This window comes from Macaca mulatta, chromosome 5 (genome assembly GCF_049350105.2).
Source record: "Macaca mulatta isolate MMU2019108-1 chromosome 5, T2T-MMU8v2.0, whole genome shotgun sequence".
Lineage (NCBI taxonomy): Eukaryota > Metazoa > Chordata > Mammalia > Primates > Cercopithecidae > Macaca > Macaca mulatta.
This window is the reverse complement of record NC_133410.1, coordinates 157,205,313-157,277,401: the sequence shown is the minus strand read 5'-3', so window position 1 is coordinate 157,277,401 and position 72,089 is coordinate 157,205,313. Positions and strand designations below refer to the sequence as shown.

The 72,089-nt window shown below is 37.4% G+C and overlaps 1 long non-coding RNA gene and 1 pseudogene across 2 annotated transcripts; both read left to right on the top strand.

Annotated features, from left to right (window-relative positions):
- Positions 1 to 1,451: 1,451 nt before the first annotated feature.
- LOC114678183 (ATP synthase F(0) complex subunit g, mitochondrial pseudogene) lies at positions 1,452 to 1,756 on the top strand (annotated as a pseudogene).
- A 23,202-nt stretch (positions 1,757 to 24,958) lies between these two features.
- Positions 24,959 to 71,382, top strand: LOC144341008 (uncharacterized). 2 transcript variants are annotated; one of them, XR_013417575.1, is made up of 5 exons: positions 24,959 to 25,206; positions 52,550 to 52,628; positions 64,271 to 64,362; positions 67,604 to 67,657; positions 69,103 to 71,382. It is a non-coding gene; the product is annotated as an uncharacterized LOC144341008 (long non-coding RNA). The 2 variants fall into 2 exon arrangements; XR_013417574.1 differs by lacking the exon at positions 64,271 to 64,362 and having other exon boundaries at positions 24,964 to 25,206.
- The last annotated feature ends 707 nt before the right edge of the window (positions 71,383 to 72,089 follow it).

Below are 72,089 nucleotides of genomic sequence, written 5' to 3'. Positions count from 1 at the left end.
TGCATAACGTGCAGGTTTATTACATATGTATACTTGTGCCATGTTGGTGTGCTGCAACCATCAACTCGTCAGTACCCATCAACTCGTCATTTACACCAGGTATAACTCCCAATGCAATCCCTCCCTCCTGCCCCCTCCCCATGATAGGCCCCGGTGTGTGATGTTCCCCTTCCGGAGTCCAAGTGATCTCATTGTTCAGTTCCCACCTATGAGTGAGAACATGCGGTGTTTGGTTTTCTGTTCTTGTGATAGTTTGCTAAGAATGATGGTTTCCAGCTGCATCCATATCCCTACAAAGGACACAAACTCATCCTTTTTTATGGCTGCATAGTATTCCATGGTGTATATGTGCCACATTTTCTTAATCTAGTCTGTCACTGATGGACATTTGGGTTGATTCCAAGTCTTTGCTATTGTGAATAGTGCCGCAGTATGTTTATTGATTAACCTTTTGAAAACAACTAAAAATACTGGCTTAAATATAAAATGTCATGTTAAAAATATGTATGATATAAAAAAGTAAAGTATTATCAATCAAAACTAAGTGGAAAACAGAATCTAAATAGTAAACAAAGAACTAAAGCTGCTTTTGTCATAGACATAGTTTCTGAAGCAATAAACTTGATTTTCATTTTCACAGCCTCATGGACTCAGCTGGATTAAAAATAAAGCGGAGTTAACCCAGGTTAGGAAGCCTATAAGAGATACTTCCCAACCAATAATTTGAGACCCCAAGTGGCTACACACTCAGTGAAAGTGAATCAGAAGTAAGCTCATCCCACCTTCTATTTTCCCTACCTATAAGGAGCTATAAGGAAACATGTCTTGATACCAAAGAGAGCAAAAGGGATAAATCTTCCCTGAAAAGTTTTAATCATAAGCCAACCTTGGTATAGATTTATAGCTCTAATTCATATGACCTGTGTGGTCTGAAAGACCTTAGACTGTAAATTTAGTTTACAGTGATCCTAGGTACAGCTCCTTCAGATATTTGACAGAAACAAACAATAGTCATCTCTGGATTTTATCTTTATTTTCATTTTTATCCCAGGACTCAAAGTATTCCTACAAATAATTTCCCAAAAAAAATGAGCAACTCAGAATTAAAACTATGTACCCACTGACACAAGGCCCCATTAGAAGAACAAAAGCCAAAACAGATTGAGACAAAACAGATTAGAATCATTAGGTATATATTATAAAATACTTATTAAAGAGGAGAATTAATGTATCTATGAGGAGTTATGTAAAGTAACCCAGCGAATCTGAGAAAGGATAAAAGTCGATATTCTAGAATTTTAAAAAATATTTCTATTTACATTTTAAAAATCAGTTGATGTGTTCATGAGCAGATTAAACACAGCTGAGGAGAAAATTAAGCAGCGTAAAATAGATTAGAAGAAACTGAATCAGCTGGTCATTTGGGGTGACAAACATTTCATCTTAGAATGATGGCCCAATTTGTCTACAACTTTGTAGTGAAGACCTCAACACTGATGAATGCTGCTGTGACTTATTTGAAACCTTGATTGGCCACATTTTGGTATGACACCAAGGTTGAGCTGGTTCCTCCCCACCCTGCTAATATCCCTAGAACTATTCAGAGCCTTAAAAAATAGTAGTGCCCAAATTGTTAGTTTCAAACAACTCAGTTAAGGAAGCCGTGCTGAACGGTTTGGTGGCCTCTGAGGTGTGGATGTGCTTTTATATTGGAGAGATCAGAGGCAAGTGTGGCATCACTGGCTACAATGTTTAAAGACCAAACTTTAATATTTAATTATATTTGATTTATTATTTGAGTGTTCTTGGACCATGTGTGATAAGATTGCTATCTGATTAAAATGTGTTAAAAAAAAAATGAAACTCCCTTATGCAACATAAAGAAATAAATAAATGGGGGTTGGGTATAGATAAAAGAAAGTTAAGAGAAATTAAGGACAGAATTAGAGTTAGCATGTATAACAAATTTTTTATCAGAGCCCCAGAAGGAGAGGTAAGAGAGAATGAGGCAGAGGCAATATTTGGGAAGATAATCACGAAAAATATTCTAGAAGTGATAAGAGACATCAATCTTTAGATTAAAGAAGCCTAATACATCCCTACCCAGGAGAAATGGCACATTATAGTAAACAAGGACGACACCAAAGACAAAGAGAAGATTTTAAAGAAGCCAGAGAAAAACAAAAGATTACTTTCAAAAGATCAATAGTTAGACTGATAGCTAACTTCTCAAGAACATTAGTGAAACCAAAAGATAATGGAATGATACTTTTAATGGGCTGAAAAAATTGACTTTCAATGTAGAATTCTATATCCAAAGAAAATTTATTTTTTCAAAAGGGGGAAATAATGGCATTTTTTTGCAAGCAAAAATTAAGAGAGTTTACCAGTAGCAGATCTTTACTAATAAAATTTTAGATCATATTCTTCAGAAAAAATGAAAGTGATCCCAGTGGAATGTCAGAAAAGCAAGAAAAAATAAAACAGCAAAGAAATTAGGAAATATTTGAGTAAACATAAATGAATTTTTACTATATAAAGCCAATAATAATCATAATGCATTATTGAGGATAAAATAAAATTAAGATGTATAGCAAAATAACATAAATCAAGAGAAAAGTAATGGAATTAAGGCATTTTAAGACTTGTATTGCTTGGAAAAGAGGTAAAGGTATCTTTTGACAATTAACTTCTGATGTGTTAATTATTCACATTATAATTTCTACGAAAGTGACTAAAAGAAAGGAAACATAACGTCCAACTTTCAAAGCACTAAAAGGGAATAATGAAATAATCAGAAATACTCCTAAAAAGGCAAGAAAGGAGAAAAAAGACAGAACAATTTGAAACACTGGTAATTTCATCATCTATATGCACTAAATGTTCTATTTAAAAAACAAAATAATTATGATATATTTTTGAAATTCCAACAATTTATTAGTTATAAGAGATGCATCCTTTGCCCACTTTTTGAGACATTTATGCAGCCAACAGACACATGAAAAAATACTCATAATCACTGTCAATCAGAGAAATGCAAATCAAAATCACAATGAGATACCATCTCACACCAGTTACAAAAGTCAGGAAACAACAGATGCTGGAGAGGATGTGGAGAAATAGGAACACTTTTACACTGTTAGTGGGACTGTAAACTAGTTCAACCATTGTGGAAGACAGTGTGGCGATTCCTCAACGATCTAGAACCAGAAATACCATTTGACCCAGCCATCCCACTACTGGGTATATACCCAAAGGATTATAAATCATGCCGTTACAAAGACACACGCACATGTATGTTTACTGCGGCACTATTCACAAGAGCAAAGACTTGGAATCAACTCAAATGTTCATCAATGATAGAGTGGATTAAGAAAATATGGCACATATACACCACGGAATACTATGCAGCCATAAAAAAGGATGAGTTCCTGTCCTTTGTAGGGACATGGATGAAGCTGAAACCATCATTCTGAGCAAACTATCACAAGAACAGAAAACCAAACACCGCATGTTCTCACTCATAGGTGGGAAATGAACAATGAGAACACTTGGACACAGGGTGAAGAACATCACACACTGGGGCATGTCGTGGGGTGAGGGGAAGGGGGAAGGATAGCATTAGGAGATATACCTAATGTAAATGATGCATTAATGGGTGCAGCACACCAACATGGCACATGCATATACAGGTAACAAACCTGCACGTTGTGCAAATGTACCCTAGAACTTAAAGCATATATAAATAAAAGAGATACAACATAACAGAAAAGTTGAAAATAACAGCATGTTTTTCATATATTTACCAGAACTGTCTCTTTGGATCATTTGCCCATTACTTAGTTGGATTGTTTGGTTTCTTATTTGTTTTTTTGCTGTTGAGATGTTTGAGTTTCTTGTACATTCTGGATATGAATCCCTTCTCAGATTAATACTTTACTAATATTTTATCCCATTCTTTAGGTTGGCTTTCCACTTTGTTGATTATTTCCTTTGCTGTGCAGAAGATTTTTCACTTAATATAACCTCATTTGTTTATTTTTGCATTTGTTGCCTGTGCTTTTGAGGTCTTAGTCAGAAAATATTTTCCTAGACCAACATACTAAATCATTTCCCCTATGTTTTCTTCTAGTCGTTTTATAGTTTCAGGTCTTACCTAGGTTTTGGATTCATTTTGAGTTTATTTTTATATAGAGTGAGAGGTAGGTAAGAGTCTAGTTTCATTCTTCTGCATAGGAACATCCGGCTTTCCTAGAACCAATTATTGAAGAGACTGTCCCCAGTGTAAGTTCTTGTTAGCTTTGTTGAAGATCAGTTAGCTGTAAACATGTAGCTTTGTTTCTGGATTTTCCATTCTGTTTCATTGGTCTCTGTGTCTCTTTTTGTATCAGTACCATGCTGTTTCAGTTACTATGGCCTTGTAGTATAATTTGAAGTCAGGTAATGTGGTGCCTATTTTATTCTTATAACTTGATATTTTTTTAATTAAAAGAGCTTTTACCACTACTCTAGCACTTACTTGTTAAAGCAAACTGTCATCTCCTCTCTCTAACCAAGTACACATGGCACATTCTCATTTATACTTTACAGGTGCAGAAGCAGGGTTCAAGCTACCCATGTCAAATATAAAGGATGTCTGGCCTCATTAGTGACAGCAGTGGTCAAGCCTGAGGGTGGAGCATAAGAATTAGGGAACAACTCTAAGGTCTGTGTGGTTTGGACTGGACTTACTGAAGTAAGACCTATAACTAGGCAAATTTCATGAATGTGTAAACATCACTGGGGATTTCTGAAAGTCTGGGAAAATGAACTTAAGAAGATTAGACTTCCTGGTTTAAGCAAATATAAATCAGGATTCATCAAGATTTGGCTAAATATGTTAATGAAATAGCATCTGTGTTCACCAGCTGGTAGTGCCTTTACCAACTTCCCTAGAATGTATTTGGAGAGACCCCAAATTATACAACTTAAAACTATGCAATGAACATGTAGCTCAGGCTGCTTGAGCAACTGAGGTGAAACATGTTTGATTCCATTTTTTAATTGGGATAAAAGGTTTGTAATAGGAAGCTAATACATTTTAAGGTTGTTTTCTTAAAACATGTTCCCCTGACATCCTTTCATTCCCAAGCTGGTGTGATGAGGTTTATAGCTGAAAAGCAAAAGCACAGGTTAGGATTATGCAGGTGGAGACAGTAGCATAAACACTGATAGGGACGCAAGGAATGGCAAAGGACATTTAAACTAATACATGGTTCAAAGTGCTTAAAACACATGACAAAGCAGGACTAGAAAGAAATAGAGCTACAAACATATAAATAATAGCCTAGTGTAGTAGTTTGGTTGGTTTGTTTTTGTTTTTTGAGATAGAGTCGCACTCTGTCACCCAGGCTGGAGTGCAATGGCACCATCTCAGTCCACTGCAACCTCCGCAGTTTCCCCTACTATTAACATTTTGCATTATTAACAGTAGCATGGTACATTTGATAAAACTGAAGAGCCAATATTGATACATTACTTTTTTTTTTTTTTTTTTTGAGACAGAGTCTCACTCTGTTGCCCAGGCTGGAGTGCAGTGGTGTCATCTCTGCTCACTGTAGCCTCAACCTCTTCAGCTCAAGTGATCCTCCCACCTCAACCTCCCAAGTAGCTGGGACTACAGATGCACCCCATCATGGCAGGCTAAGTTTTGTATTTTTTGTAGAGAAAGGGTTTCACCATATGGCCCAGGCTGGTCTCGAACTTCTAAGCTCAATTGATCCACTCACCTCAGCCTCCCAAAGCAGTGGGATTACAAGCAAGAGCCACCACGCCCGGCCCATGTAGTAGTTTTTAAACTGGACTTCACTAAGCCATTAGAGTTTTGTCATAAGATAACCACTGTGCAAAGTAAGACTGTTTCCCATCCCCGCTTTAACCAGACAAGTGGTCTATCTGCATGGAATTGTATTTTAAGAATGCTTGTGCTGCTTTTGAAAAGATTGTTTTAAATTTTAAAACCATTTGTAAGAAGTAAATAGGTCCAAATAATTCTTAAATTGCCCACAGTGATTCACCATGGAACCTAAATAAAATTGCACAGAACTCTTAACATCACCATTTCTTTTTCTGTTCTAAAAAAATGTAATGTAATCACACATGACCATGACCTCAGAAAAAATAATGTCTCTCACTATGTGCTAGAACCCCTGCAAGTACTTTACATGCATCATTACAACAAATATTCACAATAGTATTTGGATACCAATATCATCCTTACATTCTACTTACAGATAATGAAACTTAGGCTTAGTGAGTTTTCCAAATTACCCAAGGTGAAAAGATAATAATTGTCAGAGTCAGAAGTAGAGTCCATCTTCTCTCCCATCAGAGTTCAGGCTCTTAGAAAAGTGACAATACTTGAAAGCAATAAGCAGTTGGTTTATAACATCTAAAGCATCTGAGTTACAAAATAATCTATGATCCATCCTGTCATTTATACCAGATCATGAATATAAATCTCGCTGAAAGAACAGCAAGATTATGAGGTGTAAAAAATATGTTTTTGAGGAAAAACATACAACATACAAATCTTCATCAAAATTCTAGATTGCTTACTAGTTTATTTGTTTTAAGGTTACTGTGTTATTGTGTATTTAGCCACTTTTTCTTCAATCTTTTGCTTTTTACACTTTCAAACACTCAAAGAAACTAATAACATGAAAAAATGGTCAAAAATATGGAAATGAATAAATGAAAACTCAGCAGGAAATTTGAATGCTGTGTTTTATTGTCATCAGGGAGAAAAGGGAGGGGCTTCCAAAATGCTAATATTAGTAGAGCTTTCTGATTCATCCCTTTATCCCCTGCAGCACCTAGTATATTGCTTTGCATATATACATAATCAATGGATGAATGTATATGCAGGTTAGAGTTCCAAAATGCTGTATTTCAATTCTTTCCCTCAAGTCTAACACCATACATTCACTATGATTTTGAAACTTGATCCCATTGAAATGAAAAACAGAATTTGGGTCTATTAAGGGCATAAACTGTTTAATATTTTGAGGTTTCATATAACACATACTGCGTCTTTATGTGAACGTGTTTGTATAGGTCATCATGTAATTTGCTTATAAGGCTGTTCTATTGTATATAATAAGCTATCCCAGCACTTGGTGGCTTAAAACAACAATTCATTATTATCTCTGTGATTGGAGTTTCTTATGTGGTTGCAGTTCAATAGCCACAGGCAGCCTTGACTGAGCTGGTCATCCAAGGTTGGCAGTAGATAATAGTGGCCAACGGGAGCTCAGCTGGGGCTGCCAACGGGGGCTCGTACACATGCTTTCTTCATATGTGTGGATTTCTCACAGCTCAGCAGATGGATTCGGAGAGGAAACATCCCAAAAGATCAACAAAGAAGCTATGAAACTTCTTATAACCTAGCCTTGGAGGCTCCACAGCATCATTTCTCCCCCATTTTATTAGTCACACTAGTCATCAAGGCCAGCCTAGATTCAAGGAGATGGAAACGAGACTCCATCTCTTGGTGGGAAAAGCAGCAGACATGTACCGGGAAGAGAGGGATTGAGGTGACCGTCATTGGAGACTATCCACCACAAATGCCCGCTATTTATAAACGCTTAATAGATTACAATTTGAACTGCTACATCTGAGGGTTGTGTTGTATTTAAACTCATCAGGAAGTCTTCCCAGCATAATTATGAACTGGGTGTTTGTATGGTAAAAAATATACATTTGGGTTGTACATAATATTTTCAGGGGGAAAAATACAACGTTCCAAACCAACTCCATTCACTGAAACAATTTGTCAAACTAGAGAGTAGTTTCAATGGTTAATAAAATTTCAGATGAGTGTACTTTGGTTACATCTGAGAAAACATGTGAAACAATACCATCATTATCTCATAGTACTAAATCCTATTTCTTCAGATTGACAATTTTATACATTAAAAATGTAATACATAATTTACTATTTCTCGTGGATCTTCATGGGAAACAGTAAAGAATAATTTGCTTTGTCCTACTAATATACTCAATAACTAACATTAAGGAGGAAAAGGTTGACACTTTTCTACAATTTGTCATAATCTATTTGCTTTACAGATTAATTTAAATTTCATGAAACCCAAAATAGGTAGATACGATTAGCTCCATTTTGCGAACAAGGAAACTACAGTTCTTAAAGGTTTAGAAACTTGCCCAAGCTTAGAAATGCTTAGGCTTTAGAAATTTACCCAAATTGAAAGCCGGGCGCAGTAGCTCAAGCCTGTAATTCCAGCACTTTGGGAGGCCGAGATGGGCGGATCACGAGGTCAGGAGATCCAGACCATCCTGGCAAACACGGTGAAACCCCGTCTCTACTAAAAAATACAAAAAACTAGCTGGGCGAGGTGGCGGGCACCTGTAGTCCCAGCTACTCGGGAGGCTGAGGCAGGAGAATGGCGTAAACCCGGGAGGCGGAGCTTGCAGTGAGCCGAGATCCGGCCACTGCACTCCAGCCTGGGCGACAGAACGAGACTCTGTCTCAAAATAAATAAATAAATAAAAAGAAATTACCCGAATTGAAGAAATAATGGTAGATTCCTAATTTTTTTTTTTTTACACTCCCTCGTCTCATGAGGCAAAATGAGTGTGTCACACATATATGTACAGATGGTTCTCAAACTTATGATGTTTCAACTTAACCATTTTTCAACATTAAAATGGCCGTGAAAGTGATAGGCATTCAGTAGAAATCATACTTCAAGTAACCATACAACATGTTGTTTTCCACTTGCAGTATAATATTCAAAAAATTATGTGAGCTGTCCAACATGTTATTATAAAATAATAAATTATCATGTTACATGATTTTGCCTAACTATAGGCTAATGTAAGTGTTCTGACTATATATTTAAGGTAAGTTATGCTAAGCTATGATGTGCAGTAGGTTAGGTGTATTTGATGCATTTTTGTCTTATGATATTTTCAATTTGCAATGAGTTTATTGGGATGTAACCTCATTATGTCAAGGATCATCTCTCTCTCTCTCTCTGTGTGTGTGTGTGTGTGTGTGTCTCTCTATATGTACAGACACACACATACTTTTCCTCTCTCTCTCCATAAAATATATATGTATTATACCTATCATACAAACTATATGTATACATACACGCTTTCCATAAAGAAGGAGGTAGTACAGCAGGAATATTTGCCAATATAAAGAAGAAAAAATTTCTTGAAAAGGAAAATGTATTCTAGTCACACTCCACTGGCTCATCTGATGTATGAAAAATGAAAAAGAAATACCTATATTCATATAAAAATCCTATAAGGAATGCCTCACCTTCAGTTATCTGGGGAATGGGAGTGATTCAAATAGATGAGGAAGGACATGAAACAAATTTCTTTATAAGAACATATTGGATGCTGTGGTCAATCTTAGGTTAATCATAAGGCAAACTAGTAAGTCTTGCTCTAAACCGGTCAAATAAATAACTCAGTAGGAGAATCCAAAGTAAGATTTGCACAATTTCTTTAATTGAGCAAAGTTTGGAGCAATACTCTTACCTTTCCAGAAAAGAGAAAGATTAGATATATTTCAAGCTTTCAATAAAAGCCTAAAACCAAAGAAGACCAAAACATTGAATCAAAGTCTGAAAGATAGATGTATTGTGTTATTTAAATATTGGCACAGACGCACTCTTGAATGTGAAGCATTAAAATTTAAGTTGTTTATCTCTGAGACAGATTTAATTTAATATCATGCAAGGCAAATAGACCTTTACTTATTCTGGTAAAGTAGTGCTGAATCAATTATAGCTACTGCCTATTTAAAAAGAATAAGAAGAAAAGAAAAAATGTAGCAACAATAATTTGTGTGTGTCCAAAGAACAAAGAAGATTTTACATGTTCATGAAATCTTTTTTTTTATTTTTTGATTAATAACCGGAAAATATGCAGTTCTCTTGGATCTTTGCTGTAACACACCAATATCCCGCATGCTTTAGAATAGGCAATGAAGGCTGACATAGCAATTAAGGTCAAACAATCCTGACCTGTTTTGTACAGTCTGTCTCACTAGCAATGTTGTATTCAGTAAATATGCTTTTCTAAATGGTAGAATTGTTTTTCTCCACAGCCAATCCATAGTCACAGCTGCAATGCCTGACACAAAATAAAGACTCAATAGATATCTTGGGATTGAATTGAATATGTCATTTTCTGTTCTATATGAGGCCCACATTAAACTGTACACAAGGCCTCCTGCTTAATTTCTGGATGCCTTCTGAAGTGTACATACCCATATAATCCCTATACTATATCAACATGGGAAATTTACACAAATAATTTGACTATTTTGACTCACTAAATCAATCAAATCCCTTAAAACGGTAAAACTGGCTCATTTATGAAAAACAAAATCTTATAGATTAACGTCACTATTTCCCTCAATAATGTGCATAGATAGGGCATCTTACGTGACAATAAGGCTTTCCCTTGAAAGTTCGTTTATAGATAAAAATCCGAAAGTGTGTGGAAGAATACTTCCTTTCTCTTCCTTGTTTAAAACTCACACAGCTCTATCTGATTGCCACGTTTTATGAGCACCCAGCAGTTGGAGAAACAAGTCTTGTCTTTCAAATAAATCTCTTATCTCAGTCTGTGTTCAAGATTCAGGTCTGCTGCAAAGGCTTACATCTAATGCACAGTGTCACAAACACTAAAATCGGAGTCATTTAAAAGTTTGCCCATGCCCTCTGGGAGATAAGAGATTGGCAGTGTTAAATTTGTAGATAACCATTAAGGTAGTGATCCCAAAACACTATGTTTCTAAACAACTTCCATTAAAGTAGGGTGGCATTTGCTATACTGGAGCTAGTCCACCTAATCAAATGTCCTGCCCCTTAGAGCGATCAACAAAAGGTATTTCAGAGGAAGAGATCTAACTTTTTTCTTTTTTGCTTCTTAAAAAATAGTATAGCATAGCATAACATAGGAAAAAGCAGTGCATGGAAAAGACTCTCAATCCTAATTCCCAGGGGCAAGAAGCTCATATTCAGAAGCCTTAAATAACCTTTCTCTCATATCTCCACTGACCAGGCTGTAAGTGGCTAATGGTGATCATAAAATTATCCAGTACTTTTGAAAACCCAGACACAATTGCCTCAATAAATCTTGCTCAGGTCATACAACTTGCACTCCAAGACCACTTCTTGCTCTCCAAGAACATTTCTTTCTCTTTTTTAATTCACTTTTGCTTTCTAAAAGATATTCTGGGCTACAAGATGTGGCTTCTGAGGCTAATGGGCTGCCAGTTTATTCTTCAGCTTGACTCATGCCTTCTTCACATATGAAGCAAAACAGTGGCAACCGTTTCTTAAAGGACAGTGGTTGATCCCATGTACTTTGGTCAGATTCCATAATCTGAAAACTCCCTTATCTCAGAATAAGCTGCAGATGCTCTTTGGCTCTGGCCTTGGAACGTCACTAAAGAGTTCTAGGGTACAGCAGATGAAGTCATCTAAAATTGAATGTCAAAATATGGGTGATAGGATTGACTGTTTGCCAATTTAAAATATTGAAGGGGCATTTCTATGAAAATGCTTTCCTTTTATAATCTGATAATATCCCCACTGTATTCTTTATATAAATAAAGAACTTCATGGCAGTTTTACCCATTCCAGCACAATATTACATACAAGATATTAAGTAAGTTTTTCCTTTCAGTTGAGTTACATTATGAGGGTTTTTAAACCATTCTAAAGGAGACCCAAACAATAAGGAACCAATCAAGCTTTTGAATGGTAAATTTAAGTAAGGTTTAGCACATTTTGTTTTTCAAAACCCAGGATAATCTCCTAAAATTATTTCAGTAAACTTTATCGTTTATGGATTTTCAAAGGTATTGGTAAAACTAACAGAAAAAAGACCTGTACTGTTGTTGCTTACATGAAATTGGAATATTTGTGTATTTATTAAATTCTTCATTAGCTATAGAATTATACGAGATGTTTCCACAGAAAGAACTTAGTGGCACTGAACAGGATTCAGATCCCTCCTGTTCCACTGCATAGAATATTTTCTAGTGTTTATTAAAATGACAATACCTTGAATCAGGATTATGGAATTCAATTAGAAAATGTATGAAAAGTCCCCAGTAAAATGCCTAGCACATAGTGGATCATAGCAAGTATTTACTGATCTGCACATAACCAAATACGAATATGGGAGAAATATTAGACAAAGATTCCTCCCAGATGAAGGCCTCACCAACCCAGATGATGAGACTGAGGCCTTAGAGAGCTTGCCTAGTTCTATAAACAAAAAGATTTGCACCATGTTGGTTTTTCCAAAAGAATTTTCACCACAAATTGCGAGATCAGTGAGCATAAACTCATTCATTCACCATAAAAAAATATCTTTAAGTTTACATCACTCTGAGGAAACATTAAAATTTAATATTTCTTTCTGAAGTCTTATTTCTACTGAGTTAGTGAACTTGTCATCTGTGTATAAAGAAGACTCGCTTTCAAGGAGAATGAAAAATCGTTCTCTTCTATAATCAGGGACTCACCGCTCTACCTTCCCTGGTAACATCAGCCATCATGACTCTGTCTCCCTAGCAACCATGTCTCTATATCAGACAGCTTTATTTGAAACAATCTTCACTGAAGAAAAGGTCGTCGAAAAAGAGTTCACACAAAAATAAAAATAAAACAAGAAATAACCATGAGAATAGGTATAATCAATGCTTCCTTGGGATGCAATTTTCTTTGTATAATTTTAACAAAAAATTAAAATTAAAAGAGCAGAGATTTGTCAGAAAGCTGAATACATATGTATTTCATCAGGTAAAAACTTTGTTTCAAATGTTATGCTAAAAGAATATGATTGATAAGATATAATAGAGCTGTAACAGAAGAAGAGGCAATTCTGTTCACACTAGAAAGTTCTAAAAAGCAACACGGCAAATATTTCCTGAGAGTTTTGTGTTACTAAACACAATTTTGATGCAACAGTCTGTACTTTGAGTCTTTCTGCCCCGCAGTCTCTGGGTGAGCTAATTTCTATATTGAGTTGGTTCTCAGCGCCAAAGGTCTGAGGGAACACAGGAAAGTTTAAGCAAACAGTTCACTTTATTTGAAACGGATTTAACACTGTCATCAGGAACACTGCGTCCCTCATGGCCTCATTTTATGGCCCATGCACCTGATGGGCTAGTTCCTGCCAAACTCATTCCTTGGTACCTGCCAAGGCTTCCCCAACAGGCGCTCCATGCAACCTCCATCCCACTCCTCACTTCAAATCCAGGATTTTCTCAGCCCAAGTCGATGATCATAAATAGCCAAACATCATTTTCTGATTGCCAGTGGAGTAACTTATGTTCATATCCAAATGAAGAAGATGCAAAATAAGTATCATACAAAAACTCATTGATATTCTAAACCAGGAAATGTCTCACATGGAAACTAAGCAAACAATATTAGCTAAAACAATTACATATCAAGCCTTAAAATCTCAGCCTACACATTGGGATATGGTATCTTAGGGAAAATATTTAAAGATAAAAGCTTTAATAATAATAATGATGTGTTTACAAATGTTTAGCATCTTCAACTTTTTAAAGTATTTTACTGTGTCTCATGTAGTTATCTTAAAAAAGCTTTAAGCAACACAAAAAGGTAAACTGTTATTACCCTCATCTCATAAACAATGAAACAAACACAGTAATCTGTTCAACATCAAGTAGTATATTTGTGACAGAAACAAAACTGTATACAAGGTCTTCTAACTGTAAGCTGGACACTGAGGGAAATTCTGGGCCTTTTCGAATTAGAGTCCACTTGAGCAGAAAGCCCTTTAAATTGTACTTCAGTCTTTCTGGGTCCCAGGTCACTCCCATCTTACTTTATGTTCTCTCTCTCCTTTCAATCCTGTTGTACTTGCCCCCAACTCAGAGAGAAACAAGAGACTATGCTTATTTTAAAATCTGGCTTTGCAGCTCTACTTGCAAGGAACAGAGAATGACAGAACCATCAGATATATGCCACTAACCAAGATATTTAATGAAGGACCCAACAATTTAGTCAATCTTTAGTTACTCAATAACTTCCTAAGCCCTCACACACTGTTCTAGGCAATCGGGAAACAAAAACTAAGAGAACAGACAACATCCTTTACCCTCATGGGGCTTACATTCTGGGAGGAGAAGACGGATAATAAATTATAAATATAATATGTAGGTAAATTATATAGAATATTAGATGATGATAAATGCCAAGGGGATGGAAATAGGGCCAGGTGGGGAGCCTGCTAGATGGTGGAGATGGGGGTGGGGGTACAATTATTAAGTTAGGTGGGCAAGGTATGGAACAGTGTGGAACAATAGGCAATATAGTCACTCCTCTATCCAGCAAAATCTAATGAGGGAAAGGTAACCAGAGAGAGAAGGATTGACAATAGACAGATTACTAACAGACACCTGCCATAATGAACATATCTGATACTAACAAGATACACTGTGTCTAGACACTAAAAAGTCTAGGGAGACCAAACATATGCAAGCCAGTTTACATCGTCCACAATTTCCGGGGTTATGTTCCTCCCGGGGCTGACCTATCAGATTGTAAAGTATGTTTGTTTCTCTGCTCAGGCCTAACAGCTTCCCATGTTTCATCATCCTCCTTATCACAGCTTGCTCCCTCCTGAAGATCCAATTCTTGGTGCAAGAAACTCCTTCCTCAAGGTATGTCCTTGCAGTTAGAACCCACCAAGCTCTGGAACCAAGTTTCGGTTGATTCCAGATCAACTGCTGTCTCTCCTCACCATTACTGCTGGCCTCGTCAGCCACGTGCTTCTGGGTGGATGGGCTTTAATTCTGCTTGCTTTCCATCCGAGGCTATCTTACCCCGAATCACAGTGCTTCCCAGGGGGAGCCGGACACGAGAGCAACTTACTGCATTTTTCTCTCTCCCTACAATACCGCCAGTAAATAACCAAGCTCTTGTCTTTTTAGGATACGGCTTCCTTCCTCCTCTAGTCTTTTTTCCCTCCTCCCACCAATCTGCAGATTCTGTTTCCCATAATAATTTACAAATCTCTGTTTTCTCTTCCAAATTTATCCAAATTGATCAGCACTGCTAAATGCTTCTACTAATGGTATTTGAAACATGATGTCTCTTGGATAAAAATCGCTTCCTAGTAGGAATTATTTCTCTCCACAATCAAGAATGTTCTCCACAGCCAAGCTAAAGCAAAAGGTCAGGTTCCAAGACAGCAGATCCTTCAGCTCAAAATTCAGCTTCTGGAAAGTTAAAATGGACACAACCATTAGGACAGCACCTAAATATGGTTTAAACCTTTACTGTCCTTTGATTGCACAGTCACCATCCAGAACACAGAGACTGGAAAGGTAAATTGAGCATAACTACCACAGATGAAAAGAGAAGTTTAACCAGGAGGCAAATATCCCATGAATGGAAAATAATACAATAAACTATGATATAACTGAAACTCTTGAAAGGCTTGGTTTTGAATATATAAATAGCAAGCATATATATTCAAACAAGGACTCTTTTTTTTAAAAAGAAACCAGAAAAAGAAAGCACAAATATTCACAATACTTATTTTAAATGTGTTTTTTTAAAACATCAAAAGTAACAAGTGAAATTTTAAACATGACAATTTATATTCCAATGATAATATCAATAATAAAATCAAACTGAAATTAAGAAGGAAAAAATCAGAAAGCAAACTACATCATGAAAAAGTTCTGCCCCATTGGTCATCATGCCTGGGTCTAGCTCTGGTCCTGCCACTAGCTGTGTGATGGGAAACTTTGGACAAGTCACGGAATGTGTCTTAGTCAAAGCTCCAACAAATATAAAATGAGTTTTTCGAAATAGATCTTCAAGTTCCTTCCAATTCTGAAGTTGTATGAATCTTCAGATAGTTTACATCAGATTATAGAATGACAGATTATAAGTGTTTAATCATTTTATTCCTGTCCCATTGGTTCTAAAACTGTAACCATTTCTATTATGTCAATTTGTAGCAGCTCATCATATAAATTGAAACACTGGTCCTACAAACTAAAGTATAGAAAACGAATTGATATCACTCAAAACAATGTATCTGATATTCAGACTCTTTAATCAAACACATTAAGTAAAAGCCAGTCTTCCTGGAAAAACTAAAATGATAATTCTTTTCGCTATAAAATTCAACTTTGGTATCCCACAAATTATCTATACAATTTATCTTACAAACAATAATAGGCTTCTATCTTAATTGTTTGAAAAGAAAATGAAATATGAATTATTTCTTCTCATTACTTTTTCACCCATGTTCTAAGAAAAATTTTAATGAAAACAAATTTATTTTCTTGCTTGGGGCCAGAAATAAAACAAAACTACCTACTTCTAATTTTTACAGCTGAGATGAGAGAGTTTAAGCAGAAAAAAATTTAATCATCCAAATGTATTGAGTATTGTCAGGATCAGAGCAGAGCTCTTTGAATAAGGTGACCACACTGAATTAGAAGAATGGCAGCAACGTATCAACTGGATTTTTCTCAAGACCATAGCGAATGTCTTTTTCTACATGCACCAGTTCTCAAAGTGTTCCATATAAAAGATCTATCAAAAATTAACTATCAGTAAATTAGAAAGCATTCTTCTAGTCCTTACACTTTGTTTTACTTCCTGGATGTCCCTAGAAACCAACCTAACTCAGCTCACTCTTATTTTTGCAGCCAAATCATAGCAAATCTGGGATAATTCTAACTTTGATAGTCAGCAAGGGATTATTTGATATTGAATATTCTAGCTACTTCTAAACACTAAAAATAGCCAACTCAAGAATCTCTTATGGAATATTTTCATTGCTTATTTCATCCTTTATTTACAAATATTTATTGCGTGCCCTCCAAGGAGGCACTATTTTAGGCCTTTGGGTCAAAGATCCTTGCCCTTGTGCCTTTGAGAAATCTTAAATTCTAATTCAGGACACAGACAATAGACAATACGCATTACGAATGAGTAAATCCTATAGTGTGTTAAGAGATGATAAGTGCTGTGGGGAAATGAAAAAGTCAAATAGGGTAAGACAGAGAAGGTAGACCAGGATGGTGTGGGCCAACGTGGTATGGGGATTGCTGGAAAGATGGTGCTGTCATCAACTGGTATTGAAAAGTTGGAGAAAATAGCAGGTTGCTCCCGGAGGGGAGGGTCGTGGGGCATGTGGCCTGGGGTTTAGATACCAGGAGTTCAGCTTTGGATACGCTGAGATTGAGATGTCTATTAGAAAGGAGCATCTGATTATACATTTCATTCTACATTATATTAACACAGAGCAGCAGAGTCATTTTTGTCACACTCACTCAGGGGTTAGCGAATAGTTGGAAATCCCTAAAGGAAAACAAAGAAACAGATGTTCAAATGAGCCATCAGCCTTCTAATGAAAAAGATCTACAAATATTGTAGGTTTTGATATGAATGAAGTTAAAATCTTTTTGTCTAGTATGGACACATCCACATAAAAATAGTTATACTAGCTTTTCTTTTCAGAAAAGCAGTAAACTTTGAAGGAAACAGACACTTGAGTCCTAAAGGAGAAAGGCACAAACTATAAACCACAGGGAGAAGTTTCACAAAGAGAAGACATGAACTTCCCTGGGAAATATGGAAATCTAACACAAGCGAATTTTCCCTCCCTGGTTGCACAGATTCTTATTGTCCAGAGACCCAGATTCTAAAAGAAAGAATGCTATAACCAAGAAAATGTCAGAAATGACCATGACCTCTTGCTGAAGAACTAATTGTATCAAACTTAAGAAAAGAAAGTTGCTGATTAAAGTACTGTCTGAAAATCTCAGATTTTATGAAACCAGATAATATCTACAAAAATGGCTGGGTAAGCTTTTAAAAATAAGTATTTTAAATTTACATAATTAAATTGATAATATATTGACTTTTTTCAAAAAAAAAGATCTCCCAGTACTGAGTTGAAGATTTTTTTTTTTTTTTTTTTTTTTTTTTTTTTTTTTTTTTTTGAGATGGAGTCTCGCTCTGTCACCCAGGCTGGAGTGCAGTGGCGCAATCTCGGCTCACTGCAAGCTCCGCCTCCCGGGTTCACGCCATTCTCCGGCCTCAGCCTCCCGAGTAGCTGGGACTACAGGCGCCCGCCACTGCGCCCGGCTAATTTTTTTCTATTTTTAGTAGAGACGGGGTTTCACCATGGTCTCGATCTCCTGACCTTGTGATCCGCCCGCCTCGGCCTTCCAAAGTGCTGGGATTACAGGCGTGAGCCACCGCGCCCGGCCAAGTTGAAGATTTTTAAGAAGTGAATGAGTAAGAGGTTGCTGCTCCCATTGAATAAACTAGAACTTCGTATACCTAGAATATCTCTCCCTCTGTATCACTTTCAGAATGTCCCAACTCAGATTCTCCTCATCTCCATCTTCATCTGTGCCCCAAACCAAGTACCTGAAGGTCACACAACACAAAAAAAAATCCTCTCAAATCATCCCTGGAATTCATACTTTTAAATTACCAGACTCATACTAAACAGTTTATAAAATCATAATGGGTTGGAAAAAATGTATATATACATAAGCGTTCACACAAACACAGGTACTATATGTATACGTATACACAATACATATACAAATACCAGTATATATGCATATATACACATATACACACACATACTATGTATATTCGTATACACTATATATATACACACAGACACAGTATACATACATACACACATACACACACACAAACACTTAGGTGTGTATTTAGTATCTATTCAATTCCTTAGCATCCTTATCTAGATGCATCAGAGACTTGGCATATGTTGCTAATCTACTGATTGCTACAAAGAGTCTCTGAAGTTCAATCTAACTACTGAGATGGCATTTGGGATAATTCATCCCCCATTTCACTATTCACCACAGGAAAATGACCAAAATGTTGGAAGTGATAAAAGAGATTAATTTTAAAGCACTTTTAAGAGTTACTTCTAAGTCTGTTCTTCAATAACCATAAATGGATTTTTAAAGATAACAAAAATGTAATTAGACAAGAAAATTCTATTTGCTTCGTAGCTACAGCCAAACTGAATCAGATTACTCGGATTTGGTCAAGATTTCTGCTTAATTAACATTTTATGATTCATTTAAAACGTCATATAAATTCTAGAGCATTGCTGAGCCAAGCCAGATTTGATCTGTTGGCATTTTATTACATCTGACAAACCACAATTTCATTAGTTTTAATTTCTGTAGTGTTTAACTAATGTAAAAAAAATATGTTAACTATGAGTTATCAAAACAGTTATCATTACATTGCTTTCAGCCTGTTTATTGCAGAGTAATTCCATTCTCTAGCTTTTAAGGAAAAGATGCAACTATCTCAGTTAATTACCGTTTCATTGGTAGTACCCCAAAGCAAGCACAGTTAAGTGTTCAATGTTCCAAAGTGACTGGCAAAGACTTAGAAGAACAAGGACATATAAATTTGCACTAATAAGTTAACTGGCAAAATGGAAATAAATACAAGAAGTTAGTGATTACCCCACACTGAAATGAAAGGAACAGCTGACAGTAAGCACAATCCAAGCACACAAGTTCAACCAAACTTGTGCAAGCAACAAAACACTTTCTTTGGGATTTCAAATGAGATAGTGTGCTCAGATAGCCTCTGTTTAATCACTCTGCACACATTCCTGAAAGGGAAATATCTATATCAATAAAGGGCTGCAATAAATAGCAACTTTTTATATGTCTTCACTTTTTATAAAATATACACTAGTGAAAGAGAAGAATCCCTTTGTGAATATAGAAGAATGCTTCAAAAAACATGATTTTCCTACACAAATTAGAAAAACTGTCACTGTGACATTGACATAAAAACCCTAATCTACAGCACAATATCTGAGTGATGATACATTATGGGGAGATGTTTCTGCCTATTTGATAACCAAACATTATATGCCAATAAAATGATAAAACACCACAGATCACTGGCACTATTCTAAATGTTACCACAAGTTTTACTATTATTATTATTATTATTTATTTATTTATTTGTTTATTTAGCTTGGTTGCCTAAAGTCATTAAATAGAGTATAGGGCATATACTCTTCAGAATACAGGTATTTTGGGTTTTTTGTTCTCTTGCGAAGTTCACCCACAGCAAATCATTTAAAAAAAAAAAACAGTTGCTGCTTGAAAATCCGGAGGTGGAGTTCAGTAATAAACTGAAACAGATGCTTTGCAGTAAGGGAAGGACAGTGCAGTGAGGCCATCAGTGTTTGCAGGGCAAACACCACATCAGAATGGTAGGTGCAACCTGCATATTTGACAGTAGCTCTATCGTACATGAAAAGTTCCCACAAAGCAAACAAAGTATCTTAACTTTACCTTTTTTCTTATTTAAATGTACATCAATGGTATACTTATCCCTAACTTCAATTTCACCCCTTACCCCTTTACTCCTCTTTTTGGCCAGAATTGCTGGCCAGGATGGTGATAGGCTATAAGGTCTTGAGGACCTGGTCCCCCATTTTACCTTTCCAGACCCATCTTTATTCCTGCCTCCCACATTTCCTATGTCCCCATCACAGCAAGATGCTCCCCATTTTCAGACCCCCACATGCCTTTAGGACTTTTTTTTTTTTTCAAGAAAATCCATGTCTGGCCTATGCTTCCTCATCCTAGACCCAGCTCAGTTGTCATCTACTGTCTGAAGTCCTCCCCAGTTTCTCCTCATAAAGAGTGGTTTAGAGCAAGAGAGGTAGGCTTGAAAAGCCAGTTCTGTCACTTAATAAGGGTATAACTCTTGATTGACAGATGAACTCTATTTTCTCATTTATAAGATGAGGATATTAACATGTGTCTTTCACTGTTAGCTGACTCTCAGAGCTATCATTAAAATTAGATCTTTAGCACAGTGCCTGGCACAAAATAAATATTCATAAACTGCTGCTATAATTATTATCTCCTGTTCTCCCAGAACACTTTGTTCTGCAATAGTGTTTATCATATTGTGTAAGAACTGTTCCTTTGTCAATCTCCTCAGTGAGATAAGCTCTGCTCAGCTTTGTGTCTCCAATGGCCATTATATGATCATACATGTGTGCTTAATTAATGTATGAACAGTAAAGTCATCACCCCATGGTCTTAGTTAAAGTCCTTTACATTCATGTTTTAAAATACTCTTAATTGAAGCTTTCAAATATGGCTCTTTCTTATTCACAAATATATGGACAAAATGAAAATAGAAGAGCATAGTTTCATGGGATAGTGTTTCAGAAATCAGTGGCACCAGGCACTTCTAGAAGTGGAGAGGAAGGCAGGTCCGAAAATAGGAAGGCACAAGACAAGGTCTGTCTTGGCGAAACTGGGTCCCCCTGAATGTTGCGGCCCTTAGCCAAGGCATGTGGTAGTTTTCACGATAGAGAAGGTCACAGTCAGACATTACAGCAGAAGAAAACAAACCAGCACAGAAATGAATCAGCTGATACAGCAAACAGCATAATTCACAACCTAAGAGTTACAGGAAAAATCAAGCTAAGATTGTTTTCAATGCTGAGTGAAATCAATGAAATTGTATAATTTATAAAGCAAAAATAAGACAAGCAGATTTTAAAAAGCAACTAAACAGAAATACTAGAAATAAAAACTATAATCAGTAAAACAAAAAAATCTTAGTGGACAAATTAAAGAACGGTTTGGGCACAGGTAAAAAAATAATTAATGAATTGTAGAATGGATATAAGAAAGAAAATGACCAGAAATATATCTGGAATCTCTAAGCATAAAGATCATTGCACAACTTCAATACTCAGAAAGGCAGTAGGACACACAGAGATGCTGAAAGTAAATTAAATATGTAATAAATTATCCAGTCAGATTGATTCTTTTCTAACAACATGTAATATTACATATTCAACAACCACCAGGTTATTTATTGTATCTGGAATGGAACTATATAAATTGATTCTAGCATCTAATATTTCCATGAAATAGTTATTTATACTTTGCCTAATATTAAAAAAATAAACTTTCATAATGATATATAATGATTACAAAATCATTTCAGAACTTAAGGAGGATATATAAGTCAGGCCGCCTCAAAAAAAATCACACAGTGAACATAACTTAGAAACTTTAGGCAACCATATAAGTAATCTCACACTTTGTGATTTCTAGTGTAAATTATGAAGAAATCATAATTAAACTTGACCTTTCATGCTGGAAAAACTTTAAAGCACACATGATAAAAGAAAGATTTTCATTCACTTCCTTAGACATACAACTAAGAAAATTTCGGAATCAGAGAGAGGGAAAGGGACAACCTTTTGTAGTCATCTGGCCTTTAGTTAGGGGCCGAGGTTCCCAAGTGATTTCCTGGTTGCAGAACAGGGCTGCATACACACCTGTGGGATGGTGGTACTAGTTATAGAACTAAAGCTCATATGCATCCTCATATGCAGCTTCAGGAAGAGCATAAACTTCAAGAGCAACTTGTTGGAAACACATGATGACCCAAAATGCCAAACTGACAAAGATAGAAACAGAAAGATCCCATCTCAAAGGTAAAAATAAAGGAGGGGCTGACCCCAGCCCCTTTTTCACCAATATCAGAAATGCTTTTAATATCAACATGAAGTTAGAGAGGACGTAGACATTTTACATTATCTAACTTCAGTTGTAAAAGAAAATACTGGGAAATGTTCTCCAAGACTAAGTGTGATGCAATAATAACAAGTATAACAACTCCTTGCATTTAGGTAACATGATTAGAATTGGAATTCCATTTTCTCATCCCTACTTCCCTGTGGATAGGTGGGGCATGCTGCTTGTCACCATTTTACAGGGAAAGAAGCTGAGAAACCTAGTGGTTAAGAGACTCGTCTTGTGTTGCCCAATGAATGAACCAAGTAGCATCTTTTCATGTAACCATAAATGTGGTTGTTTTGAAATAGCTCTTGCTCTTAGGGAGGACTGGCGGCAGAGCAGGAAAACTCACCTTTGTAAGAAGAGTTCTCAGTTGGCGTTGGGATAGTCTTACTCTCGCTGTGTCCAGAACCGAACTCATCAACTTCCTGCCAGAGCTCACAATCTATCTAGCTGCTCAACTTTGACCTCTCCTTCTCTATCACTTCCCAGCAAGTCTGCCCTCTAAATATCTCCCAGTACTTCTCCCCACCCCACTGCCATCGTCATCACTAAAGATCCATGATCTCTTTCATGGATTACAGGCATCCCAGCCTTCAGACTCACCCTCTTCAATCTACTTCCTAGTATACTGTGACAGTAATTCTTCTAAAGCGACATCAGATAAAGACTGTACTTTTCTACATTCCCCTCAATGAAAGTTTGACCTCAGCGTAATGCCCACTTTGTGAAATGGCTTATAAAGGAGCCCTAGTTTATCTATCTGTTTTCCTCTTCCATCACTTGCTCCCTTACTCACTACATCCCAGTCGCACCACAGTTTGTCTGTTCCACCTGCCCTTTCATCCTTCAAAACTATGTCCATGCTATTGCTGCTGCCATGAACTCCCTTCCTTTCCCCAGCCCTTATACTAGTCAATTCCTATTCACACATCAAAGCTCATCTTAGCTGTCATTTTCTCCAGAAACTCTTGTAATATTGTATTTGCTCTAACTTGCCTGTATTTCCAAACTGACTGTATATATTATAAAGGGAGGGTATGTGTCTGACTTATGTACCACTGAATCCCCAGTGGCTTGCAGTGCCCAGTAAATATTTCTCTTTATTTAGTTTTTAAACTTGCACTGGGATATAGAATAGCTAAAAACATGCCCAAATCATAAGTAAACAACTCAATCCATTCTTACAAATTGAATGCAATCTGTATCTAGGACCCACATTAGGAAACAGAACATTGCTTATACCTCAGAAATTCCCCCATGTGCCCCTTCCAGGCCAATACACCACCATGGATAATCACAATCCTGATTTATAACAGCATATATTAATTGTATTTGCTTTCACTTTACAAAAATCATATAGTACATTTGCTTTTGTGTCTGAATTCTTTTGTTCAACATTAGGTCCGCAGATTCATTCATATCATTGCATGTGGTCATGGATTTTCATTGCAGAAGTGCCTAATATTTATTAAGTGAAGATAATGAATGAAAAAACAATCACTAAAATCCAAAAGAGGAGAAAAGTCTCCATGTGTCACAAAATGAAGGAAATGGATCAACTCCAATCTTCAACCTGAATCCCCCAAAGTAACAGGAGATATAAGAAATGGTATAATAATATGCATCCCAGGACCCTTTCCCATGTCATAATAGTAAATTGAAACATCAGCAGCAATAGGATCACTCCTTTTCTCTTGTTTTATCTTTAAGGTGTGTCACTTCTATAATCAGAATCACAGAGCCAGGTGCAAAGGGCATCATTTGAATTATAGGATGGTGACTGGAACACACCTTCCTGGATGTTACAAGCAAGAAACACAGACGTTAAATGCTGACTTACTTCCTGTTTTTGTGCTTTACACTATCCCTTTTAATATGCCAAACGGTCTATGAATCCCATCTGTCAGGAATTAAAGATGTACAATGCAAGTAAAGGAAGTAGCAAATTAGGAAGTGATAGAACAGGGGCAGAATACAGGGACAGAGGGAGGATGCATTGAGAACATCAGGCAGGGATCCTAGAAGGATTGTCTTGGTCCTCAGCTCTGGCTTCAAATGAAAATCACTTGGAGGAAATGCTGATGGCTGGGCTCCATCCCAGACCAATTAATTGTTACAGGATCGCTAGGCATCAGTATTTTCTCAAGCCTCCCCAGGTGGTTTGTACATGCAACCAGCTTTGAGAACCACTGGTTTAAAGCAAAGACTAGAGGGAGACAATAAACAGACACACCTGTAGTTGTTCCCAAACTTTATTATAGGGAAAAGTCACCTGGAGAACTTGTTTAAATTGTGGATTCTCCCAAAACCACCCCACCCCAACCCCAGAAGATCAGATTCAGTTGGTCTGGATGAGCCTAGGGCTCTACATTTGCCACAATCTCCCCAGTGATCCTGAGGGAGGAGAAACCCCAGGGAAAATATGGCTAATGAGGATGAAGAAATAGACGAGAGGTGGAACTTCAGTGAAGAGGAAAACTCTTCCTAGCCTTGGTCCAGAGCGAGCACACTAAAACTCTGTCCTGAAAGAGGTAACAGACTTTATTTTTTTCTTAAAATGAAGTTTTGTATAGATGACAAAAAATATGAGTACTTATTAAAATTTCATTTGCCCTTAAATTTAAATCTCTCTGAAAGAATGTGAATATACTGAATGGGCACCAATTTACCTCTTCACCTTCCTTTCCTTTACACAATAGTAAACCCACCATGCCAGTCTGAAAGGGGCCCAGTATTGAATAGTTTCTAAAATGCATAACTTATAAAGTGGCAAGCTCTATAACCATGAGTGTGCTTTAATAGGATGATTCCATGATAATAAGCATCCTTTAAAATTAACAGATAGCTTTTAGGAAAGCCAGTGCAAAGACTTTATTTTTGCGACCAAATGGGGAGGATACATTAAATGGCCTCTGAAGTTCCTTTGATTATAAGAGATGAAGAACTCAATTTGAGAATTCCAGGGTTTTTTTTTTTTTTTTTTTTTTTTCCGCTTGACACCTGCTAGATCATTCAGTCATCTGCTTCCACATTCCAAGAGACTGCAATGTAAAAATTAATACAAAGAGCAGCTACTGCACAAGATATTATTCGACAAAATGTAAGTGAAGGGTGCATCCTTGAGCATGGGAAGAGAGTCCCAGCCCACCTAAATAAGGACCAGTAGGCAAGTCACATTGCCTACCCCTGAGTGGACCTCAGCACAGGGCTCGGCCGTTCTGGATCCCAGTTTCACAGTTTTCTAGCCTATAAACTGAAGTGACTAATAGCAGCTACTATATTCTGAGCTCCTGTGTACTAGGATTTTTGTGTATACCTTTTTGCAATAATTCTGTGAGTTATTATTATCCCCATTTTATAGATGGAGAAATTGAGACCCTAAGATAGTTAGGCAACTATCCCAAGGTCTAGTTCTTGAGTGGCAGAACAAGAAGCCAGTTTTACTATTCTTAAAGCCCTAAAGTTCCGGGCCCATGTCTGGCTCATCGCGGCAGCCCCTAGGTCTTGTCCACGCGGTACGGTGCCTGGCACACTCCGGATATGTCTGCAGTCCGTGAATCAACCCAGCTCCAAAATCATTTTCTTTATCCTTCCAATTCTTCTATTATATATGCCTCAAGAAATGGACACTGGTATGAATATCTCAAAATAAATTTCCTAGACCCAAGATTAGAAACATTTCAAAAGCTCAGTATTTTGTTTCAGGAGAGTTGGGAGGGGGAGGATTGCAAAGGTTTTGGGTGGCAGTTTGCTGCAGTAACCAGAGAATAGGATGGAAAGAGCCTAGATGGATTCTCTTCCTTCACTGGTTTTGTGACTTTAAGGCCAGTTAGCTAATCTTCATTTCCTCGTCTGTGAGAGGCAGTGTGAATCCAGTGATCCTTGTGGCTCATTCAAACACTAAACTTTTATTGTACGCGGTCCTTTTTATTTTAATAAAACGCTATCCACCACCCCTGTTTCACATGTCCCTGAACATTCACTCACCTAGGAGAAAATCTGTCTGATGTGCACAGGAGTGTCTGTAAACAAAGTTGACTATTCAGACCTTTTGCATATTATATTTATCTGAGGATCTGCAGTTGTTTTCTACTCTATTTTTAGTCTGTAGGTAGTCTCTTTTTCCGATGACAAGGAGGGATAAATCAAATATTATATTTACAGTGAGCAAAATACTCCCATTTCACTCAACATTCCTTGAGTGTTCTTGTTTACCAAGATCAACCAACAGTACATTTGGAAAACTATAGAAAAGTGTGCAAATAGAAGTTTTGTTAGACAGCTGGCATGTTCAGGAAATGGGAAGGGCCAGTGAGTCAAAAATTACTACAGATTTAGAATGTTACACTTAATAATTATGGTCATGGGGTAGCTACAGGATAGTTCTTAGAACAGTCAGATAAGTAGACATGGGGATCTGGAGCTGCCTACAGACCACCTGGGAGAGGGAATAGTAAACCAAGCTTAGGTTAGAGGTAGCTTTTTTGCAATTGGACTTTAGAAGGTAGTGATTACTTCTCTATCATCTATTGGATGTTCTCTTTTTTCCATTCCACTTCTCCTTTCACTCTTTCAGTTTGTCTGCATCACACATCTACTATGTGCACAAAGTAATAAAGATCAAAGAAACCACAGAAAAAGGACCAGCTTTTTTGGAGGGGATGTGGGGGAGACATATACATGCAATCAAGTGCCATAAAATAATACCAGCACTAAAAACTCAGACTTTGGAAACAAACATATCTGGGTTTTAATCCCAGCTCTACTAGCCATGCAAACTTGGGCAAGTTGTTTATACTGAGTAGAGCTTCCTCATCTGCAATAAATGTTACAGCCCTTGCTGTGTCTGGATTTTTGCATGCTTCACCTTTCCAGTTTGGAGCTCCAGTCAGCTCTGCAGGTAGAGATGAAGGCATCAGAAGCACAGGTGTGGCTGTGATGATGACGATATCTGTTTCATAAACCTTCGGTACTGACTTAAATAGATAATATGTGTAAGGGAGGTTATGGTGCCAATTTTATATTTGATCCTTCCAAAAGTAGTAGCTGTACAAGGTGAGCAGAGATGAGAGGGTAATCCATTTTAACCAGGGCTGCAGTTTAGGCTTCCTAGATTCGTAACAGGCTCCACTGCCTTTGACTCCAAAGAGCATTCTTTTCTTCTTAAAACTCACTGGATTTTGTTGCAATTACAGTAGCCTGATTCAGTATTTCTCTCTTGAACTTTTCACAAATCCCTTTGATTCTTTGACTCCTATCTCTCTTGTCTCTTTACAACTCTTCCCAAGTTGTAGTCCTCGATCCTTGCATCTCCTGTCTTAACCATATTGCCTCCCATGGGTCATCTGCCACACCTGTACTTCTGATGCCTTCATCTCTACCTTCAGAGCTGACTGGAGCTCCAAACTGGAAAGGTGAAGCATGAAAAAATCCAGACACAGCAAGGGCTATAACATGCTCCAGAGAACAAGGTGCTGGGGGTGGGGGGGGGTCCAAGAATGTTTGAGCTCATCCCAAGTACAGGCCCTCTTTGCTAAGGTTGGCCTCTCCTGTCAACTTCCCTGCATGGGAGGAAACACTGCCATGAATATTTTCCTAAAGAATTGTTTTTATTTGTTTTCTTTCTCCCTTCTGGATCTCCCTGTTACCTACTATCTCAAATATGGCCTTCTTGCAGGGTTCCTTCTGTGTACTCAGCCATATATTAACCATCTCTCCCCATCAAGCCATCCCCTTGCTTTCAAATTTGGTAGCTTGTTTTTTCCAAAGCAATAATACATGTAAAAGTGTCTAGCACTTTGCCAGGCACAAAAACAGTGGTCAATAACAGCCCCGTATCAATCCCAGCTTGATTTGGGGAGGCCATAGGAACAGTTTTGTCAGTTGTATGATCACACAGGTGTGGGTGGGTGTCTTTTTGCCATTTCCCAGTGGTGACTCCACATTTTCCCTGCTTCCTTCCCACAGAAGCTCCCAGAGAGGGAGCCCTCTTTTCTTTCCCCTTAAAAAAGAAGACTTCTGACTTGTCTCCTCATAATACCAAGAATCTCTAGACACAGGATAGAACCCTAATAGAGGGAAAACAACTATCGCTCAGTTATAGGTCAGGATATTTATAGAGTGTAATATACAACCTTAATGGAAACCTGTGGGAAGAACAAGCAATATTCTAAACAGTGACTTGATCCTTTTTGTACAACAGAGAGGTTTTTTTTAATTGCACAGTTAAATCTGGGTCTTTTGGTTGGAAGGACAGTGAGATTTATGCTTCCCTGGGAATTGTATCTTCTCAACTACAAATCTCAAGACCTAGCTGGCATTCACGAGAGGGAGAACCCATCCTTTCACTCATTGAATAAATATGTCATGTTATGGCCACAGCCCTGGGGAAAAAATTTCAAGAACCTTCTATTAAAGAAGACTATCCAAGTATGTGCATTATGCAAATAATCACCTTCTGGTAAAACATAAAAAGAGAAGTATATGGCTTGCAGGGCTGAAGCAAGCAGGAGATTATATGTGTCCAGAGATCTTTCAATATCTCAATAACAGATATACTGTTATTTGAACTGGAAAGACAGGTAAGATTTTTGACAGAGAGCAGGAGAAAATTTTATAGTCAGAGTAGCATGAGCAGAGAAGGGACATGGGGGCCTGCACAGGGGAACAGTGAATAGTCTGGTCTAACGAGGATGTACAATATATTTGCAGGAGTAAAATAAGACAAGGCTGGAGGGGGAGGTAAAGGTCAAGACATGAATGACCTTAATTTACAAGCTAAGGCATTTCGCTATAGTTTAATGGTAAATGCAAACCCACTGAAGGATTTTAACAGCCATGATCTGCATGGTGCTTTATGAAGCTTAGTCTCCCAGATGATTTTAAAATCTTTGCCTATGAATTAGCTAAGGTCCTCACCATGGCTTACTGGAATTATTGGTATAGTAAGCAGTCACCCATCCAAAACCAATCACATGGGAGTACACACAAATAAGTCAATGGTTTGTTGTGTGATATCTTTGTTTAACCTACCAACCTCTGTTGTAATCATGTCTTTACCTAATTCTTCCTTCTATTAGACTGTAAGTTCCTTGATGGCAGACCAGTACCTCACTGGTCTGTGTATCCTTCTTCTCAGCACAATATTGACACACAATAGATTGTGATGTTTTGTTCATGCAGTGAATGAATGAGAGCATGCAGGCAAGAGCACCATTCATTGGAATGAACCAAGTGAGAGATCAAGGCTTGAGCTAAGGTTGCAGCCTTGGGAGTAGACATGAAAGACACTGCAAAAATAAGCTAAGTCCTGAAACACTGTCTAAAATAATAGTGAAAAACATAATCCCATTTCCTATTTTGTGAGTTATAGGCCACCATAGTATAAAATGACTTGTAGAAAATATAAGAAATCTTTTTCTACACCTGCCTCATGTATGCACGCTTAGGTGCGCATTGCATACACAAGCATGCATGCAAGCACACACACAGCATCCTTGATTCCTGGTTTTACTACAATTAGAAAACAAAATAAAACAATAACAATGACTCCGAAGAGCAATGGGAACCAAAAGAAGCAAATAGATAACAGGTTCTTTCAAAACAGACAAGGACCTAAGAAATAGTAATGATTAAGAAAACATACTTACAAATAGTCATGATGGAGCCACTGATCTAATCTTTTCACCACCAGAAAAGAAAAAGGTTGGGTTATCATCAGTAGTGGAAAAATGATGCTAGAATGGCTAAAATCCAATACACTGACAAGAAATGCTGGCAAGAATGTGGAGCAACAGGAACTCTCATTCATTGCTGATAAGAATGCAAAATGATAAAACAACTTTGGAAGACAGTTTGGCAGTTTCTTACTAAACTAAACATACTCTTACCATATGATCCAGTAAATGCATTCTTTGGTATTTACCCAAATGAGCCAAAACTTACGTCCACAAAAAAGCCTGCACATAAATGTTTATAGCAGCTTTATTCATAATTGCCAAAACTTGGAAGTAATGAAGAATGTCCTTCCCAAGGTAACTGGATAAACAAACTGCGATACAGACATATGATGGAATATTATTCAGCAATAAAAAGAAATGAGCCATCAAACCACAAAAAGATGTGGAAGAAACTTAAATGCATATTGCTAAGTGAAAGATGCCAATTTGAAAATGATGCATACTGTATGATTCCAACTATATGACTTTCTAAAAAGGCAAAACTATGGAGACAGTTAGAACAGGAGTTCAGAAGGAAAGAGGGAGGGATGAATCAGTGGAGGACAGGGAATTTTTAGGGCTGTGAAACTGTTCTATGATACTGTAATGGTACATACACTTCATCATACATTTGTCAAAACACAGAGAATGTACAGTACAAAGAATGAAACCTAATGTAAACCATGAACTTCAGTTAATAATAATGTATCAGGTCAGGTGCAGTGACTCACGCCTGTAATCCCAACACTATGGGAGGCTGAGGCCGGTGGATCACTTGAGCTCAGAAGTTCAAGACCAGCCTGGGCAACACGGCAAAACTCCATCTCTACAAAAATTAGCCGGGTACGGTGGCACATTCCTGTAGTCCCAGCTACCTGCAGGGCTGAGGTGGGAGGATCACTTGAGCAGGGGAGGTCAAGGCTGTAGTGAGCTGAGATGGCGCCACTGCACTCCAGCCTGGATAACCGAGCAAGATCCTGTCTCTAATAATAATAAGAATAAATAATGTATAATATTGTCTTCATTTTTATCAAATGTACCACACTACTGTTAATAATGCAAAAGGTTCATAGCAGAGGAAACGGTATGTGTGTGGAGGAGTGGGGTATATGGAAACTCATTGTACTTGCTGCTCAATTTTTATCTAAACCTAAAACTGCTCTAAAAAATGAAGTTCATTAATTAAAAAAAAAAAGAGACGAGTAGAATTAATTCTATACTATTATATCACACTGTCCAAACATTTTGAAACTGATAATAATCTGTCAATCTGTATCAATCTTGGTCCAAACAGGAAAATATAAACCACTGTAAGTATTTAAACCAGAGAAAATTTAACATCAAGAATTGGTTACATAGGTAAGGGGGAAGATGAGAAATTGAAGTAGATACAGACAGGCCAACTGGGATAGCAGGAAGCTGCTACCTCCCTAAGCTGAAAAGACAAAGAGAGGAAGACATGTTATAAAAGCCAGGCACTTGGGCCATAGAGAAAGCTGGAACTATAGCCACAGACAAGGCACTGACACCAAACTAGATAACATCTGAGGAAGCAAAAGATGAAAGAAGCACGATGTTTCTACACTCCATCCACCCTTTAGTCTCTCATAGTTGCTGTTTATTAGTGAACCATGCTATCATGGGAGGCTGGACAACGGGCATCCAGTATCGGCTGCCCCTGTGATGCAGACCAGAATAGGATAAGGGAAGGGAAAGGATCAGGGCTGTCTGTCCCAAGACTAGCATGCCATCACACACACACAAATGATAAATATAAGAATAAGGCCTCTCGAGGCTAGCTAATCTGATTTTTAAAATGCTTTGACCTCGGCAGTACATTAGGAAAAAGAAGACAAACCTAGAATATATATATTAAGGCCCAAATTCGCAAAGTAGCAAGAGTAATTTATTCAAACTACCAGTCACTTCTCCCCAGCCTCCATGTCATTTTGTATACTATCTACTCCCCACCAACCCCCAGCTCTAGGAAGGGTGACTTGATTACATGACACCTGAGCCAATCAGGGAGTCTCTCTCCTAGGGAATGGCAGCCATAGAGACTGAAGACATTCTGCCTATAATGACAAGGAGAGGGGAAACAAGGAAAAGTCAGACTTTCTAGCTCCCAGAGAAAGATCATGAGATGTATCCCATTTATTCGAGCGAGTTTCAGTGGGTTTCTGTTTATGCTAACATCATCCCTCAGATAGTTAGCTATGAAAAGAGCTATTTCAGATTTTCAGATTGAAGCTTTTCCTTTATCTGTGATAACAGATATGAGATTTATGACAGGGACATCTTATTATAGCTTAGCATTGCTTGGACCCAAATCATCAGAGTGTATATTGTATATATTTGCAAGGGATTCAGAATAACAGAGCTTGGACATTGGTTGCAATCAAAACAAAGCTCAGAAGAACATAATGAAGTAAAAGTTAAGGTTACCAGCTGTCTCACAATCAATAAAAACATTTTCTAAGCCAGTTGTAAGAAATATTCAAAAACACAGGTGCAAGGAAGATGTCCAGGCTGTAGGAGGAAATGTTGAAGATATCCAAAGGCAATTTTTAAAAATTATTCACTGAAAAGCCCTATGTCAGTCTTTTTTTTCAAATGCCGGGGCTTAAAGGAGGCTGTTGATTTATAATATAATAAATTATTTCAATAGCAGCTTATTATCCTCCACATTTTTCTATTTAACTTCCCTTAAAAGTTTTCCCCTTCATCCACAAAAGAAATTCTAGAATTGAGGTGGAATAACTGAGCCCCTCAGTGCCTATCATGTGGCTTCCATAGAGAGGTGTATAGAAACACATGTTTGTGTCTGTGTATGCCTGTTAGGCCAGGATTTTCATCTGATTCTATCTTGGGGTAGAATATGACTTTACTCACTTGTATATGTCAATTTGACAATTTCCCATAATTATAACATCATAAAAAAGCATTTATTTTTTTTAAAAGTCAAAAGGAAATTATTATTGGAAAGATAAAGTTGGCATGATTATGTGATGAAAGCTCAGACTGCTAGAGCAGCAAGCAGCATATTGCATATGTTGCAGCAAGATATATTGTATTTTGCTTTATAAGATATACAAGATATATTGTATTTTGCCCACCTGTGAACAGTTATTAAAACTATTACAAAGAGTGCATATGCCTTTGACAAACCAGAAACACACACAGTGGAAGCAGCACATCTATTAAAACAAACTCACTGTTCATAGAGATAAGAGTAATCAACTGGTGAGGATTAATTATATCACATCAGGAAAAGTTAATTTTTCAAAAAATGATTCTCTTGTGAAATGGTTTCCAAACCTGGCTAATCACGAGAGTTCTGTTCTTCAGTAGGTTGGGGAGAAGCCTGGTTTGGGACTAATGACTTAGAGTATCTTCCAATTATGGGCTAATAAATAGTAAACATATTAAATCAGGAAATCCTACAAAATAATCAGGAAATACTGGTGATGCCAAAATGAAATTTAACATGACTTAGTCAAGCAATAGCTTCACCTTCTTCCTGACTGCATGGGTGTTTGGAGGTAACATGTCCCCTGCTGAGTGCTGTTTACAAACTGCAAAATCTTATGCTTATTTTGAAAGATATAGAATCATCTGGCTGCTTATTTCATAAATGAGGAAATAAAGTTCAGAGAATTTTGAAATGAACAAGTGCTTTGAGCATCAAAGTGAACATAACATACTCTATAACTGAACTTTAAATATGTACAAGTCTGTCTTTTATCCAAAAGAGACAATGTTCTTTATATCCCATGAAAATTAGCAGCAGATCCTGAATCTCTTGTCAAATTGGAGATCTGTTGCTGGATAAGTACATATCTAATAGAGAAATTCTCCTTTTTATCCCCGTCATATATAAAACTCCTAAAAGAACTCTTGTAAAAATAAGTACTATTCTTTTAAGAGCTATATTACTTTAATCAGATTGCATGTGTACTGCCTTCCTCTTGTTAGAAGAAAAATACCCAAATTAAGAGTTCTTCTTTCTAGAAGATCTTAACATAGAAGTTTTGTAGTTAAAGACATTTTTACACTCTCTGGACTGCATTTTAACAGGAAGCTATTTTTAGAACAGTGCAGTATTCTATAGTCTGTCAGGTATTTAGATCATCTTTCAACAGATGTCATTTTAAAAGTCACAATTTTGTATACATTATCTCATCTGATCTTATTTAAAAACCTTTGAAGTGGGATATTTTAATCATGTTTGCAGATGAGTAAAATGAAACTTCAGAAAGCTAAAGCAACTCAGACTAAGAGACTCTAAGAAATGACTAAATCAAAGCCTACAGCAGAATCACTCAGTGGGTGAGGGAAAGTTTAAAAATCAGATTCCTGGGCATTGCCCAGTGCTGCTGAATCAGTCTCTGGGGGCACAGTCCAAGAATCACTGAGATTGTCTAATCATTCCCAAGCTATTTTCTGTGTCCTGGGGCTCTGCAGAGGTGGCTTAGAGACTGCTGGAGAAGAGAGCTTAATGGCTGTCCCAACTCAGCATTAAATTTTTTTTTTTTTTTTTTTTTTTTTGAGACGGAGTCTCGCTCTGTAGCCCAGGCTGGAGTGCAGTGGCCGGATCTCAGCTCACTGCAAGCTCCGCCTCCCGGGTTCACGCCATTCTCCGGCCTCAGCCTCCCAAGTAGCTGGAACTACAGGCGCTGCCACCTCGCCCGGCTATTTTTTGTATTTCTTAGTAGAGACGGGGTTTCACCGTGTTAGCCAGGATGGTCTCGATCTCCTGACCTCGTGATCCGCCCATCTCGGCCTCCCAAAGTGCTGGGATTACAGGCTTGAGCCACCGCGCCCGGCCATAAATCTTATATATATAGGTTTCTACTTATGATTTCATTTGGAAAAAAAAAAAAAAAGTAAGGAGAGTGTTCTACTGTTAAAAAAAAAAAAAAAAAAAAAAAAGCATCAAAATTTCTCTGAAGAACCCAGTCCCTTAAAGGCCCACCATCAAACAGCTCATCAAGACTAATCCAGGTTCTGATGCTTTGATGCCTGTTCCAGAGTTTTCCCCATACACTACAGTAAATCTTTCTGCTGTCTAGAAATGTGCTCAACCCAAAGCCTCTGCTACTGCAGAAGATGTACAAATACCAGATGCATTCACGTAAATATAAAATTAGCACTTCAATGGAGCTTTCAAACCATAGTATTATGGTTTTCACATGAACCACTAGATGAATCAGGCAGACTGTGGGAACTTCAAAGCAGGAAGACGAAGACTTGATGGTTTGAGTCCCTGATATTCACTGTTCCATCATTAGAACGCTACTCCAAAAGTAGACGGGCCTCTAGCTGTATCTTCCCCCTTACCCTACTTCCCTGCATCTCTGTTCCCTTGAAGGTACAGAATGTCAGGGACAGGATCTTCTTTTCCCTTTTCATTAATTTTCTGCAGCCTGTTTGGGACAACGCGGTCCATGAGTTCCAGTGAAAGTTCACAACAGCACCAGGGTCAAGCTCAGTGTTTAGGCTGTCTTTTGCTAGGGATTCCAATCTAGGAAATTGAAAATAATTAGCTAGGAGGAGGAAATTCCAAGGAAAAATAAGACTCACCAAATATTTCTACATTTCTATACATGCCTTGACCAAACAGAATAAGCATTTGATAAGTGGAGTTCCTTGATTCTCTCTCTCTCTTTTAACCATGGATTCTTCACACCCCTCATTAAAACTGTACATGAAACCTCCTTAGGTGTGGTGATGTGAAGCAACTGTATACCTTGAGATCCATATTCTGTGACTGGATTGCATAAAAATATTATAATAATAATATTCAGCTAAGAGATTTATAATAAATACCTTTAGAAAGGGGTAATGTGTATATATATCCACTTCTTATCCCTAGTTAAATATGTAAGTATCTGAAGTGCATATTTGTACTAGAGACATAAGGAGCTCTGCATAGACTCCATCGGCCCCTTAAGCCCAGGGAGCCATGGCTTGTACCACATGACCTCACAGGCACCTACATGAGATCAGGTACATCAAGGTAGACATCACTGCAACCTATGGGTGGGTGGTTTCTGTTGCATAAAAATACTCTGAAGATGAAGTCTTGACATGTAGGGAGACACTGCAATGACACTGAAGTCAGGAGAGAGCAGAAGCTTTAAATAAACAGAAGAAATATTCGAGAAGGAAGAAAGCCAAACAGACACCCAGAGAAAAGCTAAGATTCCGTGAGTGAGATTAAGAAAAAGCAGTTTAGAACTTTTCCTGCTCAATGAGTTTCCTCTTCTAGTTCCAGAAAACCTCTGTCTTTCCAATAAGACCCTATGGCCTGCTTTGTTAGAGTGGTTCTCTATTCCTTTCAACCAAAAAAAAAAAAAAAAATGCCTAATATTTAGCAAGAAGAAGGAAATAGCAAGAAATATTTAAATTGTGTTTGATTTTACAAAAGAGCCTTAAATTTGGAAACTCCTGACTTTACAGTGTTCAAACGATCTACTTAAAGGTAAGTTTGAACTTCCCATTGAAATTAAATTATCTGAGTGTGGTTATGTTTTTGTATGTATTTGTGCAATTTTAAAAGAAAAAATGATGCTACCTGAAACAATAAAAATCGGGGCCATGATGCTCATTGGTGCTTTCATTAAAAAATTTAAAATTCACTGGCCAATAATGTTTAGATCAAGCTTGTCCAACTCACTGCCCACAGGCCATAAGTGGCCCAGGATAACTTTAAATGCAGCCCAACACAAATTCATAAACTTTCTTAAAACATTATGAGATTTTTATTTATTTATTTATTTTTTTATTTTATTTTATTTTTTTTTTAACCTCAGCAGCTACCATTAGTGTTAGTGTATTTTATGTGTGGCCCCAGACAAGTCTTCTCCTTCCAATGTAGCCTAGGGAAGTCAAAAGATTGGAAACTCCTGATTTAGATTATTCAACTATTTCATATGTTTTCCCAACAAAATAAGGAGTTTAATTTGAACAAAACTAAGTTACCAATTCAGCAGGTTGAGGGTTAAATGAAAGCTTAAAAAGTCTATGAGTTTTCCACAATTCTTTTCTTCTTTAATTTTTCACTAATCTGATGTATCTGAAAATAGTCTGCCCAAAGTTTTCAAAATAAAATTACCTCCGGGCTTTGACCATGCATTTTTCAAGCATGGATAATTTAAATCTAAAAGAGATTATTTTGGAAGGCTTTGAATGACCGAAAGGAAAGCTTATAATGAAAATTACTTTCTCCATCTAACACAGCATTATATTGTAATATGGAATTCTCACATACTCAAATTTATGTAGCATTGTATTGTAATATGGAATTCTCACATACTCAAATTTATGTAGCTATTTCCTCATATGCTCCCACACAAAACAGAATCTAACTCAGAGCTTATTATGGTTCTAGGGACTGGGCACTGTGAGAGCAATCAGAGCTCAGGATGTACCAGTGACTCTGCTTCTAACACTTTACATGACTTGGACCTATGTTATACCGATTCTAATTTTATTTCTGTGAAAAATATGGAATTGATTAAATTGGCAGCCACTTACTAAACTTAAAATGACATTTGCCTTTTAGCTAAAATTTTCTGGGGGCTCATTTGGAGATGGGAGTCATTCAACGTACACTGTGTAGAGCAGCTAAGCTTTCTAATGAACTGTATTCCCTTTCCATACCATGGGCATAATGGGAGTAACCCGCTTAGAGCACCACAGAGGATAATTCTTTATCCACTATAATAAATAGGGACTACTATTCAAAATCAGCTCTAAGGCCACATGCTGCACAAAATGATATGATTTGAACTCCAAATACACAAAAGTCATCATTGTTCCCCATATCAACTGGCACATGGAATAGAAATTGGAGTTTTGACCCACACAATATTACAGGAAATATTTTCAGTATCTGATAAAATGGCAACCAGGAGGGTTTGAGGCTCTCGAGTCTGAACTTAATCCTGGAGAATACCAACACATAATACCGAGGAGACGGTGGGTAGAAGGTGGTCATGGTAAGCCAGAGGTGGCTGAGGGTTACAGGTGTGCAAAATACTTCTTTAGTTCAGAAGGAAGATAGGCTATAGAAACTTAAAAATTAATAAAGAAAAATAAATTTAGTTATGAGCCCTAATTGGTTTGGTGTATCCTCAAGAAGAAAAAATAAATAAAAGTATAACTTTAAAGTCAGAAGAAAATGCAACCAATAGAGTAGAAAGCAGGAGAAGAGGCAATAAAGCAAACACAGCATAGAAGATAACGTGAAAGAACCTAAAACATTTTAACAGAAACTATGATCAATGTAAATGATTTAAATGTGCAAGCCAAGAGAAAGACTTTTAGTTTGGACTAAAAAGGACAAGATTTAGCAGTACATTGAGCATAGAAGGTACACTAAAGGCAGTCAGATATAGGAAGGCTAAAAGCAATAGAACAGAGGAACATGTATCAGAGACGTAAGATGAAAGCTGAACCTTAAGTTTCAGCCCCAACTTTAAAACAGCCTGGATGTCATCAGTTCCATCCTCACAACAAAAAAAAAGCCAAGCAAACAGAAAATCAATAACTTTTCTTGAACTCATCAAAGAACTGAGTTTGCAAGGCAAACTGCCTCTCCAAAATCTGGAGAGACAAATCCAGAGCCTCACAGCCAAGATCCACCTGCCTGGGGCAACAGCCACTAGTGCCATAAACTGGTAGAAATACTTAAATGGCAATTTCGATGAATTTCTGGAGGCTGAGTGTGGACTAGCTTGGAAGAAATAATTGCCTGGGCTCCATGGGCTTTACCTCAAGATGAAGATAAACCACATTCTGGGCCATAAGGTACATCTAACCAAACTTAAAAGAATAAGAATTATACAAAGTGTGTTCTCAGACTACAATGGAAATGAACTAGAAATCACTTGATGAGAGATAGCTGGAAAATCCCCAAATATCTAGCAGGTCTAACAGTGGAAGAGAAACACTAATCTTCAAGAAATACATCCAGAGCCCTCTCTGTTAATAAAAGTCCTACTCTTATGAAGAAATACTTTATCAGAACCTTGTCCAATGGCTGTAAGGGAGATTCCTCTCACTTCAGCCCCCTTTAACCTTCTTAACTCACCTAAGGGGGTGACGATAGTGTACACCTGTAATCCCAGCTACTCGGGAGGCTAAGGCAGGAGAATCGCTTGAACCTGGGAGGCGGAGGTTGCAGTGAGCCGACATCGCACCATTGCACTCCAGCCTGGGCGACATGGTGAGACTTTGTCTCAAAAAAAAAGAATACATGTTTGTGAATGTCACCAGCCAAAGACCCAGACTACTAAAAGATTAAAATTGAACTGAAATATTATAGAATGTTCTCATGCCTTACCTCCAGACCTACAGGGTTCCAGGAGCATGATAATGGATTACAGATAAAAGAACTGCAAGAAATAGACTCTTTCTGATGAGGAATACTTAGAGAAACTAGAAGTCAAAAAGGGAGATACAAACCAGGACATGAGAGGAATTGGAAGTCTCTGGCATCTGTAGCTACATTAAACATTAAATAAAGACTAACTCCTACCCAGATGAACATAAATCCTTATGAGGCCTAGTTACTTAAATTTCTATAACCAATTACAACATGCCCAACTTTCAACAAAAAATTGCAAGGCACACTAAAAGGCAAGAAAAAACACAGCCTGAAGAGACAAAGCAGTCATTAGAATCAGACTGAGATATGACATGTATTTTAGAATTAGCAGAAAAGGAATTTAAAATATCTATGATTAATATGTTGAGGGCTCTAATGGAAAAAGTAGGCAGCATAAAAGAACAGATGGGTAGTATAAGCAGACAGATGGGAGCTCTCAGAAAAAAATTAAAAATAAATGCTGCAAATCAAAAACACTGGAAGAGAAATGAAGAATGCCTTTGATGGACCCATCAGTAGACTGGGCACAGCCAAGGAAACAATCAGTGAGCTTAAATATATGTCAATAGAAACTTCACAAACTAAAACGCAAAGAGAAAGATGAATGAAAAAAATGGAACATCCAAGAATATTGGAGCAATTTCTAAAGGAATTTGTAGTGAATTCCCATAATTTTACATTGCCTTGGCATCCATTTTGAATATAAATTGAATTTTCTCATACCAGAAGCAGGGCTTAGTCACTGTGAACAAAGTTTCCATTTCTCTACCTCCGATCAATTCCTCAGTGTTGTCATTCCAGACATCTGGCCTAACAACCACCTCCTGGGGACCACATGCCCATGGGACACCTGGATAGTACTTAGTTGACTCATGCCACTGACCCCTACATCCCATATGGACTATGCAGATATAACACAATGACCACCTCTCGCAGTGTGACGTCCTAGAACTTACACCTTCTTCTTTTAAACCCATCAATTAGAACTCCCCTCAGGAAATTGGCATGGATAATGCCTTGGACCTCAGTAAAGGCTTCAATGCACAGGTTCTTCTCTCTTGCTCCCACCAAGCATGCTTGTTTCAGATGGCTCCGTATTTTTCCAATTAGACCTGAAAGATGTGGCACCCTCTTTTCTCTGGGATTTGTAGCTAATGAACTACTTCTGTTCTTGCATGTGTCTTAGTGAGTTGCCTTTTCTGTGTCTTTCTTGACTAATACACCAGAGCCTAACTTCTTTCCCGATCAGGTCTCTTCTAGAGAGTGGCTATCTTAGTAGGAATAAACTGGACACCGGTCAGACAAGAGCCATAAGGAGATCTGTCATTAAAAACAAGTTTCCTGTGAGAAGGACACCTGGTCATAGGTCAGACATTCAGGCATTAGGCAAAAAGCCAGGATACCGATGCATACCATGAAAGGCACATTGTGGACATCCATAACCAAATCCCCTATAGAACCATCAGGACAGCACTAAAGTTTCTAGCCACTTTCCAGAAAGAGGCCTCAAGAACAAATCAGAAGAAAATACCACAGACTTGGGTTACAGAAGGAGAACAAAGAGAAAGCAGAGCAGCAGAAACATCTGAAGTAATAATGGGACACTCGGAAAACACAAAGTAGAATAAATATCAAAACACCTATAAATGTTAAAATGTTTTCAAGCAGAAGGAAATTCAAATATAAATAAATATAAATATATTCCCATATAAATGAAGAGTACTGGAGAAAAAGGTAAAACAAAATATTTTTATTTGTCGTTAATTGATCTGAGAATAACTTTAATAATGGGAACAATGTGTTGCAACATACACACAAATTAAGTGAATGAAAGCAATGTCACAGAAGGAAAGCAAGCAGGACTAGAAATACTCTGTTATTAAGTTTCTGCATTATATTTGAAGCAAAATAGTGTTATTTGAAGGTAGATTTAGATTACTTAAAAATGTATGTTGTAAAACTTAAGGTAACCAGTAAAAAAAAAATTTTTTAAGAACTATACTTTTTATACCATGAGAAAAATTAAATGGAATCACATAAAATGTTCAAGTAAAACCAGAGGAAAAAAGAAGTCTCTGTCAACAACTGTAAAACAGAAACATGTTTTATATAAATCCAAATATATCATAAATTGCTTTAAATGTCAATGGTCTAAATACTGCAATTAAAAGACAAAGACTGTCATCATGGCTTTAAAAAACTATCTTGACTCATCCAAGAGGAAGCAGGGGGCAACTATACATTGTCTACAACAAGCCCACTTTAAATATAAAGATACCAGCAGATGAAAAGCAAAGGGATGGGAAAATAAAATGAATCAAAAGAAACTGGAGTATCTATATTAATTTCAGACAATGCAGACTTCAAAATAAGGAAGATTAGAGATAAAAAGCAGCACTACATAATAGAAAAGAGATTAATTATCCAAAAAGACATAACAATGCTAAATGTGTGTATACCTAAAATCAAAATGTCAAAACACATGAGACAAAAACTGATAGAACTGAAAGGAGTAGACAAATGTACAATTATATTTGAAGACTTCAACATCCCCCCATCAGTAATTGATAGATCAGGTAAGCAGAAAATAAAGATATAGTTGACCCAAATGGCACTATTAGTCAACTTGATCTTACTGACATTTACAGATCACTCCATCTCTCAACAGCAGAATACACATTCTTCTCATGCTCACATGGAGCATGCACCAAGATAAACCACATTCTTGGCCATAAAGCATATCTAACCATATTTAAAAGAATAAAAATGATACAAATTGTGTTCTCAGACCACAATGGAAATGAACTAAAAATCAATTGATAAAAGATAACTGGAAAATCCCCAAATATCTGGAAGCTACACAACACACTTTAAAATAGCACATAGTTAAAAAACATCTCAAGAGAAAATTTAAAATCTTTTTAACTAAATGAACATGAAAATACAACTTACCAAAGTTTGTGGTATACAGCAAAAATAAAAACTAAGGTGCTCAAAGAGAAGTGTATAGCATTAAATGCATACATTTTTTAAATGAAGAAAGGTTCAAAATCAGTAACCTAAGTTTCTACCACCAGAAACTGAAGAAAGAATACTTAAGCCTAAAAGCAAGCAGAAGGAAAGAAATTATTAAAAGTGAATCCAAAGCCAATAAAATTGTTATCTGCACCTGATACAACAGAGAAAAAAAATGAAGTGTATGAAATTGAAAGGCCTGGCACAGTGGCACAAGTCTGTAATCCCAGCACTTTGAGAGGCAGAGGCAGGCAGATCACTTGAGGTCAGGAGTTTGAGACCAGCCTGGCCAACATGGCAAAACTCCATCTCTACTAAAAATATAAAAATTAGCTAGAAATAGTGGTACACACCTGTAATTCCAGCTACTCAGGAGGCTGAGGCAGGAGAACCCAGGAGGCACCTGAACCCAGGAGGCGGAGGTTGCAGTGAGCTAAGATCACATCTCTATGCTCCAGACTGAGTGACAGAGAGCAGCTCCATCTCCAAAAAGGAAGAAGTCTATGAAACTGAAAACAAGAAAACAATGGAGAAAATTAATGAAACCAAAAGCTGGTTCTTTGAAAGGATCAATGAAATGAATAAACCCTAGCCAAGCTAACCAAGAAAAAAATTGAAGCAAATACACAAATTACCAATATCAAAAATGAGGCTGGGCGCAGTGGCTCACACCTGTAATCCCAGCACTTTGGGAGGCCAAGGCGGGTGGATTACCTGAGGTCAGGAGTTCGAGACCAGCCTGGCCAACATGGTGAAACCCTGTCTCTACTAAAAATACAAAAAATTATCTGGGCGTGGTGGCACATGCCTGTAATCCCAGCTACTTGGGAGACTGAGGCAGGAGAATCACTTGAACCTGGGAGGTGGAGGTTGCAGTGAGCCAAGATTGTGCCATAGCCCTCCAGTCTGGGCAAGAAGAGTGAAATTCCGTCTCAAAAAAAAAAAAAAAAGAAAAAAAAAAGAAAAGAAAGAGGGGTCATCACTGCTGACCCCTTGGACATTAAAAGAGTATAGGAATGGTATTAATAGTTCTATAATCAAAAATATGATGACTTAGATGAAATAGACCAATTTCTGGAGAGACATAAATGACCAAAACCCACAAACGGGGAAATAGATAGCCTAAATAGCTCTCTCTATATTAAATACATTCAATCAATAATTAACAATTGACCACTTTCTAAAAAAGAAAATACCTGGCCCAGATGGTTTCACTGATGAATTTTACCAAACTTTTAAGGAGGAAATCATATCAATTCTTCATAATTTCTTCCAGAAAACAGAAGAAGAAAGACTGCTTCTTAGCTCATTCTATGAGGTCAGCATTACCTTACTACTAAAATTAGACACAGCCATTTATAAGAAAGGAAAACAACAGACCAATATCTCTCATAAACACAGACATAACAAATTGAATTCAACAATGTATACCAAACATTATACACTGCAACCATATGGGATTTATTCCAGTATGCAAGGCTGGTTAAACACTTAAAACTCAATCAGCATAAATCACTACATCAACAGATTAAAGATGAAAATTAATGTGATCATATCCATTGTTGGAGAAAATAATTTGACAAAATTCCACACTTATTTATGATTAAATGTTCTTAGCATGAACATTATGCTAAACTTTGCTTAGAACTTTATGACTAAAAGTTCTTAGCAAAGCAAAAATACAGGAAAATTTCCTCAATTTGATAAAGAATTTACATTAAAAACCTACAGCTAACATTCCACCTAATGGTGAGAAAATGCATGTGTGTTCCCTAAGATCAGAAACAAGGCAAAGGTGTCTCCCCTCGCTTCTAGTCAACATTTTACTGGAAGTTTCTAACTAATGCAACAAGACAAGAAAGGAAACAAAAAGAATATCAGTTGGAAAGGAAGAATAAAACTTTCTATTCAGAGATAACGTAATTGTTTATATAGAAAATCTCAAAAATAGACAAAAACGCCCTCCTAGAACTAATAAGAGAATAAAACAAAATCACAGGATGCAAGGTTAATAGAAAATTGTTAATACAAAAGTCAATTGCTTTCCTATATACTAGCAAGGAACAATTGGAACTTGACATTTAAATATATTCTATTTACAACAGTACCTAACAAATGGAAATACTTAGGTATGAATCTAACAAAGTAGATACACAATCTATATGTGAAAAATTGTAAAACACTAATTTAAAACTCAAAGATTTAAATGAATTACATAATACAATTTATGCAAATAAAATTAGATTTAATGCAATCCAAATTATAAATTATATATGTATAAATTATATGGATGTAATGCAATCCTATAAAATCTCAGTAAGCCATTTCTTACCTAATAGACAGACTGATTTTGAAATTTACAAGGCAAGGCAAAAGATGGTCAATGGTGGGAGCCTAGTTTCTCACTGTTAGAGGTTACAGATAAGCAAGGGGAAGATTCTAGGATGATTCAGGAAGGACTGTGTTAGAGTGGGAGACATCAGTCTGAACTCATGTTTAGCATATAGATACAGATGGTTACATAGAAATATTTTAGATATATGTATATGAATGGGTTAGTACACACTTCCTTTGCTCTGTCAGCTGAGATGGCCTAGAAGCAATGATAGCCATCATTGAGAACACCTAGCACCGAATCTTGGTTCCTAATACCATTCTCCCACCAAAGGAACAGAGATCCTTGGAGAAATGGTTAATTCTAGGACTGAGGCAAGAAACATACAAGATAAGCCTGGAGCATCTTGTAGCACTAGAAAGTAAGAAAGTGAAAAAAAAAAAAAAAAAAAACCCTACAGTGATGGAATATATCAAAGTGATATAAGAGCCAACTAAAAATGCTCCCAATGGCCAAAGTTAAAACAATTTTAGCAACAAAATAAATAAAGTCATATTGGATTATAACCCAAAGTATAAATATCCCTGAGTACATTATGATATAAGTAAATAATTTAATAAACAAATAGGAGAGAATAAACAGAATTCCCATGCAGAAGAATTTCAAATAATTTATGTTAATATTCCTCCCTTAAGTAAATAGAACATAACTCTCCACTCCGTTAGTGTGGGCTGCATATAATGACTTTCTTCTAAAGAGTACAGGATAGAAAGGGAGAAAAAAAAAGAGTAACTTTGCAGTGGAGAAACTTTACAAACACTACTATATGCCAAGTGACCAAGATTAACAACATTGATAAGTCATATTGATGGTAGGTACCCTTGATCTGATGAATTAAGAATGGCCTTTTATCTTTGTGGTCTTCTTAGAAACACATTACTCAGTCCAATCATAAGAAAACCTCAGACAAATCCTAACTGAGAGACATTCTACAAAATGCATGACTAGTAGTCATCAAAACTATCAAGGTATTTGAAAACAAGTAAGGTCCAAGAAACTGTCACAACTAAGAGGAACCTAAGGAGACATGGTAACTAAACTTGGATGGATTTCTTGATTGAAAAAAGGATATGAGGAGAACACTGAGGAAATCTGAGTAAAGTATAGACACACAAGGCACAGGCAACTGAAGAAAAATATACAAATTAGACTTCATAAAAATTTAAACCCCGCTGGGTGTGGTGGCAAACACCTGTAATCCCAACACTTTGGGAGGCAGAGGCAGGTGGATTACTTGAGGTCAGGAGTTTGAGACCAGCCTGGCCAACAAAGTGAAACCCTGTCTCTACTAAAAATGCAAAAATTAGCTGGGCTATAGGCGGGCACCTATAATCCAGCTACTGGAGAGGCTGAGGCAGGAGAATTGCTTGAACCCAGGAGGCAGAGGTTGCAGTGAGCCAAGATCGAGCCACTGCACTCCAGTCTGGATGACAGAGCAATATCCCATCTCAAAAGAGAAAAAATTAAACTTTTTGCATCAAAAGACACTATCAACAGAGAAAAAGGCAACCCACAGAATAGGAGAAAATACATGCATATTATACATCTGACAAAACATTAACCTCCAGAATATACAAAGAACTCCTAAAATCCAACAACACAAAAGCAACCTGATTCAAAAATAGGAAAAGGACTTGAATAGACATTTCTCCAAAGAAAATACACAAATTGCCAATGAACACACAAAGAGATGCTCAACATCACTAATCATTAGAGAAATGCAAATCAAAACTACAATGAGATACCACCTCACACCCACTAGGACGGCTACTGTGAAATAAACAGAAAACCAGTATTGCAAGGATGTAGAGATATTAGAACCCTTGTGTACTGTTGGTAACGTAATATGATGCAACCACTGTGGAAAACAGCATGGCAGTTGCTCAAAAGATTAAAATAGAATTATCTTATCATCCAGCAATTCCATTTCTGGGTATACATAAAAAAAAATTGAAAGCAGGGTCTTGAACTGATATTTGTAAACCCATGTGTATAGTAGCATCATTCAATAAGCCAGTGACAGAAAGACAAATACTATATGATTCCACTTACATAAGTACCTAGAGGAGTCAAATTCATAAAGGCAGAAAGCAGAATGGTGGTTGCCAGAAATGTAGGGAAAGGGGGAAGGAGTATTATTGTTTCATGGATGCAGTTGCAGTTTTGCAAGATGAAAGGAGTTCTGGAGATGGAGGGTGGTGATGGTAACACAGCAATATGAATATTCTTAATATCCCTGAATTGTATACTTGAAAATGGTTAAGATGACAAATTTTGTTGTATGTATTTTACTACAATAAAAATATTTTATTTTAAAAATTGAAAAGTAAACACTTAAGATAATAAAAATACCACGAGCTAGTAAATAATTCAGTACAATTACAAAATAAAGATTAACTTATAAAAGTGAAAAAGGTTCTTCTATACTCCAAAATAAACTAGAAAATAACATAGAAAATAAGATAACCATTTTTAATAGCAATAAAAACAATAAAGTATCTAGTACAAACACAACAAAAACAACAAAGTACCTAATAAAGGATGAAAAAGATCTTTAAGGAGGAAAAACTTAAATTGTTTTAAGGACATAAAGTGAGAAGAACTAAATAAACATATAGTACAATGTAATACTGTAAAGATACCAAAACTGAACACAATGTTGCTTGCATTTAACACATTGCTAATAAAGATTCCAGTAAGATTTTTTTTTGTAAATTTGGCAAACTTTTTCTAGTATTTTGATGGAAGAATAAAGATTTATAAATAATTTTCAAGTTTTGTTTTTTCCTTTTACAATTGATTTTTGTATTTATTTCTACAATAAATATATCTTCATTACTTTCTCCTGATTATGTAAAAGAAAAACATAGTCTTTGTAGGAAATTAGAGCAATATACAGACATAAAGAAGTCAGAATTTCATAGTTCTCTATAATACCCACCTTTGACACATAGTGATAATCTATTCTTTTTTTTTTTTTTTTTGAGACGGAGTCTCGCTGTGTCGCCCAGGCTGGGGTGCAGTGGCGTGATCTCGGCTCACTGCAAGCTCCGCCTCCCGGGTTCACGCCATTCTCCTGCCTCAGCCTCCGAGTAGCTGGGACTACAGGCGCCCGCCACCACGCCCGGCTAGTTTTTTTGTATTTTTAGTAGAGACGGGGTTTCACCATGTTAGCCAGGGATGGTCTCAATCTCCTGACCTCGTGATCCACCCGCCTCCGCCTCCCAAAGTGCTGAGATTACAGGCTTGAGCCACCGCGCCCGGCTATTCTTTTTTTTTTTTTTCCTTAAGAAAAGGGACCTCACTATGTTGCCAGGCTGCATGGCGCACTGCAGCCTTAAGCCTGATTGGGCTCAGAGCAATCCTAGGACTTGGGCCTACAGGCCGATACATAATGTTACATAGGTATGATCATACCATACATTCTCTCTTAATTATGGACACCTTTTTTCCACTGTCTTCCCCAATTCCATGTAGCCATGTTAACATTCTATTTCTCTATAATCGTATATCCTACACATGCATAGATGCGTACTATTCTGAATCATTCTCATGGCCATAAAATACTACATAGCATTCAAACCATAAGTCCGTTATATTCATGTCATTAGGCATATTCTTTACTTTCAGTTTTTGGTGATTATAAACAATGGTGCAATAAAAGTCCTTGTGTGTTATAAATTCATTCACTTTTTTTCTTTAATTTTATGGACAAGATCTGTACTTTTATTTCTATAAGAGAGATTTCCAGGAATAGAAGTGTTGAGTAGAAGAGAATATGTATTTTTAATTTCTATAGATATTGCCAGATTTCCTTCCCAAAATACTACAAATCTTGACTTTCCCACCAGTAATATGTATCATACTACCCTTTCCTCTACATACTTGTCCAATGAGCTCATTGTTATTATAATGTTAATTTTTCTTTTTTTGAATTTGTGCATCTTTTCACATTTATTGGCTGTTTTCTGGATTCACATCTATATTCATTTTAATTGAGTTGTTCATCATGTGATAATGTAGAAATTAATGCTTTGTTATCTGAGTGGAAAATGTACTTTTCTTGTTCCATTAGTGCCCATTGATTTTTATGGGATTTTTTTCATACAAAATTTTTAATTTTTAAATAGTCAAATATTTTTATCTCATATTACAGATTTTGGATTTCCTGTGTTGCTAGGAAGATCTCAGAAATTCAACTACTGTGTACGTTTTCTCATATATTTTCAGCAAAGATTTTTATTATTTCTAAGCCTTTATTTATTCATCTAGAATTTTTAATAGAACATATTTTAATTTATTTCCATATGAATAGCCAGTTCGCTATTAGGTCAATTTTACAAAAAGAAAAACAGCTGAGGACTTAAACTCAGATATTAAGGCATGCTAAAAAGCTACAGTAATTTAAAACAACGCAGTATTGATACAAAGACAGATCAATGAAACAGAACAGAGAGCTTAAAATAGGCCAATATTTTTGTGATATGTGACTTGCTACATTATAAGGTTGACACCCAAAAAAAGTGAGAGAAGATGAAACATGGCTTATTTAGTAGATGGTCTTAAAGAAATTAGTTTACATGGAAAAATAAAGTGAAAAACAAAGGTGTATTTCAAATGGGTTAAAGACTTGAGTATGAAAGTTGAAACATGAAGAAAACATAGGGGAATATCTTGGTGATCATGTGGCAAAATATATACATGTATATATAGAAAACATGCATATATGGATATCCACATATATAGGGATATATATAGGATATATATATGGATATATGGATATACACGTATATAGGGATATATAGGATATATATATGGATATATGGATATACACATATATAGGGATATACAGGATATATATATGGATATATGGATATACACATATATAGGGATATATCCAGATATAACTATATATGTGTATATGTATACATAGAGAAAGTTGAATAATACCAAGTTCTGAAGAGAATATAGAGAAATAAGAGCTTTTATGCAAAACTAATGTAAGTGACAGTCATGAGGTTTTTCTGGAAAGCAATCTTACTATACTTAATGAAATTGTGAATTTTTAGATATTAATCTCACTCTAAAAATTCCCAGAGAAACTCTTAAAACTCCTATAAGAAACATGTACAAGCAGACAATTCACTATTGCTGCTTTATGTATTTGTCACAAGAGGAATCAATAAATGCAATGATAATTGGTGCATATGATGGGATCCCACATGTACAAAACATAATGTTTCATGAAAACAATTTTTAAAAAAACAGAATGAAATCAGTAGCATAATACCAGTTGCAAACAGTTAAGTGTGTATATATGTATATACACACATTTATATATGTAAGTATGTATATGTATATATGTATATGTACACACACACATAAAATCATACAATATATTTTACATATACAAAAACATGTATCCAAATATTATATTGGTAATCTATGGGATTAAAAGAATAGGAATGGAGATTAGGAATAAAGTAGAAAATGAAATAAAACAACAAAAGGACCTTGTTTAGAAGCATGTTATGGAGTACTACACAGGGAGGTGCATAGTTAACCCAATTCTGTAACTCAGATCAAATACCAAAACAATAAACAAAAATGGTATAGAATAAGATCTATAAATCCTCTCATTTTTCAATTCTAGAAACAGACCCTGAAAGATTCAGCTCCCTGCCCAGGTCATTTAGCCAATTAGTGGCCATATCAAGACAAAAGCCAAATATACAGACCACTTTACCCTACTGCCTCCTTTATGTAGCTTTAAGCAATGGAGATATAACCATAGCTTAAAAGTTGTCAAGGAGTCTCGTATGCCATAAAATTTTAAATCAACTTAATGATAGCATAGATTTGGGGCAGTGGATGTCTTGGGTTTTGTCTGCCCAACCTCCTTTCCTTTGGGACTCAGTCGTCCCTAGCTCCATATGTTTCTGGGGGAATGCTGATCCCAGGAACCCCTGCATAGCCACCACCACAACCACCAAGATGGGTACCTAATCCAAGCTAATTTAATTATGCTGTCTCCCAAGGAATTGAATCTTGAGCAGAACACAGAGACTGACATGGGTGATGGACCCAACCAAAAGAGAAAGCCCCGAACTCCTGCTCATCAGATGGGTGAAGCAGATGTTCCTGTCTTTCTCAAAGTCTGCTAGTTCAGCTCTTTCTTGGATTGTGTGGGTTGCCCAGCCTCTCCCCAAAATGTTTTTGTTGATTAAATTAGTCTTTGTTTTTGTTAGCCTGTCTAAATGTAATATGCTAATTACAATAAACTTGAAACATTCAATAAACAGTCATTTTTCATGGTGCTTTGGAATGTGACTGGGCTGTGGAGGGGGTTGATCTGAATGGCCCATGTTTCTTAAAACAGATTTTCATGAAAGTATAATTTTTACGGCTTTTTATTTTGTAGCAAACAGAGAATTTCAAATCCATTGGATCAGTCACTCCAAAAGGGACATTTCAATATCCTAATGCCTGGAGGCACATTCAGCATTGCTGAGTGTTAGAAGATCTGGAATTACCTGAATGTGAACCTCTCTGACTTCTTTCTTTGCTCTCTTCCTTCACTACCACCTCTCCCACCTCTTTCCTCATGGGAAGGAAAATATAAATCTCAGTAGCGTACTGGTCGTATGTAGATAAGGGTGCAACATTTACTGGATGACTGTATATTTTCCAAAGAAAAAATTGTTTAAACACTTTCTCTTTTTTCCACTACCGAATTATGTCCCATATGCAGTCTGTTACAGAAAGTAATGAAGTGAATAAATATATTAAGAAGTAAAATCCTGCTGTAGCTACCTAGAACATAAATCATTATAGCACAAATGCATTTGCTGTTTGTGTTTCTGGAACTCAAAATATTTCACGTATTATCTCAGTTCCTAACATCCCCATGAGATAGGTAGATAACCGTTGGTATGCAGCACCTTTTGACCTAGATGTCTAGAACATTCTGTGCACACTTTATCCTCCTTAAATTCTTATGAGTCAGCAAGATAGCAAGGGCTAACCTCCTTGCTTTACAGTAATAGAAACAGACTCAAGAGAGACAATGACTTGCCTGATGTCAAACTGCAGTTTGGCTGCAGAAGTAGATATTGTGCTATCTACAGTATCTCCCATAAAAATCACTTAAGAAAGTGAGGAATGAGATGCTTGGGTCAAAAGAAATGAAAAGTGAGACAAAAGAGGGGAGAAAGTGATGGTCACCTCACTTCAAGTTATTGAACTACTCTCATAAAACAAACTAGAAAAAAATCTCTTGGTAGCTAAGACAAGTTCAGGTTTCTGGGAGAAGTAAGTCTATTTTACCTCCTTCTCTTCCCTTCCATTTGCAGTGAGCAAGGTAGCGAGGAGTGAAGACGGGAGAAGGGAAGAACACCAGACCCCAAGGCAATTGTCAAACTGCTTTGAAAGGTAAATCAGTGCTGATTTTAGGGGTTTTTTGTGCAACTAAAGGCAAGAGAAGAAGATGACCATGCCTTTCTAGGATGGAAATGACTGTCATGCTGTAACTCAGGTTGTCAGTTGACCATGGCTTGGCAATGCAACAGTGAAATGTCTGAAGCTACAAGTGCCTTCAGTGGTGTAACAAACACTAGCTATTACCTTAAGATCTCTGGTATGATATTTTCTTCCACCAAAATTTGAATTTTTTCAGAGGACAGTGGAGCTCAGAATTTAAACCTTGCCACAAAAGCAAAGCCAACATATTTAAACTACTTCTCTTAATCTTCCCAGCAGTTACTCCAATAGATAAAGGAGCTTTGGTACCAACTCACTTCTCATTTTCTTGATAAAGAGAAATTAATGATCTAGAGATTTCTATGACGTATTTTTGAGCTAAAACATTATCATATGCATTTATATAGCTTCTTTATTTTTGTACCAACACATACCTTGGCAAGGCAAAGATAAGAAAAGTGGCCACCCATAACAAAAACAAAACTTTGTGTGCATCTGGAAAACTTCTTTTGAATGAGAAAACTAGTCACTTGTCAAATGTGATATGGAAGTTATTTTGGTGAATCACATACCTATTTCTACTAGAGAAACACGTCACATGGAATAGTTTGTGCTACAACAGGAAGGGAGCCTCTCTAAATAAAAATGGAGCAATAAAGAACATTTCCTTCTAGCCATCTAGTATGTCACTAAATGCATTTCTACCTGGTTTTGTCTATAGAGATAAGACATTTTTAACTTTCCAACTAAGCAACAAATGTACTGTAAGTAGTTGGATAGAACATTGTTTGTGTGGACTTTTGGGTCAGAACTGGAACTGACGTTAGAGAAATTTGGAAATTGCAGTATTTTCAAAGAAGTTAGAATTGAATTACACAAGGGACCTGTAGCATATTGTTGGTGATCCACTCAGACCACTTTGGATCCCTTTTACTATTTCTGTGCCAACCCACCTCCACTCCTCGCCCCTCACATTAATCTCTTTGGCTTTTAATGGCCAATACTGTCCCCCACTACACTGCCCTCAGAAACCTGCCCTCAGGCAACTGGAAGCAGGGCTTTGCCCAAATATGGTAAAAGGAAGTTCCTGGGAATATATTCTCCTTGCTCACTCCTCCTCCCCCTACCCTCACTATAGCCCTTAGCAAAAGACTAGCTGCTGCTGGACTGTGGACATCTCAGTTTCTTTGGCTAGGGCCAAGACATTCAGAGATGTGACTAAAACCCCAGCCCTTGCCTTTGGGATCAGGCTAAGGCCCAGAAAGATGTCATCTGAAATCCCACCTTTGCTAGGCCTGCCCCCTTCCCCTTGCCAGCTTTTCCTGGAAGTAGCTCCTTAATAAATCACTTGGCCACAAATCCTCTCTGAGCCTGCTTTTGGGGAAACTAACCTAAGACAGTAGCTGAAAACAACTGATAAAACAACACCATCTGCATTCCCTACTAATCTATAATTAGTACTGTATATGTATCTATACTTCCAAAACAGAATTTTCTCTGAATTGGTTTATACTAATCAACCTCAATTCCACATAGTTCACTAATTACCTTCCTAAACCTCTCCATCAAAGAGATTATAAAGCTAAATATCACCTAATTGCATATGAATATCAAATTGAAAATTGGAAGAACACAAATTAGTGGAGATTTTAAAATCACGTTTAGTTTTGTAGCAGTTTTGAAGATGTTTTGATGAAAAAACTTAAGTCAAATGCCTTTCAAGTAACCTTTTAAAAAATGATCTATAAATTATTTCTTTATGCCCTTTCAGAGAGATTTGTCTACTTTCAAATTAAGATAGCAGTTGTTTAGCTAACAGGATTTAATTTTGAGAGAAGACAAACTATGAAAATGTTAGGGAGAAAGTCATGATAAATCAGGAGCATTTATTAAAATGAGTAGTAAATGTTTCTTGACCCACTTCCAACTCATTAAAGTATTTCTGAATCCAACCTAAATCCTTGCCTCAGAACCTTAATAGCCTTTAGTGAGAAAATTGAATTAACTTTTTGAATTTAACTTATAAAGGTCAAAAGGAACATATTTTGGATGACATAGGAGATTAAGTATGTGTTATTTCATTTTCCATTGTTTAATGCCTAATATATCATTTATTTGAAAACAATCAGGGAAAAAAAATCTTTTCATGCAGAATGATGTTCATCTTCTAATTAGAAAAACATCATACACCTTTTAGATAAATTTTGTCTCTATTGTTTGAAAACAGAAAAAAATCCATATCTGATATGGGTTACATTTTGAATAATAAGTAAACCTATATTATATATAATACTAAATAAACCAAGAGTAAACTAGAGAACAGAAGCAGTATACGTCCCTCAAGACAAATCCAAAATCAAGGTAAATCCATTCATGCCATAAATATTTACTGAACAGCTAATATGTGTCAAACACATATATGCCTCCTCCCCTCATGGAACTTAGTCCAGAAGTTTTTCTTCTCAGGTTTTTTTTACCTTTTGTGACTTCTTTGCAGGGCTTGACACTGATGACCAATGTACTCCCTCAAAATTACCTTCTTTAGAGTCTAGAGAGAGTCTGGACCTCTGAAATACTGATCCCTCCTGGCTTCCTCCTGTTTTTCTTCATTTCCTTCAGCTCCTTTCTTTTGTTCATCTCCAAATGTTGATTTCTCTGAGTCAGTTCACATCTAGCCATTTACTTGGCTTGATCTACTCTGTATGAGTTGCTGACACCAGATAAACTTTTCTAATTTCAACTAACCTTCTGTGGTCTAGATGCACACTTTTAACTGTCCACTTCACTGCTCCACCTGGATAACCCAGATACTTCAAACTCAAGGGTCCTCCCTCTTCTCACCAAAAAACAGCAAAGGAGAAAATTATCCTTCCCTGTCTTCCCAATCCCCACGAAACACAGAACCCCATTAATGACAAAACCAACTTAGCTGCCTTAGATCAGAAAACCTATTATCTGGACCTCTTTAATAATCCTCATCTGATCTTTTGGTTTCCAATCTCTTCACACTTTTCCACTGAATCACAATTCATGTAATACTATTAAAGTTGTCAATTATAAATCAGATATGAATAATACTAATCTTCACTTTAAAATCTGCATAGCCATTTTTTAAATCATAGTATAAAAATGAAACTTCTAAATAGGGTACACAATGCTCTTCCAATCTAATCTCAGCCTGCCTTTTACACCTTAATCTCTATCCAACCCTATCACAGATCCAACAGTGCTGGTTTATCACTGTTTATTGAAATCACCAGGCATTTTCAAGCCTCTGTGTTTTTGCTCATGCAATTTTTTTCTGCCTGCAATCCTCCCTACACCACCTCATATCTGACTCATCCACATAACTGAAAGTATCTTGACTTTTATTCATTTTTATACCTTCAGAACATAGCCTGTGCTTAGATTCTCATGGATTTTCAATTAATGTTGAATTCAAAATCCTTTCTAATGTGGTTCCCACTTTCTTTTACTGTCTTATCTCTAGCCTTTCACCCAATTCAACAAATTTTCTAGTCAGATAAATTATTCATCATGACTGAACCAATGAGGCTCTCTCATGCTTTAGCCTCTTTGTTAAATCCTATTCATCCACTAAGAGTCAACTCAATCTAGACTAATATATACTCAATGCATGTTCTCATTTGCTCTGTGAAGGTTTTCCCATCTTCTCTCTTCAGACACACCCAAGTGAAATTATTCACCCTCTTTCTCAATAACTAATTATCCAAAATATAATACTTACCAGATTAAATCATATATGTGTATGTCTTGGTCTCTCACACTGAATCATGAGATACTTATCTTGTTTCATTTATTATATATGCAGAAACTAGCATAATACAAGGTACTCAGTAAGTGTCTAAAATTTTGAATGGAATTGATCTGAATTGAAAAATAGACCAGATTAGTTGGGGCATAGGATTCTTATATTCTCATGGTTCACAACTGTAGCTAACATTAAAATATCATGGGGAGCTTTTATAAAATACTAACACCCCTGCCCCATCTCAAGATAATCTTGTTTAATTGGCCTAGGGAGGGTCCAGCACCAGTACTGTCGCCAATGCTCCACAGGTGATTGGAATGTTGCAGTGATGGTGGCAGGCAGCACTGGAGGAATGAGTAAGGGTCAGATTGCAGAGTTCCGCAGATGCCAGCCCAAGGAAACTCACGCACTAACTTGCTCTGGGGCCACATCCCTCATCATGGATTTGCTGGTTGAAGGGTCTTAGGAGACTTGAATGAGTGTTAATTTTCCATAATGAAATTATGCAGTGTCCTGAGGGCTACTTACCCTCTCCATGAAAGATACACAGTACTAAAAAATCTCCTCTCTCTCTCTCTCCCACTCCTTCCCTCCCTCCCCCTTCAGCTGCTTGAAACTAAAACAAATACCCTCTGTCTGCCTCTTGGTTTATATGAAAAGCTAATATTATAATGGTGGAACACTGTAAGCACCAACGCGGGTTCTCAGACTCCATTTGTACCTTGGCTCATAGCCGTCGCTGGTGAGCCCCACAACTCAGACCCTCCTCAGCTTCTGAGTCATTTTGACAGAGATAGCAAAATTTACAACAGCTTCAGCACAACGCTTAACAGGATCTGGCATCCCATAAAGCTGCCAGCCAGAACATTAAGTTCCAGGGACGTGACTCCAAGACTGCCTCTGAATCCTGGCACCGCTTATGGTTCATGTTTCCCCAAGAGGTGGTCACCCTGGCTATATTACCTGGTAGTGCCTCATTTCCATAGGAAGAACACACAGATCTCACGATTTTACTGATCCTGCATCATCCCTCTACCCTCAAACACCACCATATAGACCCTATGTGTGCAAGGTCTTATCCTATGGTCTCTCAACTTCAAACCCATTCTATACTCTGCTCTGTGATGCTGAAACTGGGACACTGCAAATCACATTTCAGCTTTGCTGGCTGGCTCTGTTAGACTCTTTTAATAGGGCTGTTAGAGGGAGATTGCTTCTTTCTGTTCACTCCTGTGGGCTTCCTGTTCCTGGCAGTACTGACCAGCAATGCCTGTTCTTCACCCTGGTCATGCCAGTTAATTCCAGTACCAGCTGTTGAATCCAGGTTGCAGATTTTTCAACTACATCATGTTGTCTCAGAGACACCAGCAGTAGCCAGTGTCTCCACTTTAGAAATACGGAACTTAGGCCCACAGGGCCCCTCCTCTGACTATCAAACACCACAGCAGCAAAGCAGCAACCCCACTCTTTCTCAGAGGTCTGAAATCCAGGCCTCTTGGAGGCCCTCTCCAAGCTTTTAAGTTTTAAGGACTCCAACCACTTTGTGCTCTCAGCCCCTCCCAGCCCTGGGAGTGATAGCTACCTTCTATAGTTGTTAACTTGAAGATTTTTTTGTGTTCTCTTTTTCCTTTTCAATTCTTCACTGATTAACTAAAAATTCTTTATGCTAAATTCTCACTGTCAAAATAACTGTGGGGTTCCTTCCTTTGATTGCACCCTATTATTCTAGGCCTGGCTCTAACAGCAATGTTGGCCCAAATTATGTCACAACCACTTTTTTTGTTTGTTTGTTTTGAGATGGAGTGTTGCTCTGTCACCAGGCTTGAGTGCAGTGGCACCATCTCGGCTCACTGCAACCTCTTGCCTCCTGGGTTCAAGTGGTTCTTCTGCCTCAGCCTCTTGAGTAACTGGGATTACAGGCACACGCCACCGTGCCCAGCTAATTTTTTTATTTTTAGTAGAGATGGGGCTTCACCATGTTAGCCAGGATGGTCTCAATCTCTTGACCTCATGATCTGCCTGCCTCGGCCTCCCAAAGTGCTGGGATTACAGGCATGAGCCACCACATCTGGCCCCACAACTACTTCTATACCTTGAATCTCTTAGCAGTCCTCATTGGAATCTGTCTCTGTAACCACAACCAAAAATACTTGAGTCATTATGTTCGATCCACCACTGATGACTGATGTAGTATAGCCACAAGTTATGGACTATTTAACATAAATTTTATTTACTTACAAAATAAGAATGATACTAGTAGCCTATTCTTTTAGGAATAATGAATATAACCAGGAGATATTTAGCACTTATAAGGAATGTTTCCATGGCATCTTTGGAAATACTATCACCTACAGAAGCACCTGGCTTCCTTTCCAGGGCTCTCAGTTGTACCAGGTATCAAAGGTGAAAGGACGAATTGCAATGAGATGGATGCTAGGGGAGGATAAGCTCCCTCTCTAGATAGACAACTCACTCTCATACCACAGTTTCATAGACACATGATATAAAATGCTCTCTCAACATGCCTTAATATGATGTTGATTTTTAGATTAATTCCAAGGCAGTTGAATTTTTAAATAAACTTACAAAGTATTGATTTGTATAGGACTATCCAAACTGATATTCAGGGCTTAATGCATGCTTACATGTGTAATCTATGCTTACATTTTACATAAATTATTTTAATTAATTCTTACAACAATTCTATAAAGTAGATTATATTACTATGTCTCTTATTGCAGATGAGAAAACTGAGACACCAAGAGGTAGAATAACCTGTTGATATCTTTCTGTCTCCCATCTGTCACCTTCCTAGCCCTGAGAAGAAGCCTATTTCCCCTCTTAATCTTAACTCTGGTGCCCTTATCTCTACATCGTTGGCTGGCGCCATGCCTGTCGCTAAATTTATCTGATAGGCTCATGATCCCCAACTTCTTCCCTCCCTTTTTCCTATGGGACAACATAGTCTGTGTTGATGATGGAGTGTAATAACTTATAAGCAGCCGAATTGGGATTGCGACTACAGAGTACAAAGTCCACAACTGTTTGCCACCCTACTATTTTTGTTCCACATATCCACTCTGTGAATGTAGCACTTACGTGAAAGACTCTATATAGTTTGTCTTTACTCATGTTCAGATGAGTGAATACTTTTAAAATAGCTTAAGGAATAATTATATTTCACTCAAATCCTCTCCATAACTTCCATGATTTGGGATTATAAGCATGCTTTTCTATATATTACAGTTCTTACCTTATTAACTTATGGAAGCTCATTAGCAAACCATGCTAATTGAATCTAATGTATTTGTCTGTGGGAGTTAAGTTAGACACGGTGGCAAAGTTCTTAGGTCAGTCCACAAAAATTGTGCAGTTGCTCATCATATGCTCGGAAAACTGTGACTTAGTAGTAAAGTTGAAAAAAAAGAGTTACATTTTGCTTTTAAGATTATAAAATAGATTTCTAAAATAATTTGTAATAATTTTTAAAGGCTACAGAACTCAGCAGAGGTATGGGAAGGCCATGCTTTGGGGGAAACACACAGAGGAAATCGTAGAAAACAGGAAGGAGCCTGACCTCAAGCTTCGCCCAAGGGGAAAATAGCATTCTGTTGTTTCCTATCTGCCTGTCTACACAACCCACAATCAATACAGACTATGTGCTCCCATAGGAAAAAGGGAGGGAAGAAGTTGAGGATCATGAGCCTATCAGATAAATTTAACAACAGGCATGGCGCCAGCCAACAATGTAGAGAGAAGGGCACCAGAGTTAAGATTAAGAGGGGAAATAGGCTTCTTCTCAGGGCCAGGACAGATGAGGGGCTGAAAGAAAATTCCAACAAAGTGACAGCTTTGTTACCAGAAGTCAATGTGATGGGGCCCGATCAAAGAGAAGAGATCTCTTTAATAAAAAAGCACTTCACTATGGTACCATCACGGGTCAAAGCCACGTAATAAATGAGCCACAGGTAAACTAGGCATATTGTTGAGGTCATTTCTACACAGTACTTTCAAGAATTTCAATTATTCTTGCCTTCTATTATTTAGTTGTTTAGGTAAGATTTTAAATAGACCTTGTTTCCAGGGAGAATCTATTACTCAAAGACACTTTTAGCAAAATCCTACTGATAAAGAATAAATTCCAACTGTTTAATTCTGAAGAGATTTTACATTTTTAAGCTCATTCGTCCATTCATTCAGTCAGCAAGTATTTATCCTTACCATGTGCAGGGTACTGACCTGGGAGCTGGAAGATACAACAGTGAGCAAAACAGATAAAAAGTGTCTGCCATCCGGGCCTGGTGGCTCACACCTGTAATCCCAGCACTATGGGAGGCCGAGGCAGGTGGATCACCTGAGGTTAGGAGTTCGAGACCAGCCTGACCAACATGGTGAAATCCCATCTCTACCAAAAATACAAAACTTAGCCAGGGATTGTGGCACACACCTATAATCCCAGCTACTCAGGAGGCTGAGGTGGGAGGATCACTGAGGTGGAGGTTGCAGTGAGCCGAGATTGCGCTATGGCACTCCAGGCTGGGTGACAGAGCGAGACTCCATCTCAAAACAAAGAAAAAATAGTGTCTGCTATCAGAGAGCTTACATGCTAGTTTTATGATAACTGAAGATTCATCTGCAAATAAATTAATTTCCAAAAAGGTTTCTTTTTATAAGGTATCAATCCTGAACTTCAGTATTTATAAATATGTAAGATTTAGGATGCCATCAGATAGCTTCAATATTATGTAAATTTAAAGAGAATATATGACACAGGCCAGGCACAGTGGCTCATGCCTATAATCCCAGCACTTTGAGAGGCTGAGGCAGGTGGATCACTTGAGGCCAGGAGTTAGAGACCATCATGGGCAACAAAGTGACACCCTATCTCAACAAATAATCAAAGAAATAGCCAGGCATGTTGGTGCATGCCTGTAGTCCTAGCTACATGGGAGGCTGAGGCAGAAAGATTGCTTGAACCCAGAAGATTGAGGCTGTAGTAAGCCATGTTCACACTACTGCACTCTAGCCTGGGCCACAGAAGCCCTGTCTCAAAAATAAATAAATAAATAAATAAATAAATAAATAAATAATATAGATTCACAGACTGATGAACAAATCGTCCTCTTAAAGTCATATCAGATAAATATGACTTGTGCTGTTTTTATTTTGCCTTATAGTTTTGGGCTTATACGTGTTTAAACTACTTAAAGCTATTATTTAGAGCACAAAGATAAAAGACAAAGCGAATACAAGAAATGTAAGCTATATACCATGAAAAGTAACAAGATTTTGTCCTGCTACTCTATTAATTCACACCTATTTGACTCAAAAGCTGAAACTCGTCTTTGAATGTGTTTTACACAATATGTAAAAAATTTCTACCTCATCACAGAGGTTCCAAATATTGCCAACTGAACATATATCTGGATACTTCTGTAAGTCTGTTGGAAGTTCTTAATTTAGGAAATAAAAACATGATATGTAAGTGTCTACTGAGGGCTAGAGGAAATTACCCAATTAAAAGAAAGAATACAATACTCTGGAGAAAAGGAAGTGCCAAGATGTCAAAACCTCTCTCAAGTCAAATCTTATGGATAAAGCTCAGCCTTTCTAAATAGAATGACAGAGGATTTGGGTATGATTTCAACTTTTAATAGATGTTTTTCTCTAAAAGGGATAACTCAAGTCTATGAAAAAAAGATAGTAGGTAAAAATTTGACTGAAATAAAATCAGTGAACTGTCATATGTAAATGGGAAAAATTTTAATACAATTTGATTAATTTTGACTCCACTAATTCAGAATTTCAGAACGATTCATGAGACACACACTGAAGTTTATCTTTGTTGTAATTTGGGGGAAAAGATCTTCTAGGTCAATGTTTCCCAAACTTTAATGTTCATAGGAATCACCAGAGGATCTCATTAAAATTCAGATTCTGATTCAGTAGCTCTGTAGTGGGCCCCAAGATTCAGCATTTCTGCCAACTTTAATTGAGATACTTCTGCCACTGGTCTAAAACATGCTTTGAGCATCAAGAATTCAAGTAAATCAGCAAGGTAGATTGCAAAAGAAATGATCAACCAACCAACGCACACTTCCACAACATCCTTGGGGGAAAAATGACTGCTTACAAATGACTCTATGTTGTTCATTAAAACAGTTGTGGTAGGAGTTCTACTTGGCAAGATGGTGTAAACAGCTAATTAGAGTTAATGCACATTGTCAAAAATACAAACAAAGGTTTTCTTTAAAAAATACTCTAGTGAGCCAATTTTTCATTCTAGTTTCTCTTCATTTATATAACCTTCATTTTAATTAACAAACATGGAATTTGGACATCTGAAATCAAAAGAGTGATACGATTATCCATCTTTAATTCTTCTTGAGTCATTTTCCTATCATGTTTGAGATCTCCCCATTTACTTATTCATTTATTCATTTACTAAGAAAAACAGTAAAATGCTGATGAGAGCAAATTCAAGGCAGATAAATTAAATACAGATCATAAGATGCCCCTTCCTCCCTTGTTCCACCCCATACCTGATGAGATAAACAGTTAAGTTTTTTTTAAAGTAAATGTTATTATATAGCCCAAACTATAAATAATAATGCATTAAGAGCTTCAACGTGGTATTTTTTATGGGTCACTACCATGGCTGGCAATTAGCTGAGGCTATCCAAAAGACTTTGATGTACCTTGCTCCTATTTGCAGGACATGCTAAAGAAATATAGATCCTGCAGCATATATTTTGGTTTCTGGTGGCAAATGAAGAGTCCCTCCACTAGAGGAAAATAGCAGCAGAGGACAGAGGTGAAGATGCAACATCACGAGTACACAGCAAGGCATCTGGAGTGCAGTAAGAGAGAGTCCAGGGCAACAGCAAGAAATAGGAAGATGAGGGAAAAAGAGAGAAGCACAAGGACGCATCATTCAAGAAAGAGAAAAGGAAAGTAGAGAAAAAAAATTTTGAGAAGGTTTGAGAAAAACCAAAGTTTGAGAAAAAGCAAAACTTTGAGAAAAGCCAAAGTTTTAGCCATACAAACTGCCTGCACTGTGTCTGGAAAACGAGGTTCCCCAAGCTGCACAGAACTCATGTAATACCAGTACCATCCAAGATGGCAGAGAGATTTCCACACACCAGCATATCGTCCAGGTGGAAAGCACTTTCCTGCTTCAGAGATGCATGGATTATTTAGTTTCCTGCCATCAAACAATCCAAGAATAATTGACTACTCTGTGTCTGAGTCTGTGTTCACTAAGCAAATTTTCTTTTCTCTGGAGGAAAAGAAAGTCTAACAAAATAAGTGCTGCAGTAAACTTGACATTTGTATTTCTCATTATAATTTAATAAATTGGCACAGATGGAAAAAGAAAGATGCAAGGAGGGGTGGAGGAAGAAGAGAAAGAGCCCAGAGATAAATCACGGCTTGAGCTGTCCCTCTTACGAGTAAATTGGGTATAGAAACCAGGATTTGCCAAGTAAAGTGTAGCCTTGGTAGATCAAACTTCACAAAGTGGGAGATAAATACCAGATGAACAGAATCAGATCAGAAATCAAAAGAAAACTATTGGGCATAAGAGAAAAATTTGAGTAGGAGCCAAAATAGAAAAAAAAAAATACATAGAGGAATCAAAATTGGAAAAGCAAAGAGAACTGAGGTTCAAGAAAAGAAAGTATGATGTAAAATAAGCTGTAAATGTGGATGTATTTCATTCATAACATTCTTTTTATGGGAATTCCAGTGTGATTCCAAGAGCTCAGAATGGATTTAAAAGAAAACTCCGAGACCTAATATCTTAACAATCTTTTATTTCCAGCCTAGAGACTACCAAAACTTCACAGGACCATCTAAAGCCACTTCCAGCTGGCAGAGGTGGCCATTTTCTCCCATACATGCCGGAGCAGAGTGGTGAGTCTCTAGCCTCGCACAGTTCTCCATCCCATTGCTCCAATCCAAGCCCTAGCCCTGCTGGAAAGAACCCCAGGGACCATATAAAAGTAGAACAGACAGAAGACGTAATAACTGCCTTAAGATACCTTAACAAGCCATATGTTCTGACCCTGAGACCATTATTACATTTGGATGAGTAGGCCCAGTCTCAAATAAAATGGAAAGAAAGCATTTAGGGCTACTGAGGAATTTCCTTGAGTATGGATCTTCTATAAATTTGATCTTCCAAGAACTATGCTGGGGATGAAGAGCAATGGTGCTGCTGTCAGTCTTTGCTTAAGTTGAGTAAGTCACAGTACTTCTGATGATTTCTATGTTTATTCAGGGGTCGTCTAGACTGATACTCCTTAAAGAAAGAAGAAAAAAAATAATAACCAGGATTACTTTAGCCCTTAGCAAGTCAGAGCTGGTGGGTGATCCTGTAAGTTACTTGATGTCTTTTCTCAGCATTTCTTACTAGTTGACAGGAATCTACACCTGAAGACATCAATTTATACTCACCCTTCACTCTCTCATTAAGGATGCAATACTCTGCTTTGACTGATCTTTATACCTCTTGTTAGTGACTAATAATCTGTTGGTGAATTGAAAATATAGGCCCTGTCCAGCACTGAAAAAGACATTCCCTGGAAATGAACTAAAATAAAACAGTCATATGATCTTATAAATCTCAGTATGTATGTCTTTAATACTCACCAAGATATTTTGTAATTAAAGCAACACTCAATCTTTTCCAACAAGCACCAATGGCAAAGTTAACAATAAGAACCACAGAGGTCTCAAGATGAAAGTTGCAAAAAGAAATAAGAACTCTGCTCCCAGGGCTTTCCCTAAGCAAAAGAGTGAAGACAGGGAAGTTTTTCTTTGGGCTCTACCAAGGACCTCACTTTTTCTAGGTCCTTCTATCAGCCTTGCCCTGTGAGTTCCACATCCCCAGTGCCACCCATGCTCCATGCTTCTACCTGCATCTTGGTGGCCCATAGCACACTTGCACTCATGGAGAAGTTCCATTTAAGTGGAGCTTCCTTGGGCAGTGTCCTAGCTAAGGGTAGGACATGGGGCAAAAGCAAGGTGAAAATCAACATGCCTGTCCAGAAACAAAATTCTGATGACCCAAACTATTAAGCCCTCAATAAAACTAGTCTGTGTTGTCAGAAGTCAGAATAGTGTTAACCTTTAGGTGGGTGGTTAGTGATCGGAAGGGAGCAAGGCAGACTTCGGGGTATTGGTAGTTTTCTATTGTTGACCAGTGCTGGTTCCAAGGGTACGTTCACTTTATAAAAATTCATTATAGTAAATGAGCTATACACTTAATATATGTGCCTTTTATTGTATGTATAATACATCAAGAAAATGTTAAAATAAAATATAATGGCCTTAGGAATGACACAATGTAAGAGATTGAAGAAGTTCAGAATAATTCAAAACATAATCAACATTACCTAGATATTTTAAGAAAAAGCAGAATGACATCTGATGACACTATTCCTTGTAAATATTTCTTCCCAGTCCATTCTTGCTGGGAAGTATGGTTTTTAAAAGGTTTTCACCAGCCTCAAGCTGGCTTTCAATGTCTTGATTTTGTGGGATGTCTGTAGAAAAGGAGTTAGAGAATGTCTCTAGCATTGTCCTGTGAAGAAGGCAAGCATTGTTCAGTTGGATCATTTGAGCCAGAGGCCACTGGTTGATTGGATTATCCATCCAATTCCCCTGGTTCAGGGTCTCTTCTTAGCAAGTCATCCATAGAGAGAGAACCAAAATTACATTTATTATTCTAAATTAATAATGTTCTAATTTGACATAAATCTCTGTGGAGTACCAATCTTTTATTAATAGGAGGATCCTTTATAATCTTTAAAAAAAAAGCTTATCAAATTATCACATAACAGTAACCGTAATTTTTTGTTTAGCAACTGTGTTTGCAATAACAATGTCTGCAATAGGCTGGGACACAAATTAATCTCCCTAAAAAAAGCAACTGGTGCAAAGCACTGGGAGCAACTGGTGCAAAGCACAGGCTCCCTCATTGGCATGTGCATAGGTTGTGTATTCCCTGGGCCAATGCAGTCAGACTGTGGGCAATTGCCTGCTTTATCCATGAATAAGACTGTGTGTGACTTCTACTGTGTGTCAGCTATAACAAACCAAATTATATTAAGGCAATGGAAAAAATGTTTTGATGTTTCTATCAGCCTGATTATATTGTGCATTCTCAGAGAAGTCTTAAAAGAGATTTGTTACAATCAGATCTCGAACAATTGCTACTCTAGCAGTAGTAGACTTGGAGGAAAAGAAATGATCAAGAATTTGATCAGGTGTTTTGTATTAGTCTTATATTCATGGCATTGAATTACATCATAATACCTGTTGATTTAATGGGATTTGATAATATCAAGAAAGAATCTCATATCACTAACAGAGAGAAGTAAAGGGACAAAGATTGAAAGGCAATTTTAAATATTTGTAAAAACATAAGGTTTCCAAATTTGCCATTAGTCTGTTTGCATGTTTTCCATAATTAAAATCTATTTTTTTCTGCCAACTAAAAGTTGTTTGTATTCATTTTACTTAACTCATTTTTCTTTCCTTCATCTGTCAGGTATTCTCCTGCTCCAAAATGAAAATATTGTAGCTTATATATTTCATGCAGACATTTCAAATATGAATTTTCCATTCAGAGAAAATCTTGTCTTTTCCCTTTTGGGAGAATGTGTCGGCTTCTAGTTCATGCCATTATTTGAAAAATACCTAAAACATGCTGTATTGTTCATCATCAGTTTCTCAATAATCATGAAGGATACACTCAGAGAAACATAATGTCTGGTGCCTAGACATGCCTAAATCACTATTTTCTCATACTTTATTCTTCTACACTCCACAAGGAGAAAAATGTCAACTGCTTTCCCAAAGCAACCTTGGAAAAATATATAAGATATCAACATTAGTTTTAGATCAATTGTTAAAATAATGCCTAGTGATATGGTTTGGCTGCGTCCCCACCCGAATCTCAACTTGAATTGTATCTCCCAGAATTGCGACATGTTCTGGGAAGGACCCAAGGAAAGGTATTGAATCATGGGGATCAATCTTTCCTGTGCTATTCTCGTGATAGTGAATAAGTCTCACAAGATCTGAGGGATTTATCAAGGATTTCAACTTTTGCTTCTTCTTCATTTTTCTCTTGCCACTGCCATGTAAGAAGTGCCTTTCACCTCCTGCCATGATTCTGAGGCCTCCACAGCCATGCAGAACTGTAAGTCCAATTAAACCTCTTTTTCTTTTCAGTCTTGGGTATGTCTTTATCAGCAGCATGAAAATGAACTCATACAGTAAATTGGTAACAGGAGTGGGGTGTTGCTGAAAAGATACCCCAAAATATGGAAGCGACTTTGGAACTGGGTAACAGGCAGAGGTTAGAACAGTTTGGAGGGCTCAGAAGAACACAGGAAAATGTGGGAAAGTTTGGAACCTCCTAGAGACTTGCTTAATGGCTTTGAAAAAACTACTGATAGTGATATGAACAATAAGGTCCAGGCTGAGGTGGTCTCAGATGGAGACTAATTTGTTGGGAACTGGAGCAAAGGTGATTCTTGTTATGTTTTAGCAAAGAGACTGGCAGCATTTTGACCCTACCCTGGATATTTGTGGAACTTTGAACTTAAGGGAGATGATTTAGGGTATCTGGCAGAAAAAATTTCTAAGCAGCAAAGCATTCAAGAGGTGACTTGGATGCTGTTAAAAACATTCAGTTTTAAAAGAGCATAAAACTTCAGAAAATTTGCAGCCTGATGATGCAGTAGAAAAGAAAAACCCATTTTCTGAGGAGAAATTTAAGCTGCCTCTAGGAATTTGCATAAGTAGCAAGGAGCCTAATGTTAATCCCCAAGACCATGGGGAAAATATCTCCAGGCCATGTCAGAGACCTTCATGGAAGCCCCTCCCATCACAGGCCCAGAGACCCAGGAGGAAACAATGTTTTCCTGGACCAGGCCCAGGGTCGCTGTGCTGTATGCAGCCTAGGGACTTGGCTGAAGGGGGCATATGTATAGCTCTGGCTGTGGCTTCAGAGGGTGGAAGCCTCAAGTCTTGGCAGCTTCCCAATGGTGTTGAGCCTGCAGGTGCACAGAAGTCAAGGACTGAGGTTTGGGAACCTTCGCCTAGATTTCAGAAGATATATGGAAATGCCTGGATTCACAGGCAAAAGTTGGCTGAATGGGTGGGGCTGTCATGGAGAACCTCTGCTAAGGCAGTGCAGAAGGCAAATGTGGGGTCAGAGCCCCCAAACAGAGTCCCTAACTGGGGCACTGCCTAGTGGAGCTGTGAGAAGAGGGCGGCCATCCTCCAGAACCCAGAACAGTAGATCCACTGACATATTTCACCATGCATCTGGAAAAGCCACAGACACCCAACACCAGCCTGTTAAAGCAGCTGGGAGGGAGGCGGTACCTTGCAAAGCCACAGGGGCAGAGCTGGTGTTGGGCCCACTTCTTGCATAAGTGTGACCTGAATATCAGACATGGAGTCAAAGGAGATCATTTTGCAGCTTTAAAATTTGACTGTCCTGCTGGATTTTGGATTTGCATGGGCCCCGTAACCCCTTTGTTTTGGCCAATTTCTCCCATTTGGAATGGATATATTTACCCAATACCTGTACCTCATTGTATCTAGGAAGTAACTAGCTTTATTTTTATTTTACAGGCTCACAGATGGAAGGGACTTGCCTTGTCTCAGATGAGACTTTGGACTATGGACTTTTGGGTTAATGCTGAAATGAGTTAAGACTTTGAGGGACTGTTGGGAAGATGTGATTGGTTTTGAAATGTGAGTACATTAGATTTGGAGGGGCCAGGGGCAGAATGTTACGGTTTGGCTCTGTGTCCCCACCCAAATCTCAACTTCAATTGTATCTCCCAGAGTTCCTACATGTTGTGGGAGGGACCCGGGGGAGGTAACTGAATCATGGGGACTGGTCTTTCCTGTGCTATTCTCGTGACAGTGAATATGTCTCACAAAATCTAATGGGTTTATCCGGGGTTTTCGCTTTTGCTTCTTCCTCATTTTCCTCTTGCCACTACCATGTAAGAAGTGCCTTTCACCTCCTGCCGTGATTCTGAGACCTCCCCAGGCATGTGGAACTGTAAGTTCAATTAAACCTATATTCTTCCCAGTCTTGAGTATGTCTTTATCAGCAGCATGAAAATGGACTAATACACCTAGATATAAGTTAAAGTTATCCATATCTAGGGATGAGCAAAAAGCTAGAAATAAAAGTATCTTAATTTTTTGAGCTTATTTTTTTCTTTCCGTTCAGTTACAGTTAACTAGACTAGTTAGTTAGAAATCACCACCACCCAATATCTTCACCTAGAATGCTACTTCTTGGGGCACATGATGTACGAAATCCAGGTCAGAGAATCAAAGGAAAACCTCTCATCCATAAGCAAAAGAGAAATAAAGAGAAGAAAAAGAAGACCTTAGAGAATTTGCAAAACACTTGGGCAGGAGAAAGAAACGTAGCATTCTATTTACATGCAAAGTGTTTAATGCCTAGTAACCTCCACCCCTAAGCACCGAATTCATTTTTTTCCTAACTACTTTAGTGATCATTTCTCTGGCACTATAATTGTGAATTTTTCTTTGTATTATAAATTTTCTTCTCCCATTTTTGCTAAATTATATGAGCTAATTTAAATTATGAAAGCAAAATTTGACTTTTGCTTTTTGTCCATGTAACACAGTGGTTCTCCACCAGGGACAATTTTGTCCTCCAGGGAACATTTGGCAATATCTGGAGACATTTTTGGTTCTCATAACCTGTGTGAGGGACAACTGCTACTGGCATCTAGTGAGTAGAGGCCAGGGATGCTGTTAAACATCCTAAAAGGCACAGCATGTCTCCTCCTTCTCACTAAGCCTCATTCCAAAAGAATCACTGGATCATTATTCAAGGTCATATATCTACCTAGAGAAAGCATAGGATACTTACAGCACACCCTGTGATCCAGATAAACTTGGTGTGGATATAGAGATCTGATGCACAGATCTACCTTCAAGGCATAAACTGCAATCCCAGCTGTTGCAAATACTACCAGCAAATAGCCTCTAGTTGCCAGATGCTTCAAGATTTGCTTCAGCTGCAGAGACCATCCTCACACAAGGCCAACCCCTTCCAGGTGTGGACCACAACCAATGACTGATTGCAGGAAGGACATAAAGGCCTGGCCATTTCAGCCTACCATGGGACAACTCGGATGGGATAAATACACTCCAGAGCTTCCATAGGAGGACTGCCCAGCATTGCAATTCAACTTCTCCCCTTGCACAATCCTGCTTCTCTCTGCAAATTTTGACCCATAATGTACATTCTTCTTCCCAATCTCTGAATCACCATCTGCTGCTGGAGGATCCAACCTGAGACCAGACTCCTTTGGATGGGATGCTTCTGAGAAGAAAAATTGGGGGACCCTAACACTCCACATGGAAAATAACTAGAAGAGGTTTATGGGGCCCACAGAACTGCTGAAGAAAGGTGCTGAGGGAAAATCAGTAGGTGTAGGCTCCATGTCAAAGCATGGAGGACTGAGCTATAGTAGCAGGTTAGAAATGCCCCTGAGACTGCATAGTATTCCATGGTGTTTGTGTCCTTTGTAGGGACATGGATGCAGCTGGAAACCATCATTCTCAGCAAACTATCACAAGAACAGAAAACCAAACACCGCATGTTCTCACTCATAGGTGGGAACTGAACAATGAGATCACTTGGACTCAGGAAGGGGAACATCACACACCGGGGCCTATCATGGGGGGGGAGGGGGGAGGGATTGCATTGGGAGTTATACCTGATGTAAATGACGAGTTGATGGGTGCAGCACACCAACATGGCACAAGTATACATATGTAACAAACCTGCACGTTATGCACATGTACCCTACAACTTAAAGTATAATAATAATAATAAATAAATTAAAAAAAAAAAAAGAAATGCCCCTGAGACATTGACCATGGCTTATTCAAATTAAAGAAAGCTATATGTTTTTTAAAACTCAAAAAACCTGCTGAATGATGGCAAAAACAAACAAACAAAACCCTTCCTCTGAAGTTACATTGGGATATTTAAAAACTAAACCCAAAAATGTGCATTATTGTGTCAGTGAAAAAGGACAGGGATTGACATCTCCAAAAGCGCTGCGATTCCAGCACCCTGAGGCTCCCAGGCTGTTCCACACCCCTCAGCCACTAGACTGAGTCATTCTCTGACCACAGATACGTATCTTCATAAGAGGATACAACTGGAAGGTTCTGCTTTGACCGGTTGTGGGCTCAGAAACCCTGGCAGTAACTCAAGCCAACTAGGATCACACCTGGGAACACACCCCACAGCCATGAACCCACAGAACATGAAGCATGGCTATTTTTAGCACTGAGTTGTCCCAACATTGCTGAACCATGAAACCTTGAATTTTGCAAGAGATTTTCATCTGTGAGAAAGAAAAACTTGACTATATTTTTTTATAGGAGAGGGTGGGCCATAGAAACTATTAACAAGTTATTTGAATCTGAATGAAGAGTTTGCACATGCTGGTGTGCAAAGAACTGTATTTTATGGGTCATTATAACTTATGTACTTATGGAAATTCATTTTTTAAACATTGTATTTTTCTCTATTTTTGGTTTCACATGTAGCA